The sequence below is a fragment of the Heterodontus francisci genome, chromosome 18, assembly GCF_036365525.1.
Source record: "Heterodontus francisci isolate sHetFra1 chromosome 18, sHetFra1.hap1, whole genome shotgun sequence".
NCBI classification, from domain to species: Eukaryota; Metazoa; Chordata; class Chondrichthyes; order Heterodontiformes; family Heterodontidae; genus Heterodontus; species Heterodontus francisci.
Window position 1 is genome coordinate 85244744 of NC_090388.1, and position 60948 is coordinate 85305691.

The 60948-nt window shown below is 44.9% G+C and overlaps 2 long non-coding RNA genes across 2 annotated transcripts; both read left to right on the plus strand.

Moving 5' to 3' along the window:
* The first annotated feature begins 569 nt into the window (after window positions 1-569).
* Window positions 570-5582, plus strand: LOC137379896 (uncharacterized). Its single transcript, XR_010976932.1, has 3 exons — window positions 570-658; window positions 1121-1267; window positions 5526-5582. It is a non-coding gene; the product is annotated as an uncharacterized lncRNA (long non-coding RNA).
* Window positions 5583-27460: 21878 nt separating this feature from the next.
* On the plus strand, window positions 27461-60733 carry LOC137379895 (uncharacterized). Its single transcript, XR_010976931.1, has 4 exons — window positions 27461-27558; window positions 28021-28167; window positions 32426-32486; window positions 60461-60733. It is a non-coding gene; the product is annotated as an uncharacterized lncRNA (long non-coding RNA).
* The last annotated feature ends 215 nt before the right edge of the window (window positions 60734-60948 follow it).

Genomic DNA, 60948 nt, shown 5'->3' on the forward strand with positions numbered 1-60948 from the left:
TGATCCCACTCCACTAGTTATAGTTTGCCAACCTGAAAATGACCCATTTCTCCCAACTCTGTTTTCTGTTAGTTAGCCATACTGATATATTACCCACAACATCATGAGTTCTGATCTTGTACATTAACCTTTTATGCGGTACCTTATTGAATGCCTTTTGGAAATCCAAATGCACTAAAAAAAAAGCAAAAAAAAAACATCTACTGGCTCTTCTTTATCCACCCTGCATATTACGTTCTCAAAGAACTCTAATATATTTGTCAAACACTTTTTCCCTTGAATAAAGCAATGTTAACTCTGCTTAATTGTATTATGATTTTCTAAATGTCCTGCTGCCCCTTCCTAAATAATGGATTCCAGTATTTTTCCAATGACAGATATTAGACTAACTGGCCTGTAGTTTCCTGCTTTCTGTCTCCCTCCTTTCTTAAATAGGAGTGTTACAAAAGAAATATGAACAGTTTATCATGAAAGATTTACAGACTCAAGGCTGTGACACAGATAGTTTCACCAAACAAGATAGGTAATGGTGCAAACCATGGTGTAAACTTCAATGCAGCTGTTCTCAAATATGCACTGTGTGCACTCTGTTAAATTACACTATTGGACAGAGTCCTAGCATTATGTTGTATGTAGAAGCATAAACTCATATACAGAGGTGAGTATAGTGTGATTTTAAAAAACAGGAGCATACCTTTAAAAATGCCCAAATCTACAGAGGGCCCATAGTGTGATATTGCTTTGAGGACTTGCACTAATGTGCTGACTTTTTGTTATTCTCATTGTTGCAGATAGTTTTTTTTTGTAATTAACTGGTGATTCCCTGCTGTTTATCCGTGATTTGAATTAACCCAGACAGTCCTAGTTCTTTCAAGCCTCACCAGAAATAAGCCATTTATTGAATTTGATTTTTTTTTTTCATTTTCTCTCTCGAAATCTCTTTGCTCCTGTCCTGATGTATACAAGGGTTACTCTTCAACAGGAGTTAACCGCATGCTGGTATCTTCCCTATGTGGGAGCCAAGGTAATGAGTTTCAGCAGGCTGTTTAACCAGGAGAAGAAATACTACGCCCTATTCTGACCAATCGGTGTGTCCTTATAATTCTCTTTGATTTTGCAGCGGCGACAGGGAGAGTGAGGTGGCAGCTGGGTAAGTAAGTCCTATATATTTGGGCAGCGGCTGAACCCGAGACATTACACCTATAGTGTCTCCCACCCGCCCTCCTCCTCTAACCAAAAAAAAAGGACTCGGTGGTATGTAGATAAGGTAAGGCTTTTTCTTTTTCTTTTTTTTTCCATGTGATTGGTAAAAACTTTTAATTCCTTTTTCATTTATCTAAGTTAAGACTAAGTTAAGCTTAAGATTAAAAATGGCAGGAGATCTCAGACCCGTGTTATGCTCCTCTTGCTCAATGTGGGAGCTCAGGGACACGGCTGATGTCCCTGACTCCTTCACGTGCAGGAAGTGTGTCCAGCTGCAGCTCTTGTTAGACCGCATGACGGCTCTGGAGCTGCGGATGGACTCACTTTGGAGCATCCGCGATGCTGAGGAGGTCGTGGATAGCACGTTTAGCGAATTGGTCACACCGCAGATTAGGATTCCTGAGGGAGAAAGGAGATGGGTGACCAAAAGGCAGAGAAAGAGCAGGAAGGCAGCGCAGGTGTCCCCTGCGGTCATCTCCCTCCAAAACAGGTATACCGTTTTGGATACTGTTGGGGGAGATGGCTCACCAAGGGAAGGCAGCAGTAGCCAGGTTCACGGCACCGTGGCTGGCTTTGCTGTTCAGAAGGGCGGGAAAAAGAGTGGAAGGGCTACAGTCATCGGGGATTCGGTTGTAAGGGGAGTAGATAGGCGGTTCTGTGGTCGAAAACGAGACTCCCGAATGGTATGTTGCCTCCCAGGTGCACGGGTCAGGGATGTCTCAGATCGGCTGCAGAACATTCTGAAGGGGGAGGGTGAACAGCCAGTTGTCGTTGTGCACATAGGCACCAATGATATAGGTAAAAAACGGGATGAGGTCCTACAAGCAGAATTTAGGGAGTTCGGAGCCAAGTTAAAAAGTAGGACCTCAGAGGTAGTAATCTCAGGATTGCTACCAGTGCCACGTGCTAGTCAGAGTAGAAATGAAAAAATAGTCAGGATGAATGCGTGGCTTGAGAGATGGTGCAGGAGGGAGGGGTTCAGATTTTTGGGACATTGGGACCGGTTCTGGGGGAGGTGGGACTATTACAAATTGGACGGTCTACACCTGGGCCGGACTGGAACCAATGTCCTTGGGGGTGCTTTTGCTAACGCTGTTGGGGAGGGTTTAAACTAATGTGGCAGGGGGATGGGAACCAAATGAGGAGGTCAGTGGACAGTAAGGAGGTAGTAACTAAAGCCTGTAAGGAACTAGATAATGAAGTCAGCGTGACTAAGGGGAAGAGTAGGCAGGGAGCAGATGATGAACGCAAAGGGACTGGTGGTCTGAGGTGCATTTGTTTTAATGCAGGAAGTGTAGTAGGTAAGGCAGATGAACTTAGGGCTTGGATTAGTACCTGGGAGTATGATGTTATTGCTATTACTGAGACTTGGTTGAGGGAAGGGCACGATTGGAAATTAAATATCCCAGGATATCGATGCTTCAGGCGGGATAGAGAGGGAGGTAAAAGGGGTGGAGGAGTTGCATTACTGGTCAAAGAGGATATCACAGCTGTGCTGAAGGAGGGCACTATGGAGGACTCGAGCAGTGAGGCAATATGGGCAGAACTCAAAAATAGGAAGGGTGCGGTAACAATGTTGGGGCTGTACTACAGGCCTCCCAACAGCGAGCGTGAGATAGAGGTACAAATATGTAAACAGATTATGGAAAGATGTAGGAGCAACAGGGTGGTGGTGATAGGAGATTTTAATTTTCCCAACATTGACTGGGATTCACTTAGTGTTAGAGTTCTAGATGGAACAGAATTTGTAAGGAGCATCCAGGAGGGTTTTCCAGAGCAGTATGTAAATAGTCCAACTCGGGAAGGGGCCATACTGGACCTGGTGTTGAAGAATGAGCCCGGCCAGGTGGTTGAAGTTTCAGTAGGGGACTACTTTGGGAATAGTGATCACAATTCCGTAAGTTTTAGAATACTCATGGACAAAGACGAGAGTGGTCCGAAAGGAAGAGTGCTAAATTGGGGGAAGGCCAACTATACCAAAATTCGGCAGGAGCTGGGGAATGTAGATTGGGAGCAGCTGTTTGAAGATAAATCCACATGTGATATGTGGGAGGCTTTTAAAGAGAGATTGATTAGCGTGCAGGAGAGACATGTTCCTGTGAAAATGAAGGATAGAAATGGCAAGATTAGGGAACCGTGGATGACAGGTGAAATTGTGAAACTAGCTAAGAGGAAAAAGGAAGCATACATAAGGTCTAGGCGGCTGAAGAAAGACGAAGCTTTGGAAGAATATCGGGAATGTAGGACCAATCTGAAACGAGGAATTAAGAGGGCTAAAAGGGGTCATGAAATATCTTTAGCAAACAGGGTTAAGGAAAATCCCAAAGCCTTTTATTCATATATAAGGAGCAAGAGGGTAACTAGAGAAAGGATTGGCCCACTCAAGGACAAAGGAGGAAAGTTATGCGTGGAGTCAGAGAAAATGGGTGAGATTCTAAACGAGTACTTTGCATCGGTATTCACCGAGGAGAGGGCCATGACGGATGTTGAGGTTAGGGATAGATGTTTGATTACTCTAGGTCAAGTTGGCATAAGGAGGGAGGAAGTGTTGGGTATTCTAAAAGGCATTAAGGTGGACAAGTCCCCAGGTCCGGATGGGATCTATCCCAGGTTACTGAGGGAAGCGAGAGAGGAAATAGCTGGGGCCTTAACAGATATCTTTGCAGCATCCTTAAACACGGGTGAGGTCCCGGAGGACTGGAGAATTGCTAATGTTGTCCCCTTGTTTAAGAAGGGTAGCAGGGATAATCCAGGTAATTATAGACCAGTGAGCCTGACGTCAGTGGTAGGGAAGCTGCTGGAGAAGATACTGAGGGAAAGGATCTATTCCCATATGGAAGAAGTGATAGGCAGCATGGTTTTCTGCAGGGAAGGTCATGTCTTACCAACTTAATAGAATTCTTTGAGGAAGTGACAAAGTTGATTGATGAGGGAAGGGCTGTAGATGTCATATACATGGACTTCAGTAAGGCGTTTGATAAGGTTCCCCATGGTAGGTTGATGGAGAAAGTGAAGTCGCATGGGGTCCAGGGTGTACTAGCTCGATGGATAAAGAACTGGCTGGGCAACAGGAGACAGAGAGTAGCAGTGGAAGGGAGTTTCTCAAAATGGAGACGTGTGACCAGTGGTGTTCCACAGGGATCCGTGCTGGGACCACTGTTGTTTGTGATATACATAAATGATTTGGAGGAAAGTATAGGTGGTCTGATTAGCAAGTTTGCAGACGACACTAAGATTGGTGGAGTAGCAGATGGTGAAGGGGACTGTCAGAGAATACAGCAGAAAATATAGATAGATTGGAGAGTTGGGCAGAGAAATGGCAGATGGAGTTCAATCCGGGCAAATGCAAGGTGATGCATTTTGGAAGATCCAATTCAAGAGTGAACTATGCAATAAATGGAAAAGTCCTGGGGAAAATTGATGTACAGAGAGATTTGGGTGTTCAGGTCCATTGTTCCTTGAAGGTGGCAACGCAGGTCAATAGAGTGGTCAAGAAGGCATACGGCATGCTTTCCTTCATCGGACGGGGTATTGAGTACAAGAGTTGGCAGGTCATGTTACAGTTGTATAAGACTTTGGTTCGGCCACATTTGGAAGACTGCGTGCAGTTCTGGTCGCCACATTACCAAAAGGATGTAGATGCTTTGGAGAGGGTGCAGAGGAGGTTCACCAGGATGTTGCCTGGTATGGAGGGCGCTAGCTATGAAGAGAGGTTGAGTAGATTAGGATTATTTTCATTAGAAAGACGGAGGTTGAGGGGGGACCTAATTGAGGTGTACAAAATCATGAGAGGTATAGACAGGGTGGATAGCAAGAAGCTTTTTCCCAGAGTGGGGGATTCAATTGCTAGGGGTCACGAGTTCAAAGTGAGAGGGGAAAAGTTTAGGGGGGATATGTGTGGAAAGTTCTTTACGCAGAGGGTGGTGGGTGCCTGGAACGCGTTGCCAGCGGAGGTGGTAGCAGGCTCGATAGCGTCTTCTAAGATGTATCTGGACAGATACATGAATGGGCAGGAAGTAAAGAGATACAGACCCTTAGAAAATATGATCAAGTGATTTATGACTTGAACCACTTTTAGGGACTACACCAAATCAGGAGTATATCCCTATGAATCTCCTTTAATTAAGTTCAAACTAGACAAATTCCTATAGACACTTGTTTGCGTCCAAAGAATTGAATTAGTTTTACCTCAAAGAAAGTTTTATTTCAAATTTCCACCATCCACAGTATTTTGCTTTTATTTTCGTGAATTATTCTGGTTGTTTCCATATTCTTTTTTCCTTATTTTCCTTTTTTTTGTGTTGCTTTTTTGCCTCTCCCAGGAGATACATCGGCTGCAGAGGTGAAGGGTAGGAAGGGTCTCGACATGATGTTCCAGGCATCGTGAGTGTGGAGCAGGATTGATGGACTAGCTGGTCTTTTCCTGCCCTTCATTTTCACATGTTTATATCACTAAATCTATTGTTTTTTGGTACATGCATTAATAATTATCCTGCAACAATCTGATACAGTTACATAGAATATCTATATCTTCTGAAACAAATCATAATCTAAATGAAGTGGTATCTGGAGACAGCAGTCTTCTCAAATGTTACTATAAGTAATATTTGGGGTGGCACAGTCGCACAGTGGTTAGCACCACAGCTTCACAGCTCCAGTGACCGGGTTCAGTTCTGGGTACTGCCTGTGCGCAGTTTGTAAGTTCTCCCTGTGACCGTGTGGGTTTCCGCCGGGTGCTCCGGTTTCCTTTCACAGCCAAAGACTTGCAGGTTGATAGGTAAATTGGCCATTGTAAATTGCCCCGAGTGTCGGTGGGTGACAGGGGAATTGAGGGAAGGTGGGGATGTGGTAGGGAATATGGGATCAATGTAGGATTAGTATGAATGGGTGGTTGTTGGTCCTCACAGACTCGGTGGGCCTGTTTTAGTGCTGTATCTCTAAATAATAAATAAAACTAAGTATTGCTGAATAAAGAGACATGCTGTCGAAGCTTCCCATCTTGCACTCATCAGAACACAAGCAAGAATGACAATTTTCAAAGGGGCAACAATTTATACTGCATGAGAAAAGGGGTGCTGACTGGTTGGCAAGTCGACTCTGATTGGTCGAGAAGTTGCCATGGAGAATGCACTGGGAAACTATTGTCCCCCACGTTATGGTTTAATTCAAAAAAGTGCAAAACAAGAACATGTTCCTTTTTCCTGCAGAGGACAGGTCCCTGCGTATAATATGTGTCGCTTCTAGCAAGTGTACGTGAACCACATTGTGAGCCCGACTGATAATTTTAAATTGGCTGTTAGTGTAATTTGTAGGACACTCAGAATTGTTCAGCAAGTGCTGTTCAATTGCGGAATCACACCTATTGTTAAATATTATCTTCTGGTTGAGTATGATAAGTACTCTGCCTATTGCAAACAGATGAAGGGACATTATGTTTGATACGATCTACCAGTCATTGTGATATTTACGCCACGTGACTGTATCATGGCAACCTAGACAAGCCGCCATTTTCTGAATCTGTATTCATTGAATTTAAGGACTCAGCAAGTCACACAGTTGAGTTCAGCTTCAATGACACCATGTATGGCCAAATAGATGGTGTTGCCATGGGATCCTCTCTCTGCCCAGCTCTCACAAGAACATAAGAAATAGGAGCAGGACTATGCTCCATCAAGCCTGCTCTCGCAAACATTTTCATCAGTTTCCATGAGAAACACGTTTTCGTTGGAATGACCCCTAACCTCCTCCACCTTGCATATTTCCAATCAAAGATGATACATTTGCTATATTTGAATCTGCAGCTACATGTAAGAATTTCCTTACACACTTCAATGCGCTCAAATTCACTTCTGAAATGGAGCAGTCCAACGAGCTCCCTTTCCTCGATATGCTGGTGCAGAAATCCACGAATAGATTCTCTACCAATATCCATCGCAAGCCTATCGTCACTGCTCAATATATGCATTGGGATTCCAACAGCTCCATGCGTTATAAGATTGACCTTATCAGTTATCTCGTAAATAGAGCCCGAGCCATTTGCTCACTGTGCAAGCTTGAAGCCGAAATAGGGTATATCAAAGCAATCCTGCAGGATAATGGCTACCTCAATCAGATCACTGCTCACTGTTTATCGCGCATACTCATGGCTGCGCCTAAGGCTGCCACTTTCGGATCTGAGAAGTGCCCAGTCTACCTCAAATTAACCTGGAAGGGTAAGGTATATCAAACATGTAAGCAACATGAAGTGAGCCATTTCACACCACGACTATGCAGTAGCAACACGAGTGGTATTTTCCACAAACAAGATGCTGCCATTAAGCCAAAAGGACATTCTGCCCACCACACAAATGAATAATATGGTATATGAATTCTAGTGCCAGTGCAGTGCCAGGCATGTAGGCCGTACATCTGAACCACTGAAAGATGATATCAAACAGCACGTCCCTTCAGCTGTTTGTAACAGGCAGAGTACTGACGGGACTCAACCAGCCCGTATTTACAAAACTCAGAACACAATGTCTAATGTTAGATGTGATTCCGCGATTGGTCAGCACTTGCTGAACAATCCCGAGTGTACTAAGAATTACACTAACAACCAATTTAAGATTATCAGTCAGGTTCACAACGTGGCTCACGTACACTTGCTAGAAGCTACATATATTCATAAACAGGGACCTGGCCTTTGCAGCAAAAGGAACAAGTCCAGTCTTTGTGCCTTTTTTGAATTAAACAATATTGTAGGGGACAATAGTTCCCTGGTGCATTCTCCATGGCAATACCTCGACTAATCAGATTCAACTCGCAACCAATCAGATTCAACTTGCAACTAATCAGCACCCCTTTTCTCATGCAGTATAAATTGTTGCTCCCTTTGAAATTTGGCATTCTTGCATCTGTCCCGATGAGTGCAAGATGAAAAACTTCGACAGCATCTCTCTTTTTCAACAATGCTCAAGTTCTATACTTCTAAGCAACTATGTGTTCTATAAATAATTCCTCACTAGCAAGGTCGATGGGTCAGAGATAAAGTCTTGTTCCTGTCTAGCAAAGCTTTTCTCTGGTGCTCAGCTTAACTGAATCTCATGCTTGGATCTTACTCCAGTCATTTCACCTGGCAAAAGGCTTTTCATTCTCTGCTGTTTCCTGATCTGCCAGATGGCAAAGAGGGTGATCTGCACACTCTGGTTGATGAAGATATCAGTATCTTTTTTGTACCAAGCCTGATCCTAGCCACAGCAGGGAATATTTTCCAAGTACACACTGGGACTTTGATTATCTGATGAGGTCAAGCTGTTAAATTCCATGAGGCTTGTTGTGGAAGGATGATTCTGGAGCCTATCTTTACTCAGTTTCACATTTATTGTACAAAGTATAAAGAATTACAAACACGTAGCTGCTCACTCAAAACCTCCACCAGTTTCAGTAAGTGACTTCTTATAAGTGCTGAAGTAATACCCTCCACCTACATATAATTAAACAAGTGATGCACAATTAGCACAAGGCTCCTACTGCTGGCATGTTTGTTTACTATATCATGTGATGAGATTGAAATATCCCTGTGTAGGAGGACGGACTGAGTCTGATGATAGAGGGAGGGTTGGTGAAGTCATTGGAAGGGCTGGGTCTAATGGTAGGGGGAAGGTTGGTAAAGGGGTGGAAGGGGTTTTTCGACCAAAGTAATCTTTGGTAATCTGCTGGCATACAGTTCTGTCAGCTATTGTGGTTAGTGGCCCTTGTTATTCCTCAGTGATCTGTTGTACTTCTTGTTCCTGTGGCTCTACATCTTCCTCCATTGGTGGTTCCAAGGGTTGTCTTTTTGCAGGATAAGGTTATGCAGGATTCATCAGATTGCAGCAAATCTCTCAGGGTGTTATTTCAGGGCTCCTCGAGACCGATCCTGGCAGGGGGACCAGTGTTTCCGGATGCCAAGTAATGAAACTAGTTCTGCTTCTGACACTCCTCTGTCTGTGTTCAGGTTCCTGACAGGTGTCACGAGCCACATGTCCACAAGCAACTAGTGTGACATCTGATGATTTGAGTGAAAGAATGTGGGAGAATTGAGGACCGATGCCAAATACTAGAATATCTGCACAGGCCGACATGATGTGCTGTTTGTCATTACACATCAGCAGCACATTGTAAGAGTGGAAGCTCTTCCTGTTCATTTATAGCCTAAGGTCTTGCGGAGGAACATACAACACTATGTTTGTGGAATACATTATGCATTACATTTGTGGGAAGCCTGCAATCCTAGGAAAGCCTGGAGCCCTCTCTTCCTATTTTGCTGGGCTGGATATTTCGAGTCATTTGTGGATGGGCTGGAAGGCGGGAAGGCTGGCATGAGGGCACAGAAAGGTGGTGGGTGGTGTGCCCGTCATCTTCCTGTCACCATGCCATCATTCCAGCAGCAGGAAAGGTGACGGGTGGCTCGCCCACCAAGAACCCAGCTGAACCATTCTTGTGGGCTCTGGGGGTAGGAGGGGGACCTCCTTTTTGGGCACTCTTTGGCACACAGAAGGGCCCCGTCCGAGGCAACAGCGCCACTGGCCCTCACCAACGCTCCCTCTCTACCTTGTCAGGGCCTCCCTGACAGGCCCTGGCACCCCCAGCAATCGATGTGCCTTCCTTCTCCAGGTGCAGTGCCTGACAGTGGGCACTGCTCCCAGTGGAGGTGCTGAGGCTACTAAGCTGCTGGCCCTCTGATTGGCCGGCAGCTCTTGATTGACATGATGCGGCCTCGGCTCCCGGTGACTCTGAAGCAGGTTTGCCCCCCATCCCCATCGCCGCACAGTGGCAAGACCCCTGCTGCCAGCACTAATCCAGACCACTGACTCTGTAGGATAGGTGATCATATTGTTTGACTTGTTAAAGAGTATATCTGCAACCGTCTTGATGCTGGGAAATTGACGGATGATACTTATGTCAAGTTGCAGCCTGGACTGACCCACGTGGACATTTTCAGGGTCAAAGGGTCTTCAGAGCCACAGGCAATGAATTGTGAGACCTGGTGCCGGCCTTCATTTGCTGCAGCAACTAGTGACATAGATCTGGGGCTGCCTCATTAATGAAGCAGAGCCACCAGCAAAGTGGGCCTCTGGAGGTGAGGCTGCAGTCCTGTAATGTTTATTCATTCTTCCCTTCCATCCTCCTTCCTTACGGATCCCCTACAGCAATGGGGAGGTGGGTGGGGGATGGTACTCAGGAGGAAGAAGATGATAAAGCGTTGGAACAGCAGGTCATAAACTAGCCAGGCCACCCATGATCTCTTGTTCTTCTGCTCAACCACCTCCATTTAACCCCCTGTGCCACTTGACTTCTCTCTCCCACCAATCAGCACAGTTACTTCCACCCAGGCACAATGAGATGGTGTTTGTGATGATATGATACTGGGTGATGGAGGCAGAGGAGGGGGAGTGGGTGAGGACATACCATCTAGTCAGTGAAGGGGGTGGAGAAGGATTCCCATGGGTTCTGAGCCTGGGGACCAACATACATGGGTACTGGCCTGAAAGAGGAGGTTGAAGGAACACCATACTTATGTTACTGGAAAGGAGAAATTTGCAGGCCTATGAGGAAAGAACTGGTTAATAGGACTAAGTGGATGGCTTATTGAAAGATCCAGCACAAGCACAATGGGCTGAATGGCCTGCTTTGGTATTGAATGGTTCCATGATTCTATGTGCAACCAGTATGGTCAATCATTGAGGACGTGTGGCAACTGACAGGTATGACTCTGACATGTATCATCTGTGGCAACGTCAGGCAGGCTTTTTGCTTGTTGCAGCCATTGGGCTGTGAAGCAGTCACCAGCTCAGGAAGAGCCAGGTACCAGTAGGTGTTTCTGCCTCCCGTGCACTGACTGCACAATCTGTATCCACCTCCATGTGAGGCAGCGTATTCCAAATTCTAACCATGTGTTCCTTAAAACATATCCTCATATCACCTCTGGTTCTTTTGTAAATCACCTTAAATCTGTGCCCTTTGATTATCGGCCCTTCAGCCATTGGAAACAGTTTCACTGAATTTACTCTATCTAAACCTTTCATGATTTTAAAGCCCTTCGTCAAATCTCCTCTTAGCCTTCTCTGCTGTAAGGAGAACAATCCCAGCTTCTCCAATCTATCCACGTAACTGTCGTCTCTCAGACCTGCAACCATTCTGGTAAATCTCTTCTACTCCAGCTAGGATTGAACTAGTGTGTTCTACAGGTTTCGCGTAACATCCTGGCTTTTCTACTCTTATGTCTCTATTTATAAAGCCCAGCATTCCATGTGCTTTATGAACTTAAATAAAAGCAAAAATACTGCAGATGCTGGAAATCTGAAATAAAAACAAGAAATGCTGGAAATACTCAGCAGGTCTGGCAGCATCTGTTGTGTATTTCCAGCATTTCTTGCTTCATTAACTGCTTTGTAAACCAGTCCTGCCACCTTCAAAGATTTGTGCACAAACACCGCCAGGTCTGTCACTTCTTGCACCTTCTTTAAAGTGGTCTCTCCTCATTCTTCTGACCAAAATGTATCACTCACACTTCTCTGTGTTGAATTTCATTTCCCATATGTCCACCCATTCCACCAGCCTGTCTTCATCCTCCTGAAGTCTATTATTATCTTTGTTACTATTTGCTACACTTTCAAGTTTCATGTCATTTGCAAATTTTGAAATTGTGCCCGAAACCGTACAACATAAGTCATTAATGTATATCAAAAACAGCAGTGGTCCTAGCCCTGAACCTTGGGGAATTTCACTGTACACCTCCTTCCAGTCTGAAAATTAGGCATTCACCACAACTCTCTGTTTTCTATTCCTTAACCAATTTTGTGTCTATGCTGTTACAGCGTCCAGCCACCTCCGTGATCGCAGCCCTCAGGTAACACCTAGGAGAAGCACTAGAATTGGAGAGAGAAAGGCACATGGAGACACAGTGGGAGCATTCAGGGAATGGAAGCTATTTCTAGTGAGGGATGCAATAGTGATTGCACCCTGGATCTTGGGTGTCAACAACCCTGTAAAACTGCAGGATCCTATCTGACTGAAGAATTCTGCAGCTCTCCTGCGATGTGTGCTTGTCACCCAATAATTACATTTCTACTGCATCCTAATGTTACAGAGAACCCCGGTGGCTGTCTGAAATGAGTCAGCACCTTCTTAATCAGAGTGAGGGCTAGTGAAGCCAGGGAGAGTGAAGAGAGAGGGATAGTGGAGAGAGAGGGGGATAGTGGAGAGAGAGATAGCAGAGAGAGAGAGATCGTGGAGAGAAAAGGACAGTGGAGAGGGATTGATGTACAGAAATAGGGTAGAGAGTGGTTTAGTCCCATGTGATTGCAAAGAGTGGGATAGTGGATAGCAGATTTTGCAGAGAGAGGGATTTTGCACAGAGAGGGGGATTTTGCAGAGATGGATTTTGCAGAGAGGTATTTTGCAGAGAGAGGGATTTTGCAGAGAGGGATTTTGCAGAGAGGTATTTTGCAGAGATGGATTTTGCAGAGAGGTATTTTGCAGAGAGAGATTTTGCAGAGAGGTATTTTGCAGAGAGAGGGATTTTGCAGAGGGGGATTTTGCAGAGAGATGGATTTTGCAGAGAGAGGGGGATTTTGCAGAGAGATGGATTTTGCAGAGAGAGGGATTTTGCAGAGAGAGAGGGATTTTGCGGAGAGATGGATTTTGCAGAGAGAGGGATTTTGCAGAGAGGGGGATTTTGCGGAGAGATGGATTTTGCAGAGAGATGGATTTTGCAGAGAGAGGGATTTTGCAGAGAGAGGGATTTTGCAGAGAGAGGGATTTTGCAGAGACAGGACTGCTTTAACCTTCTTGACTTTTGCTATTCAGCAGTTTACAAATTGGACATTGCCCATTCACTGTTTAAAATACAATTCACAACCTTTGGAATGATGAGACTGTTTGTCTAAAAATTAATGATTAACATTCTGCAAATCAAGATGATTTTGTGACCTTGATGTAAAACAGTCAGTCAGTGTGGAACATACTGCCAGAGGGAGTTCACTCCAATTGATACAGTGCTCTGACAATAAGAAATGTAAATGGAAGCAATGTGGAGGATGAATACAAGATATTTAACATTCGTAATGATTATTTCCTCCAAATATTAATGAGGAGGACTGGAGTAACATTCCCCTGGGTATACCAGTGTGTGTTTCTCTACCAGTCTTGATGGTAGATGACTCATTGACAAGCCGACATTTCTTCAATTAGAAAAGCTGCAATAAATTGTGCTTTTCTTCTGCAAGGAGCTTCTGTACAAACCTTTAGTTCTTCATAGAATCACAGAATCATAGAAAGTGTACGGCACAGAAAGTGGCCACTTGGCCCATCGTGTCTGTGTCGGCCGAAAAACAATCCACCCAGTCTAATCCCACATTCCAGCATTTGGTTCGTAGCCCGGCAGATTACAGCACTTGAGGTGCATATCCAGACTCCTTGTGACTGAGTTGAGAGTCTCTGCCTCAACTACCCTTTCAGGCAATGAGTTCCAGACTCCCACCACCCTCTGGGTGAAAAAACCTTTCCTCATCTCCACTCTAATCTTTCTACCAATCACATTAAATCTATGCCACCTAGTCACTGACCTCTCTGCTAAGGTGAATAGACCCTTCACCTCTCCTCTATCCAGGCCCCTCACAATTTTGTACATTTCAATCAGATCTCCCGTTAGCCTTCTCTGTTCCAAGCAGAACAACCCTAACCTATCCAATCGTTCCTCAAAGCTGCATTTTTTCAGTTCTGGCAACATCCTCGTAAATCTCATCTGTACCTTCTCTCGTGCAATTACATCCTTTCTATAATGTGAGCCGCATGGAAGATGGCAGGATCCCCAAGGACACATTACACAGCGATCTCGTCACTGGTATCAGACCCACCGGCCGTCCATGTCTCCACTTTAAAGACGTCTGAAAATGCGACATGAAGTCCTGTGACATCGACCGCAAGTCGTGGGAGTCTGTTGCCAGTGATCACCAGAGCTGGCGGGCAGCCACAAAGGCGGGGCTAAAGTGTGGTGAGTCGAAGAGACTTAGCAGTTGGCAGGACAAAAGACAGAAGAGCAAGGGGAGAGCCAACTGTGTAACAGCCCCGACAACCAATTTTGTCTGCAGCACCTGTGGAAGAGTCTGTCACTCTAGAATTGGCCTTTATAGCCACTCCAGGTGCTGCTTCACAAACCACTGACCACTTCCAGGCATTTACCCATTGTCTCTTGAGACAAGGAGGTCAAAGAAGAAGCAGAAGAAGATAATGAATTGACCAGAATTGCATAGAGTACTCAAGTTGTGGCCTAATCAATGATTTACACAGTTCCAGCATAACCTCCCTGCTCTTATATTCTCTACCTTGGCGAATAAAGGAAAGAATTCCATGTGTCTTCTTAAGCACCTTATCAACCTGTCCTCCTTCCTTTCGAGATCTCAGGACATTCACTCCAAGGTCTCTCATTTCCTCTACACTTCTCAGTATTTTCCCATTAATCGTGTATTCCTTTGCCTTGTTTGACCTCCCCAAATGCATCACCTCACACTTCTCCAAGTTGAATTCCATTTGCCACTTTTCTGCCCATCTGACCAGACCATCAATATCTTCCTGCAGCCTCCAGCTATCCTCCTTGCTATCTGCCACACGTCAATCTTTGTTTCGTCTGCAAACTTCTTGATCATGCCCCCTACATTTATGTCCAAATCGTTGATATAGACCACAAAAAGCAGGGCACTCAGTACTGAGCCCTGCAGAACGCCACTGGAAACAGCCCTCCAGTCGCTAAAACACCCTTCAACAACTACCCTTTGTTTCCTGCCTCTGAGCCAATTTTGTATCCACCTTGCTGCATTTACCTGGATCCCTTGGGATTTTATTTTTTTAACCAGTCAGCCATGTGGGACCTTGTCAAAAGCCTTGCTAAAATCCATGTAGACCACATCAACTGCACTACCCTTATCAATCTTCCTTGTTGCTTCCTTAAAAAAATTGATCAAGTTGGTCAAACAAGATCTTTCCTTAACAAATCCATGCTGACTATCCTTGATTAACCTGTGCCTTTCTAAGTGACAGTTTATCCTGTCTCTCAGAATTGATTCCAATAATTTGCCTGCTACTGAGGTTAGACTGTCTGGTCTGTAATTATTTGGTCTATCCCTCGCTCTCTTTTTAAACAGACTGTCATGCTAGGACCCACCTGCCAAGAATGAGGCACATTAATTTTGTCATAAAAATTGATTTTAAACTGCTACTTGTTAAACAGGCAGTGATGGGAAGGACAGAGGACCATTCCCTGACACATTCAACCCACAATGGACCTTGATCACCAGGGATTGTGTGTAAGAGGAGCATTCCAGAGACTGCTAAGATGATACAATTCAAGATGTGGTCAGACCAGTTAGTCACATGACTAACCTGCTTGGCAACCTGGGTTTTTTTGAATTGTACAAGCAGTTTGATCGCAGAAAGATGTTTTGCTCCTGGACTGAGAAGATGTCTCCTGTCTGCTCCCATCTCTTTCTCACAAACCTCTGAATCCACTGAAGACACATGAACCCCAAGAGAGAAAAGTCTCCTACAGCGAACAAGGTTTAAGAAGAATACTGGGCCCCAACAAAAAGCAAGATCTACCAAGATCTGGAGGGTTGTAATCTCTGTATTACTCCCTGTGCCACATGCCAGTGAGGCTAGAAATAGGAAGATAGTGCAGCTAAACACGTGGCTGAGCAGCTGGTGTAGAAGGGAGGGTTTCAGATATCTGGACCATTGGGCTCTCTTCAGGGACAGATGGGACCTGTACAAGAAGGACGGGTTGCATCTAAACTAGAGGGGCACTAATATCCTGGCTGCAAGGTTTGCTAGCATCACTCGGGAGGGTTTAAACTAGTGTGGCAGTGGGGTGGAAGCCAGAGCAGTAGGACAGCTATTGAAGTAAATGAGGAGGGCATAGTAAATAAGGCCAGTAGGACTAAGAGGAAGAGCAGGCAGGGAGATGTTGTTGAGCACAGCGGGACTGGTGGTCTGAAGTGCATTTGTTTCAATGCGAGAAGTATAACAGGTAAGGCAGATGAACTTCGAGCTTGGATTAGTACTTGGAAATATGATGTTGTTGCGATTACAGAGACTTGGTTGAGGGAAGGGCAGGATTGGCAGCTAAATGTTCCAGGCTTTAGAAGCTTCAGGCGGGATAGAGGGGGATGTAAAAGGGGTGGGGGAGTTGCATTACTGGTTAAGGAGAATATCACAGCTGTCCTGCAGGAGGACACCTCAGAGGGGTCATGCTGCAAGGCAATATGGGTGGAGCTCAGGAATAGGAAGGGTGCAGTCACGATGTTGGGGGTTTACTACAGGCCTCCCAACAGCCAGCGGGAGGTAGAGGAGCAGATATGTAGACAGATTTTGGAAAGATGTAAAGGTAACAGGGTTGTAGTGGTGGGTGATTTTAACTATCCCCAATGGCTTGGATGGGGCAGAATTTGTGAGGAGCATCCAGGAGGGCTTCTTGAAACAATATGTAGATAGTCCAACTAGGGATGGGGCCATTCTGGACCTGGTATTGTGGAATGAGCCCGGCCAGGTGGTCGAAGTTTCAGTGGGGGAGCATTTCGGGAGCACTAACCATCATTCCATAAGTTTTAAGGTACTTGTGGATAAGGATAAGAGTAGTCCTCGGGTGAAGGTGCTAAATTGGGGGAAGGCTAATTCTAACAATATTAGGCAGGAACTGAAGAATTTAGATTGGGGGCGGCTGTTTGAGGGTAAATCAACATCTGACATGTGGGAGTCTTTCAAACACCAGCTGATTAGAATCCAGGACCAGCATGTTCCTGTGAGAAAGAAAGACACGTTTGGTAAGTTTCGGGAAGCTTGGATAACACAGGATATTGTGAGCCTAGTCAAAAAGAAAAAGGATGCAGTTGTGAGGGCTGGAAGGCTAGGAACAGATGAAGCACTTGAGGAATATAAAGACGGTAGGAAGGAACTTAAGTAAGGAGTCAGGAGGGCTAAAAGGGGTCATGAAAAGTCATTGGCAAACAGGATTAGGAAAATCCCAAGGCTTTTTATACATATATAAAGAGCAAAAGGGTAACCAGGGAAAGGATTGGCCCACTCAAGGACAGAGATGGGAATCTATGCGTGGAGCCAGAGGAAATGGACGAGGTGCTAAATGAGTACTTTGCATCAGTATTCACCAAGGAGAAGGACTTGGTGGATGATGAGCCTAGGAAAGGGAGTGCAGATAGCCTCCGTCATCTCATAATCAAAAAGGAGGAGGTGTCTTGCAAAGCATTAAGGTAGATAAGTCCCCAGGGCCTGATGGGATCTACCCTGGAATACTGAGGGAGGCAAGGGAAGAAATTGCTGGGGCCTTGACAGAAATCTTTGCATCCTCATTGGCTACAGATGAGGTCCCAGAGGACTGGAGAATAGCCAATGTTGTTCCTTTGTTTAAGAAGGGTGGCAAGGATAATCCAGGAAATTATAGGCTGGTGAGCCTTATGTCAGTGGTAGGGAAACTATCAGAGAGGATTCTTCGGGAGAGGATTTACTCCCATTTGGAAACAAATGAACTTATTAGCGAGAGACAGCATGGTTTTGTGAAGGGGAGGTTGTGTCTTACTAATTTGATTGAGTTTTTTGAGGAAGTGACAAAGATGATTGATGAGGGAAGGGCGGTTGATGTTGTCTATATGGACTTTAGTAAAGCCTTTGACAAGGTCCCGCATGGCAGACTGGTGCAAAAGGTGAAGACACATGGGATCAGAGGTGAGCTGGCAAGCTGGATACAGAACTGGCTCAGTCACAGAAGACAGAGGGTAACAGTGGATGGGTGTTTTTCTGAATGGAGGGATGTGATTAGTGGTATTCCGCAGGGATCTGTGCTGGGACCTTTGCTGTTTGTAGTATATATAAATGATTTGGAGGAAAATGTAGCTGGTCTGATTAGTAAGTTTGCGGACGACACAAAGGTTGGTGGAGTTGCGGATAATGATGAGGATTGTCAGAGGATACAGCAGGAGATAGATCGGTTGGATACCTGGGTGGAGAAATGGCAGATGGAGTTTAATCCGGACAAATGCGAAATAATGCATTTTGGAAGGTCTAATGCAGGTGGGAGGTATACAGTAAATGGCAGAACCCTTAGGAGTATTGACAGGCAGAGAGATCTGGGCGTACAGGTCCACAGGTCACTGAAAGTGGCAACGCAGGTGGATAAGGTAGTCAAGAAGGCATTTGGCATGCTTCCCTTCATCGGTCGGGGCATAGGGTATAAAAATTGGCAAGTCATGTTGCAGCTGTACAGAACCTTAGTTCGGCCACACTTAGAATATTGCGTGCAATTCTGGTTGCCACACTGCCAGAAGGACGTGGAGGCTTTGGAGAGGGTACAGAGGAGGATTACCAGGATGTTGCCTGGTCTGGAGGGCATTATCTATGAGGAGAGGTTGGAAAAACTCGGATTGTTTTCACTGGAACGACGGAGGTGGAGGGGCAACATGATAGAGGTTTACAAAGTTATGAGCGGCATGGACAGAGTGGATAGTCAGAAGCTTTTTCCCAGGGTGGAAGAGTCAGTTACTAGGGGACATAGGTTTAAGGTGCGAGGGGCAAAGTTTAGAGGGGATGTGCGAGGCAAGTTTTTTACACAGAGGGAGGTGAGTGCCTGGAACTTGCTGCCGGGGGAGGTGGTGGAAGCAGATACGATAGCGACGTTTAAGAGACATCTTGACAAATATATGAATAGGAAGGGAATGGAGGGATATGGGCCCCGGAAGTGCAGAAGGTGTTGGTTTCGGCAGGCATCAAGATCGGCGCAGGCTTGGAGGGCCGAATGGCCTGTTCCTGTGCTGGACTGTTCTTTGTTCTTTGTTCTTTGTACAATCAAGGACTCCACAGTGAGCTCGAAGAACTGTGACAAAAACTCTTCAGATATTGCCTCAAACTTTTCCACTTTATTTTCCTTCTGCTCTTTTCTTTCTCTATTTATATGTGTGTATCGCAGATGCATGCTAGCATGGGCACATCGTGTATCCGTAGGCGTCAACCGAATTAGAGTTTAAGTTTAAGTTTAATAAATGTCAACTTTTCTTCTTTAAACCTAAGGAAGCCTGTTTGTGCTGGTTTCTTTGCCTTATAATTGGAAAGCAGTGAACAAGGATTCACCAAGGGAGGGCACTAAAACACGGTGTGTTTAAAATTAAACTTTGTTAGGTAAGACCAGGTGAAGGCTGAGAGGGACCCCTAGACCCCTTTCTCACCTGGTCATAACAGTAATTTGGGTTCTAGTGTCTGGAATTGACCCACAGATGAATGAGAGAAATTGGAAGTGGGAAGCCAAATTGTTCCCAATCAAAATAAAGAGCAAGATTGCTAGACAGGTTTTCTTGTGGTTATGTATGCTTGAATACTAACATGTCTGCAACTGAAGCTAGTAGCTCTCCAAGACAGGGTTAAGTAACTTGGGATAAGTTAAAAGCACTGTCTATGGAGGAGTTGAGGATAATAGCTGAGCAGTGTGGGATCACTGTACATGGCAAGGCTAGAAAGTCTGAACTCCTAAGGCTAATGGCCAACCATTTTTCCCTTGAATCTGAAGAAGCAGAAACAGGGTTAGAAGCAGACCCAGACAGGGTATTGTTAGCAAAGCTGCAACTGGAACAGAGGAAACTTGAATTAGAGGAAAGAGGGAGGGAGAAAGAAAGAGACTCCCAGAAAGAACGTGAAGAAAATGAAAGACAGGAGAAGGAACAAGACAGAGAGGAGAGAGAAAGAGAAAGAATACTCCATGAAGAATGTGAAGAAAGAGAGCTGAAGTGACTCGAGTTAACTAGGGGTGACAGAGTAACCCCAGTGACAGCACGGCCATTATGGAGAAGTGTAATTCAGGCTGGGAACAGAATTGTTAAAACTAGCTCAACTAATTCCAAAATTCAATGAGGAAGATGTAGAAGATTTTTGGGTCCTTTGAGAAACTGGCAAGGCAGCTAAAATGGCCAGCTGAGACCTAGCCTCTTTTACTACAAAGCAAGCTGACCAGAAAACCCCATGAAGTTTATTCCCTGTTGCCAGATGAGATTTCATCAAATTATGAACTGACCAAAAATGCTATCCTCGGGGCATTTGAATTAGTACCTGAAGCCAATCGTCAAAAGTTTAGAACCCTCAAGAAGCAAGCTAATCAAACTTATCATGAGTCTGAAAGAAGTAAGCAGCTGGCTTTTGACCAGTGGCTGAGGGCTCTTAAAGTAGAGCTCAGCTGTGAGAATCTCAGAGAAGTAATTTTGTTAGAGGAGTTTAAACACTCTCTCCCACTCTGAATTGTATAAACAGTTCGAACTCAGAAAAATGTTTTGCTCCTGGACTGAGAAGATCTCTGCTGTCTGCTCCCATCTCTTTCTCACAAGCCTCTGAATCCACTGAAGACACATGAACCCCAAGAGAGAAAAGTCTCCTACAGCGAACAAGGTTTAAGAAGAATACTGGGCCCCAACGAAAGCAAGATCCACCTACAATCAAGGAGTCTATAATGAGCTTGAAGAACTATAACAAAAACTCTTCAGATATTGCCTCAAACTTTTCCACTTTATTTTTCTTCTGCTCTTTTCTTTCTCTATTTGCATGTGTGTATCGCGTATGCATGCTAGTGTGGCCGTGTCGTGTATCCGTAGGCATTAACCGAATTAGAGTTTAAGGTTTAAGTTTAATAAATTTCAACTTTTCTTCTTTAAACCTAAGAAAGCCTGTTTGTGCTGGTTTCTTTGCCTTCTAATTGGAAAACGGTGAACAAGGATTTGCCAAGGGGCACTGAAAACACGGTGTGTTTAAAATTACATTCTATTACGGTAAGACTAGGCGAAGGCTGAGAGGGACCCCGAGACACCTTTTTCACCTGGTCATAATAAGAGATACAATGTTAGCAATCCTTCAATCTTCCGGCATCAAACATGTATCCAGTGAGGACTGGAAAATGATAGTCAGACTTTCTACTATTTCCTCTCTTGCTTCTTTTAACAGCCTGGGGTACATTTCATCCAGCCCTGGTGATTCAACTTTCAAGGATGCAAATCCCATTAATACTACCTCACTCGCTATGATTATCACATCCAAAACTTCACACCCCTCTTCCTTAACTACAATATTTGTATTTTGTGAAGGCAGATGCAAAATATTCATTAAGCACAATACCAACATCTTCCACCCCGACACATAGGTTACCTTTTTGGTCTTTTATGCACCCTCCTCTTTCCTTAGTTATCCTCTTACTCTTAATGTATTGATAAAACATCCTTGGGTTCACCTTGATTTTGCTTGCCAACATTTTTTCATGCCCTCTCTTCGCTTTCCTAATTTCCTTTTAGATTTCACCCATTCACTTTCTATACTCCTCTTGACTTTCTGTAGTATTGAGTTCTCAGCGTCAGACATAAACTTTCCTTTTCTGCCTTATCTTACCCTATAGGCTGCTTGACATCCAGTTCTAGATTTGGCTGTCTCACCCTTTTTCTTTCTGGGAACATGTTGACTCTGAACCCCTTGAATCTTCCCTTTGAATGCCTCCAGCTGTTCTGGCACTGATCTACCTTCAAGTAGGCTGTTTCCAGTCTACTTTGGCCAAATCGCTCCTCAGCTTAGTAAAATTGGCCTTTCCCCAGTCGAGAACTCTAACCACTGTTCTATCTTTGTCCTTTTCCATAATTATGCTAAAACTGTCTGAATTATGATCACTACTACCAAAATGCTCACCCACTGCCACTCCTTCTACCTGCCCATCTTCATTTCCTAAAAGTAAGTCTAAAACTGTACCTTCTCTTGTTGGACTTACTACATACTGGCCAAAAAAGTTCTCCTGAATGCACGTCAAGAATTCTGTTCCCTCAATTCCTTTCACACTAAAACTATCCCAGTTAATATTGGTGTAGTTAAAATCCCCTTTTATTACTGCCCTATTGTTCTTGCACTTCTCAGAGATTTGCCGACATATTTGCTCTTCTATCTCCATCTGACTGTTTGGGGGTCTATAGTCCCAGTGGTGTGATTGCCCCTTTTTTGTTGCTTAGCTCGATCCAAATGGTCTCATTTGATGAACGTTCCAACATATCATCCGTCCTCACAGCTGTAATTCTTTCTTTGACCAAAATTGCCACTCTCCCTCCTTTCTTATCCCCCTCCCTATAACATCTGAAAACCCTGTAACCAGGAACGTTGAGCTGCCATTCCTGTCCCTCCTTAAGCCATGTTCCTGTAACAGCCAAGATATCATACTGCCATGTGTCTATATGTGCCTTCAGCTCATCTGCTTTCTTTGTTATACTCCTTGCATTGAAATGGAGACCCTTGAGCACTGCCAAAATCTTTTATTTATTTTCTAACCTTTGTTTCCTCTGGCAAAATCATGGAACTCACTTCCTAACAGCACTGTGGGTGTGCCTACACCACAAGGACTGCAACGGTTCAAGAAGGCAGCTCACCACCACCTTCTCAAGGGCAATTAGGGATAGTCAATAAATGCTGGTCTGGCCAGCGGCGCCCATATCCTGTGAAATGAATTTTTAAAAAACCTCTATTTACAGCAATACTCCAGTTCGATACTACCAAATGTTTTCTCTGATGAAAATGTTTTGGTACTAAGGGTGTTTGTCTCAAACTGTGTGCAGTACCTTTCATTGGCCATTTGGCTATTTCTGTGCACAGTGAGTCTGCTTGCCCTCCAATGTCCCGTCTCCTCTATTCTGCAAGCCAGTGACAGGCACTGTCAAGGCTGCCGTCTGCCTTTGCCGATCGCGCACAGCAGGCAGCTTCTGCTTCCTGGTAGAGCTCAGTACCGATCTCACCTCCAGCCCAATTAGGGCATCTGCATATGAAGGCAGTGTCTCATGAGCGACGCAGAGATGGTGAGTGGTCGGGACCCGGAAATTATCTGGACCTTGGGTTCCCAACCCTGGATTTTAAATCAAGCCTGTTCAATCTGTCAGGCAAAAGACAAGGCTAAAGCTTTTGTAACCATCTTCAGCTAGAAGTGCCGAGTGGATGATTTATCTTAGCCACCTCCTGAACTCCCCACCATCACAGTTGGGGTTCCGCCAGGACCAGTCGGCTCCAGATCTCATTATAGTCTTGATCTAAACATGGACAAAAGAACTAAATTTCCCAGGTGAGGTGAGAGTGACTGCCCTTGACATCAAGGAAGCATTTTACTGAGTGTGTCATCAAAGAGCCCAAATGAGAACATAAGAAATAAGAGCAGGAGTAGACTATCTGGCCCATCGAGCCTGCTCCATCATTCAATATGATCATGGCTGATCTTTGATTTCAACTGAACCTTTTCACCTGCTCCCCATATCTGTTCATTCCCTGAGAGACCAAAAATCGGTTTATTATAAAATTGAAGTCAATGGGAATTGGGGGAAAACTCTTCAATGACGGGAGTCAGACCTACCACAAACAAAGATGATTGTGGTGTTGGAGGTCAATCATCTCAGCCCAGGACATCACAACCCCCAGAATGTTGATGGTGAGTGTCTGACAATGCTAATGCTGTTGAATGCAAAGGGGAGATTGTTAGACTCTCTCTTGTTGCAGATTGTCAGTGCCTGGAACCTTTATTTTTGCATTGTAGCCATTGCAGAAGCTACAATGATCAGGAACAGAAGGAAGGAACAGTGCGGGGCCATTGCTGAATGATGAATAGGGTTACATTTACTAGTATGTGCAATCAGATGAATCAATCGCGGACAGCACAGCCAGAAAGGGACTGTGTTTGTTGCCTCCTCCCTTGCTCCTCCTTCTTCTCAGCAGTTCATTGGTGGCAATGGCTATGCCCTCATAATGGCACAGATTTATTTACAGTGATGATATGTGCAATTGAAATAAATAATCGGAAGGTAACCCAGTGAACCAGGAGTGATGTTACTGTGATTTCTTAAAACATTCGCGGGTGCTCTTATCTGTGGACGATCCCTCACCACCAGACTCACCAGAGGCAGGTGGCTGATCGGTCTGCCGCCCTGCTCTTGATGACCTTGGCAGACGTCCTCTGCCGGCTCGCGGGCGTGCAGGCCGCAGCATATCAGAGTGCTCATGAGAAATATCAGGACCACCCTCTAACACCCTGGGAGTTTGCGGTTAAAATGTGACTGGCAGAGGGAGCAAGAGACAGCATGATGCATCAGGAGTGCCCTGAGAGGAGCACCCATGTGCTGTCGGCTACTGCCCCTGTGCCCTCCTGAGGCTCGACTGGTCCTCAAAAATGACCTCAGAGGGATGAGCAGCCTCGACCTGCCACATGTGCATCTGAGTTTGCGCCCTGATGGCCTGGTCCAGGGAGACTAGACTCCCCCTGAGATCACAGATGGTTTCCAGTACTGGCCCCTCCATTACAGCCACCAATCTCTCAATGGAGGATGCCAGATGGACAAATGCCTGAGAGTTTGCAGCTGACATGCCCTGGATGGAAGTTTCCAGAGTATGTTCTATGGCTCACAGCGTCTCTGGCAACTCCGCCTGACGTTCATAGACCGCATGTTGAATCTGCAACATCTCCCGCCACCTGGATGTTTTCAGAGGCGTGTCATCAGCTTGCTGCTCTGTACTGGCCTGTCGCACTCCTCCGAGTGTGTGAGGCATCAGCTGGTTCTGCCTCTGGTGGCTGGTCTGGCGACTGTGCAGTGCTAACACCCGTAAGTGACATAGTTTCCACGGAGACAGTAATCCCAACTGTGGTGGAAATCTCTGCGCTGGTTCTTGGTGAGATGTGATAATGTGATGGTACACCCTCTGAGGCGATCTCCTCATCCTCAGAGGGGGACTGTTAGCCCCCGAGACCCCTCCTGGCCACTGATGTGTTTCACCTACAGGGAAAATCAGATTGATCAGTTTGATCAGCACCACAGATTGCAGCACATGTCCCTGACTGCAGTTTGATCACATTTGTGTGAATCAACTTTTATCAGCACACTTCAGTGCATGAGACAATCACCACTGCAACTGCCCCCCCAACACCACCCCTCCCCCACACCCTCCCACAACATTATGGGTCACTCACTCTGACAACCAGGGCCGCCAACCTCGCCATCTGCTATGGCACGTCCTCCGTCCTCCCCTGCCAGCATCAAGGCATCCTCCTCAGTACTTGTCAGGTATGCCTGCTTACCCTGGTCACCACCGGTCCGGGACCTCTCTCAGGCATTGTGAGTCCTCTTCTCCTATTTAAACAAGCACACCTAGTTTAGACATATGATTTGGTCTCTCACACTCTCACCCATTGGGTTTGTTGTTGCATTTCAGTGTGACTGCAATGCAGTGCCCAATTTGAACACTATTGGATCACCAAGCATCCCAGACCTGCCCATCCTGCATCCCAATACAATGCAGCAGGCAAGGACTGCTCATTGCTGGTTTCCACCTTGCATCATTAGGACAGACTGACCTTTTCCTGACACATTCACAATGAGATTATTGGGGAGTACCCCTTACCCGGGCAGAGTGAAGCAGGTCATTGAGCAGCCTGCGGCACTGGAGCCATGTCCTCCATACCACACCGCGGCTGCTGACCTCCTCGGGGACCTCCAGCCAGGCCCTCTTGGTCACTTCTGCCAGCCTTCTTTGGCCATCAGCATTGATTAATATATCCCGCCTCGCCTCCACCACCTGGAGGAGGACCTGCAGAGATTCCTCTGAGAATCTGGGGGCTGTGCTAAACCTTCTCCCCTCCATCAATCTGGATTTCACCTGCAAATATTGGCTCCTTTCTTGCCCCTGGGCATCGTCACTCTTCCTTCACTACTTTCCAGTCAGCTGGTCACCTCGGCAGTTATACTCACAACTCCTCCTCCGCTGCATTCCCCTCAGCGGCTGCTCCATTACACTGCTGTCTGCATTTTTAAAGGGCTAATATTAGCCCCGCCCCCAAATCCACTGCTGCAGCCAGCCGCGCCCGCCCTGACGGGTGTCGAATATGCCGAGGGGCCACTAATTGGCAGCCCAGCATGTGATGCCATTAGGCGGGTGGTGCGGAATGGATTTGGTTTTCTCGGCTGCTTCCGACCCGGCCGCCCCAAAGTTGCCAGCAGACATAAAACTCCGGCCATTCTCTCAGCATATACCCTGTCAAGCCTCCTCAGAATCTTATATGTTTCAATAAGATCACCTCTCATTCTTCTAAACTCCAATGAGTAAAATCCCAACCTGCTCAACCTTTCCTCATAAGCCAACCCCGTCATCCCAGGAATCAGCCTAGTGAACCTTCTCTGAACTGCTTCCAATGCAAGTATATCCCTCCTTAAATCAGGAGACCAAAACTGTACGCAGTACTCTAGGTGTGGTCTCATCAACGCCCTGTACAGTTGCAGCAAGAATTCCCTATTTTTATACTCCATACTCTTTGCAGTAAAGGCTCACATTCCATTTGCCTTCCTATTTATTTGCTGTATTGACATGTTCATGTTTTGTGTTTCATATACGAGGACACACTTTGTACTGCAGTATTCTGTGATCTCTCTCCATGTAAATAATATTTTGTTTTTTTATTCTTCCTATCAAATTGGATAACCTCATGTCTTCCCACATTGTATTCTATCTGCCAAATTCTTGCCCATTCACTGAACCTATCCTCCTCCACCTATCTTTGTATCGTCAGCAAATGTGGCTACAATACACTTCGTCTCTTCACTCAAATCATTAATATAGGTTATAAATTGTTGAGGCCCCAGCACTGATCCCACTCCACTAGTTATAGTTTGCCAACCTGAAAATGACCCATTTCTCCCAACTCTGTTTTCTGTTAGTTAGCCATACTGATATATTACCCACAACATCATGAGTTCTGATCTTGTACATTAACCTTTTATGCGGTACCTTATTGAATGCCTTTTGGAAATCCAAATGCACTAAAAAAAAAGCAAAAAAAAAACATCTACTGGCTCTTCTTTATCCACCCTGCATATTACGTTCTCAAAGAACTCTAATATATTTGTCAAACACTTTTTCCCTTGAATAAAGCAATGTTAACTCTGCTTAATTGTATTATGATTTTCTAAATGTCCTGCTGCCCCTTCCTAAATAATGGATTCCAGTATTTTTCCAATGACAGATATTAGACTAACTGGCCTGTAGTTTCCTGCTTTCTGTCTCCCTCCTTTCTTAAATAGGAGTGTTACAAAAGAAATATGAACAGTTTATCATGAAAGATTTACAGACTCAAGGCTGTGACACAGATAGTTTCACCAAACAAGATAGGTAATGGTGCAAACCATGGTGTAAACTTCAATGCAGCTGTTCTCAAATATGCACTGTGTGCACTCTGTTAAATTACACTATTGGACAGAGTCCTAGCATTATGTTGTATGTAGAAGCATAAACTCATATACAGAGGTGAGTATAGTGTGATTTTAAAAAACAGGAGCATACCTTTAAAAATGCCCAAATCTACAGAGGGCCCATAGTGTGATATTGCTTTGAGGACTTGCACTAATGTGCTGACTTTTTGTTATTCTCATTGTTGCAGATAGTTTTTTTTTGTAATTAACTGGTGATTCCCTGCTGTTTATCCGTGATTTGAATTAACCCAGACAGTCCTAGTTCTTTCAAGCCTCACCAGAAATAAGCCATTTATTGAATTTGATTTTTTTTTTTCATTTTCTCTCTCGAAATCTCTTTGCTCCTGTCCTGATGTATACAAGGGTTACTCTTCAACAGGAGTTAACCGCATGCTGGTATCTTCCCTATGTGGGAGCCAAGGTAATGAGTTTCAGCAGGCTGTTTAACCAGGAGAAGAAATACTACGCCCTATTCTGACCAATCGGTGTGTCCTTATAATTCTCTTTGATTTTGCAGCGGCGACAGGGAGAGTGAGGTGGCAGCTGGGTAAGTAAGTCCTATATATTTGGGCAGCGGCTGAACCCGAGACATTACACCTATAGTGTCTCCCACCCGCCCTCCTCCTCTAACCAAAAAAAAAGGACTCGGTGGTATGTAGATAAGGTAAGGCTTTTTCTTTTTCTTTTTTTTTCCATGTGATTGGTAAAAACTTTTAATTCCTTTTTCATTTATCTAAGTTAAGACTAAGTTAAGCTTAAGATTAAAAATGGCAGGAGATCTCAGACCCGTGTTATGCTCCTCTTGCTCAATGTGGGAGCTCAGGGACACGGCTGATGTCCCTGACTCCTTCACGTGCAGGAAGTGTGTCCAGCTGCAGCTCTTGTTAGACCGCATGACGGCTCTGGAGCTGCGGATGGACTCACTTTGGAGCATCCGCGATGCTGAGGAGGTCGTGGATAGCACGTTTAGCGAATTGGTCACACCGCAGATTAGGATTCCTGAGGGAGAAAGGAGATGGGTGACCAAAAGGCAGAGAAAGAGCAGGAAGGCAGCGCAGGTGTCCCCTGCGGTCATCTCCCTCCAAAACAGGTATACCGTTTTGGATACTGTTGGGGGAGATGGCTCACCAAGGGAAGGCAGCAGTAGCCAGGTTCACGGCACCGTGGCTGGCTTTGCTGTTCAGAAGGGCGGGAAAAAGAGTGGAAGGGCTACAGTCATCGGGGATTCGGTTGTAAGGGGAGTAGATAGGCGGTTCTGTGGTCGAAAACGAGACTCCCGAATGGTATGTTGCCTCCCAGGTGCACGGGTCAGGGATGTCTCAGATCGGCTGCAGAACATTCTGAAGGGGGAGGGTGAACAGCCAGTTGTCGTTGTGCACATAGGCACCAATGATATAGGTAAAAAACGGGATGAGGTCCTACAAGCAGAATTTAGGGAGTTCGGAGCCAAGTTAAAAAGTAGGACCTCAGAGGTAGTAATCTCAGGATTGCTACCAGTGCCACGTGCTAGTCAGAGTAGAAATGAAAAAATAGTCAGGATGAATGCGTGGCTTGAGAGATGGTGCAGGAGGGAGGGGTTCAGATTTTTGGGACATTGGGACCGGTTCTGGGGGAGGTGGGACTATTACAAATTGGACGGTCTACACCTGGGCCGGACTGGAACCAATGTCCTTGGGGGTGCTTTTGCTAACGCTGTTGGGGAGGGTTTAAACTAATGTGGCAGGGGGATGGGAACCAAATGAGGAGGTCAGTGGACAGTAAGGAGGTAGTAACTAAAGCCTGTAAGGAACTAGATAATGAAGTCAGCGTGACTAAGGGGAAGAGTAGGCAGGGAGCAGATGATGAACGCAAAGGGACTGGTGGTCTGAGGTGCATTTGTTTTAATGCAGGAAGTGTAGTAGGTAAGGCAGATGAACTTAGGGCTTGGATTAGTACCTGGGAGTATGATGTTATTGCTATTACTGAGACTTGGTTGAGGGAAGGGCACGATTGGAAATTAAATATCCCAGGATATCGATGCTTCAGGCGGGATAGAGAGGGAGGTAAAAGGGGTGGAGGAGTTGCATTACTGGTCAAAGAGGATATCACAGCTGTGCTGAAGGAGGGCACTATGGAGGACTCGAGCAGTGAGGCAATATGGGCAGAACTCAAAAATAGGAAGGGTGCGGTAACAATGTTGGGGCTGTACTACAGGCCTCCCAACAGCGAGCGTGAGATAGAGGTACAAATATGTAAACAGATTATGGAAAGATGTAGGAGCAACAGGGTGGTGGTGATAGGAGATTTTAATTTTCCCAACATTGACTGGGATTCACTTAGTGTTAGAGTTCTAGATGGAACAGAATTTGTAAGGAGCATCCAGGAGGGTTTTCCAGAGCAGTATGTAAATAGTCCAACTCGGGAAGGGGCCATACTGGACCTGGTGTTGAAGAATGAGCCCGGCCAGGTGGTTGAAGTTTCAGTAGGGGACTACTTTGGGAATAGTGATCACAATTCCGTAAGTTTTAGAATACTCATGGACAAAGACGAGAGTGGTCCGAAAGGAAGAGTGCTAAATTGGGGGAAGGCCAACTATACCAAAATTCGGCAGGAGCTGGGGAATGTAGATTGGGAGCAGCTGTTTGAAGATAAATCCACATGTGATATGTGGGAGGCTTTTAAAGAGAGATTGATTAGCGTGCAGGAGAGACATGTTCCTGTGAAAATGAAGGATAGAAATGGCAAGATTAGGGAACCGTGGATGACAGGTGAAATTGTGAAACTAGCTAAGAGGAAAAAGGAAGCATACATAAGGTCTAGGCGGCTGAAGAAAGACGAAGCTTTGGAAGAATATCGGGAATGTAGGACCAATCTGAAACGAGGAATTAAGAGGGCTAAAAGGGGTCATGAAATATCTTTAGCAAACAGGGTTAAGGAAAATCCCAAAGCCTTTTATTCATATATAAGGAGCAAGAGGGTAACTAGAGAAAGGATTGGCCCACTCAAGGACAAAGGAGGAAAGTTATGCGTGGAGTCAGAGAAAATGGGTGAGATTCTAAACGAGTACTTTGCATCGGTATTCACCGAGGAGAGGGCCATGACGGATGTTGAGGTTAGGGATAGATGTTTGATTACTCTAGGTCAAGTTGGCATAAGGAGGGAGGAAGTGTTGGGTATTCTAAAAGGCATTAAGGTGGACAAGTCCCCAGGTCCGGATGGGATCTATCCCAGGTTACTGAGGGAAGCGAGAGAGGAAATAGCTGGGGCCTTAACAGATATCTTTGCAGCATCCTTAAACACGGGTGAGGTCCCGGAGGACTGGAGAATTGCTAATGTTGTCCCCTTGTTTAAGAAGGGTAGCAGGGATAATCCAGGTAATTATAGACCAGTGAGCCTGACGTCAGTGGTAGGGAAGCTGCTGGAGAAGATACTGAGGGAAAGGATCTATTCCCATATGGAAGAAGTGATAGGCAGCATGGTTTTCTGCAGGGAAGGTCATGTCTTACCAACTTAATAGAATTCTTTGAGGAAGTGACAAAGTTGATTGATGAGGGAAGGGCTGTAGATGTCATATACATGGACTTCAGTAAGGCGTTTGATAAGGTTCCCCATGGTAGGTTGATGGAGAAAGTGAAGTCGCATGGGGTCCAGGGTGTACTAGCTCGATGGATAAAGAACTGGCTGGGCAACAGGAGACAGAGAGTAGCAGTGGAAGGGAGTTTCTCAAAATGGAGACGTGTGACCAGTGGTGTTCCACAGGGATCCGTGCTGGGACCACTGTTGTTTGTGATATACATAAATGATTTGGAGGAAAGTATAGGTGGTCTGATTAGCAAGTTTGCAGACGACACTAAGATTGGTGGAGTAGCAGATGGTGAAGGGGACTGTCAGAGAATACAGCAGAAAATATAGATAGATTGGAGAGTTGGGCAGAGAAATGGCAGATGGAGTTCAATCCGGGCAAATGCAAGGTGATGCATTTTGGAAGATCCAATTCAAGAGTGAACTATGCAATAAATGGAAAAGTCCTGGGGAAAATTGATGTACAGAGAGATTTGGGTGTTCAGGTCCATTGTTCCTTGAAGGTGGCAACGCAGGTCAATAGAGTGGTCAAGAAGGCATACGGCATGCTTTCCTTCATCGGACGGGGTATTGAGTACAAGAGTTGGCAGGTCATGTTACAGTTGTATAAGACTTTGGTTCGGCCACATTTGGAAGACTGCGTGCAGTTCTGGTCGCCACATTACCAAAAGGATGTAGATGCTTTGGAGAGGGTGCAGAGGAGGTTCACCAGGATGTTGCCTGGTATGGAGGGCGCTAGCTATGAAGAGAGGTTGAGTAGATTAGGATTATTTTCATTAGAAAGACGGAGGTTGAGGGGGGACCTAATTGAGGTGTACAAAATCATGAGAGGTATAGACAGGGTGGATAGCAAGAAGCTTTTTCCCAGAGTGGGGGATTCAATTGCTAGGGGTCACGAGTTCAAAGTGAGAGGGGAAAAGTTTAGGGGGGATATGTGTGGAAAGTTCTTTACGCAGAGGGTGGTGGGTGCCTGGAACGCGTTGCCAGCGGAGGTGGTAGCAGGCTCGATAGCGTCTTCTAAGATGTATCTGGACAGATACATGAATGGGCAGGAAGTAAAGAGATACAGACCCTTAGAAAATATGATCAAGTGATTTATGACTTGAACCACTTTTAGGGACTACACCAAATCAGGAGTATATCCCTATGAATCTCCTTTAATTAAGTTCAAACTAGACAAATTCCTATAGACACTTGTTTGCGTCCAAAGAATTGAATTAGTTTTACCTCAAAGAAAGTTTTATTTCAAATTTCCACCATCCACAGTATTTTGCTTTTATTTTCGTGAATTATTCTGGTTGTTTCCATATTCTTTTTTCCTTATTTTCCTTTTTTTTGTGTTGCTTTTTTGCCTCTCCCAGGAGATCCATCGGCTGCAGAGGTGAAGGGTAGGAAGGGTCTCGACATGATGTTCCAGGCATCGTGAGTGTGGAGCAGGATTGATGGACTAGCTGGTCTTTTCCTGCCCTTCATTTTCACATGTTTATATCACTAAATCTATTGTTTTTTGGTACATGCATTAATAATTATCCTGCAACAATCTGATACAGTTACATAGAATATCTATATCTTCTGAAACAAATCATAATCTAAATGAAGTGGTATCTGGAGACAGCAGTCTTCTCAAATGTTACTATAAGTAATATTTGGGGTGGCACAGTCGCACAGTGGTTAGCACCACAGCTTCACAGCTCCAGTGACCGGGTTCAGTTCTGGGTACTGCCTGTGCGCAGTTTGTAAGTTCTCCCTGTGACCGTGTGGGTTTCCGCCGGGTGCTCCGGTTTCCTTTCACAGCCAAAGACTTGCAGGTTGATAGGTAAATTGGCCATTGTAAATTGCCCCGAGTGTCGGTAGGTGACAGGGGAATTGAGGGAAGGTGGGGATGTGGTAGGGAATATGGGATCAATGTAGGATTAGTATGAATGGGTGGTTGTTGGTCCTCACAGACTCGGTGGGCCTGTTTTAGTGCTGGATCTCTAAATAATAAATAAAACTAAGTATTGCTGAATAAAGAGACATGCTGTCGAAGCTTCCCATCTTGCACTCATCAGAACACAAGCAAGAATGACAATTTTCAAAGGGGCAACAATTTATACTGCATGAGAAAAGGGGTGCTGACTGGTTGGCAAGTCGACTCTGATTGGTCGAGAAGTTGCCATGGAGAATGCACTGGGAAACTATTGTCCCCCACGTTATGGTTTAATTCAAAAAAGTGCAAAACAAGAACATGTTCCTTTTTCCTGCAGAGGACAGGTCCCTGCGTATAATATGTGTCGCTTCTAGCAAGTGTACGTGAACCACATTGTGAGCCCGACTGATAATTTTAAATTGGCTGTTAGTGTAATTTGTAGGACACTCAGAATTGTTCAGCAAGTGCTGTTCAATTGCGGAATCACACCTATTGCTAAATATCATCTTCTGGTTGAGTATGATAAGTACTCTGCCTATTGCAAACAGATGAAGGGACATTATGTTTGATACGATCTACCAGTCATTGTGATATTTACGCCACGTGACTGTATCATGGCAACCTAGACAAGCCGCCATTTTCTGAATCTGTATTCATTGAATTTAAGGACTCAGCAAGTCACACAGTTGAGTTCAGCTTCAATGACACCATGTATGGCCAAATAGATGGTGTTGCCATGGGATCCTCTCTCTGCCCAGCTCTCACAAGAACATAAGAAATAGGAGCAGGACTATGGTCCATCAAGCCTGCTCTCGCAAACATTTTCATCAGTTTCCATGAGAAACGCGTTTTCGTTGGAATGACCCCGAACCTCCTCCACCTTGCATATTTCCAATCAAAGATGATACATTTGCTATATTTGAATCTGCAGCTACATGTAAGAATTTCCTTACACACTTCAATGCGCTCAAATTCACTTCTGAAATGGAGCAGTCCAACGAGCTCCCTTTCCTCGATATGCTGGTGCAGAAATCCACGAATAGATTCTCTACCAATATCCATCGCAAGCCTATCGTCACTGCTCAATATATGCATTGGGATTCCAACAGCTCCATGCGTTATAAGATTGACCTTATCAGTTATCTCGTAAATAGAGCCCGAGCCATTTGCTCACTGTGCAAGCTTGAAGCCGAAATAGGGTATATCAAAGCAATCCTGCAGGATAATGGCTACCTCAATCAGATCACTGCTCACTGTTTATCGCGCATACTCATGGCTGCGCCTAAGGCTGCCACTTTCGGATCTGAGAAGTGCCCAGTCTACCTCAAATTAACCTGGAAGGGTAAGGTATATCAAACATGTAAGCAACATGAAGTGAGCCATTTCACACCACGACTATGCAGTAGCAACACGAGTGGTATTTTCCACAAACAAGATGCTGCCATTAAGCCAAAAGGACATTCTGCCCACCACACAAATGAATAATATGGTATATGAATTCTAGTGCCAGTGCAGTGCCAGGCATGTAGGCCGTACATCTGAACCACTGAAAGATGATATCAAACAGCACGTCCCTTCAGCTGTTTGTAACAGGCAGAGTACTGACGGGACTCAACCAGCCCGTATTTACAAAACTCAGAACACAATGTCTAATGTTAGATGTGATTCCGCGATTGGTCAGCACTTGCTGAACAATCCCGAGTGTACTAAGAATTACACTAACAACCAATTTAAGATTATCAGTCAGGTTCACAACGTGGCTCACGTACACTTGCTAGAAGCTACATATATTCATAAACAGGGACCTGGCCTTTGCAGCAAAAGGAACAAGTCCAGTCTTTGTGCCTTTTTTGAATTAAACAATATTGTAGGGGACAATAGTTCCCTGGTGCATTCTCCATGGCAATACCTCGACTAATCAGATTCAACTCGCAACCAATCAGATTCAACTTGCAACTAATCAGCACCCCTTTTCTCATGCAGTATAAATTGTTGCTCCCTTTGAAATTTGGCATTCTTGCATCTGTCCCGATGAGTGCAAGATGAAAAACTTCGACAGCATCTCTCTTTTTCAACAATGCTCAAGTTCTATACTTCTAAGCAACTATGTGTTCTATAAATAATTCCTCACTAGCAAGGTCGATGGGTCAGAGATAAAGTCTTGTTCCTGTATAGCAAAGCTTTTCTCTGGTGCTCAGCTTAACTGAATCTCATGCTTGGATCTTACTCCAGTCATTTCACCTGGCAAAAGGCTTTTCATTCTCTGCTGTTTCCTGATCTGCCAGATGGCAAAGAGGCTGATCTGCACACTCTGGTTGATGAAGATATCAGTATCTTTTTTGTACCAAGCCTGATCCTAGCCACAGCAGGGAATATTTTCCAAGTACACACTGGGACTTTGATTATCTGATGAGGTCAAGCTGTTAAATTCCATGAGGCTTGTTGTGGAAGGATGATTCTGGAGCCTATCTTTACTCAGTTTCACATTTATTGTACAAAGTATAAAGAATTACAAACACGTAGCTGCTCACTCAAAACCTCCACCAGTTTCAGTAAGTGACTTCTTATAAGTGCTGAAGTAATACCCTCCACCTACATATAATTAAACAAGTGATGCACAATTAGCACAAGGCTCCTACTGCTGGCATGTTTGTTTACTATATCATGTGATGAGATTGAAATATCCCTGTGTAGGAGGACGGACTGAGTCTGATGATAGAGGGAGGGTTGGTGAAGTCATTGGAAGGGCTGGGTCTAATGGTAGGGGGAAGGTTGGTAAAGGGGTGGAAGGGGTTTTTCGACCAAAGTAATCTTTGGTAATCTGCTGGCATACAGTTCTGTCAGCTATTGTGGTTAGTGGCCCTTGTTATTCCTCAGTGATCTGTTGTACTTCTTGTTCCTGTGGCTCTACATCTTCCTCCATTGGTGGTTCCAAGGGTTGTCTTTTTGCAGGATAAGGTTATGCAGGATTCATCAGATTGCAGCAAATCTCTCAGGGTGTTATTTCAGGGCTCCTCGAGACCGATCCTGGCAGGGGGACCAGTGTTTCCGGATGCCAAGTAATGAAACTAGTTCTGCTTCTGACACTCCTCTGTCTGTGTTCAGGTTCCTGACAGGTGTCACGAGCCACATGTCCACAAGCAACTAGTGTGACATCTGATGATTTGAGTGAAAGAATGTGGGAGAATTGAGGACCGATGCCAAATACTAGAATATCTGCACAGGCCGACATGATGTGCTGTTTGTCATTACACATCAGCAGCACATTGTAAGAGTGGAAGCTCTTCCTGTTCATTTATAGCCTAAGGTCTTGCGGAGGAACATACAACACTATGTTTGTGGAATACATTATGCATTACATTTGTGGGAAGCCTGCAATCCTAGGAAAGCCTGGAGCCCTCTCTTCCTATTTTGCTGGGCTGGATATTTCGAGTCATTTGGGGATGGGCTGGAAGGTGGGAAGGCTGGCATGAGGGCACAGAAAGGTGGTGGGTGGTGTGCCCGTCATCTTCCTGTCACCATGCCATCTTGCCAGCAGCAGGAAAGGTGATGGGTGGCTTGCCCACCAAGAACCCAGCTGAACCATTCTTGTGGGCTCTGGGGGTTGGGGGGGGGCCTCCTTTTTGGGCACTCTTTGGCACACAGAAGGGCCCCGTCTGAGGCAACAGCGCCACTGGCCCTCACCAACGCTCCCTCTCTACCTTGTCAGGGCCTCCCTGACAGGCCCTGGCACCCCCAGCATTCGATGTGCCTTCCTTCTCCAGGTGCAGTGCCTGACAGTGGGCACTGCTCCCAGTGGAGGTGCTGAGGCTACTAAGCTGCTGGCCCTCTGATTGGCCGGCAGCTCTTGATTGACATGATGCGGCCTCGGCTCCCGGTGACTCTGAAGCAGGTTTGCCCCCCATCCCCATCGCCGCACAGTGGCAAGACCCCTGCTGCCAGCACTAATCCAGACCACTGACTCTGTAGGATAGGTGATCATATTGTTTGACTTGTTAAAGAGTATATCTGCAACCGGCTTGATGCTGGGAAATTGACGGATGATACTTATGTCAAGTTGCAGCCTGGACTGACCCACGTGGACATTTTCAGGGTCAAAGGGTCTTCAGAGCCACAGGCAATGAATTGTGAGACCTGGTGCCGGCCTTCATTTGCTGCAGCAACTAGTGACATAGATCTGGGGCTGCCTCATTAATGAAGCAGAGCCACCAGCAAAGTGGGCCTCTGGAGGTGAGGCTGCAGTCCTGTAATGTTTATTCATTCTTCCCTTCCATCCTCCTTCCTTACGGATCCCCTACAGCAATGGGGAGGTGGGTGGGGGATGGTACTCAGGAGGAAGAAGATGATAAAGCGTTGGAACAGCAGGTCATAAACTAGCCAGGCCACCCATGATCTCTTGTTCTTCTGCTCAACCACCTCCATTTAACCCCCTGTGCCACTTGACTTCTCTCTCCCACCAATCAGCACAGTTACTTCCACCCAGGCACAATGAGATGGTGTTTGTGATGATATGATACTGGGTGATGGAGGCAGAGGAGGGGGAGTGGGTGAGGACATACCATCTAGTCAGTGAAGGGGGTGGAGAAGGATTCCTATGGGTTCTGAGCCTGGGGACCAACATACATGGGTACTGGCCTGAAAGAGGAGGTTGAAGGAACACCATACTTATGTTACTGGAAAGGAGAAATTTGCAGGCCTATGAGGAAAGAACTGGTTAATAGGACTAAGTGGATGGCTTATTGAAAGATCCAGCACAAGCACAATGGGCTGAATGGCCTGCTTTGGTATTGAATGGTTCGATGATTCTATGTGCAACCAGTATGGTCAATCATTGAGGACGTGTGGCAACTGACAGGTATGACTCTGACATGTATCATCTGTGGCAACGTCAGGCAGGCTTTTTGCTTGTTGCAGCCATTGGGCTGTGAAGCAGTCACCAGCTCAGGAAGAGCCAGGTACCAGTAGGTGTTTCTGCCTCCCGTGCACTGACTGCACAATCTGTATCCACCTCCATGTGAGGCAGCGTATTCCAAATTCTAACCATGTGTTCCTTAAAACATATCCTCATATCACCTCTGGTTCTTTTGTAAATCACCTTAAATCTGTGCCCTTTGATTATCGGCCCTTCAGCCATTGGAAACAGTTTCACTGAATTTACTCTATCTAAACCTTTCATGATTTTAAAGCCCTTCGTCAAATCTCCTCTTAGCCTTCTCTGCTGTAAGGAGAACAATCCCAGCTTCTCCAATCTATCCACGTAACTGTCGTCTCTCAGACCTGCAACCATTCTGGTAAATCTCTTCTACTCCAGCTAGGATTGAACTAGTGTGTTCTACAGGTTTTGCGTAACATCCTGGCTTTTCTACTCTTATGTCTCTATTTATAAAGCCCAGCATTCCATGTGCTTTATGAACTTAAATAAAAGCAAAAATACTGCAGATGCTGGAAATCTGAAATAAAAACAAGAAATGCTGGAAATACTCAGCAGGTCTGGCAGCATCTGTTGTGTATTTCCAGCATTTCTTGCTTCATTAACTGCTTTGTAAACCAGTCCTGCCACCTTCAAAGATTTGTGCACAAACACCGCCAGGTCTGTCACTTCTTGCACCTTCTTTAAAGTGGTCTCTCCTCATTCTTCTGACCAAAATGTATCACTCACACTTCTCTGTGTTGAATTTCATTTCCCATATGTCCACCCATTCCACCAGCCTGTCTTCATCCTCCTGAAGTCTATTATTATCTTTGTTACTATTTGCTACACTTTCAAGTTTCATGTCATTTGCAAATTTTGAAATTGTGCCCGAAACCGTACAACATAAGTCATTAATGTATATCAAAAACAGCAGTGGTCCTAGCCCTGAACCTTGGGGAATTTCACTGTACACCTCCTTCCAGTCTGAAAATTAGGCATTCACCACAACTCTCTGTTTTCTATTCCTTAACCAATTTTGTGTCTATGCTGTTACAGCGTCCAGCCACCTCCGTGATCGCAGCCCTCAGGTAACACCTAGGAGAAGCACTAGAATTGGAGAGAGAAAGGCACATGGAGACACAGTGGGAGCATTCAGGGAATGGAAGCTATTTCTAGTGAGGGATGCAATAGTGATTGCACCCTGGATCTTGGGTGTCAACAACCCTGTAAAACTGCAGGATCCTATCTGACTGAAGAATTCTGCAGCTCTCCTGCGATGTGTGCTTGTCACCCAATAATTGCATTTCTACTGCATCCTAATGTTACAGAGAACCCGGTGGCTGTCTGAAATGAGTCAGCACCTTCTTAATCAGAGTGAGGGCTAGTGAAGCCAGGGAGAGTGAAGAGAGAGGGATAGTGGAGAGAGAGGGGGATAGTGGAGAGAGAGATAGCAGAGAGAGAGAGATCGTGGAGAGAAAAGGACAGTGGAGAGGGATTGATGTACAGAAATAGGGTAGAGAGTGGTTTAGTCCCATGTGATTGCAAAGAGTGGGATAGTGGATAGCAGATTTTGCAGAGAGAGGGATTTTGCACAGAGAGGGGGATTTTGCAGAGATGGATTTTGCAGAGAGGTATTTTGCAGAGAGAGGTATTTTGCAGAGAGGGATTTTGCAGAGAGGTATTTTGCAGAGATGGATTTTGCAGAGAGGTATTTTGCAGAGAGAGGGATTTTGCAGAGAGGGATTTTGCAGAGCGGTATTTTGCAGAGAGAGGGATTTTGCAGAGGGGGATTTTGCAGAGAGATGGATTTTGCAGAGAGAGGGGGATTTTGCGGAGAGATGGATTTTGCAGAGAGAGGGATTTTGCGGAGAGATGGATTTTGCAGAGAGATGGATTTTGCAGAGAGATGGATTTTGCAGAGAGAGGGATTTTGCAGAGAGAGGGATTTTGCAGAGAGAGGGATTTTGCAGAGACAGGACTGCTTTAACCTTCTTGACTTTTGCTATTCAGCAGTTTACAAATTGGACATTGCCCATTCACTGTTTAAAATACAATTCACAACCTTTGGAATGATGAGACTGTTTGTCTAAAAATTAATGATTAACATTCTGCAAATCAAGATGATTTTGTGACCTTGATGTAAAACAGTCAGTCAGTGTGGAACATACTGCCAGAGGGAGTTCACTCCAATTGATACAGTGCTCTGACAATAAGAAATGTAAATGGAAGCAATGTGGAGGATGAATACAAGATATTTAACATTCGTAATGATTATTTCCTCCAAATATTAATGAGGAGGACTGGAGTAACATTCCCCTGGGTATACCAGTGTGTGTTTCTCTACCAGTCTTGATGGTAGATGACTCATTGACAAGCCGACATTTCTTCAATTAGAAAAGCTGCAATAAATTGTGCTTTTCTTCTGCAAGGAGCTTCTGTACAAACCTTTAGTTCTTCATAGAATCACAGAATCATAGAAAGTGTACGGCACAGAAAGTGGCCACTTGGCCCATCGTGTCTGTGTCGGCCGAAAAACAATCCACCCAGTCTAATCCCACATTCCAGCATTTGGTTCGTAGCCCGGCAGATTACAGCCCTTGAGGTGCATATCCAGACTCCTTGTGACTGAGTTGAGAGTCTCTGCCTCAACTACCCTTTCAGGCAATGAGTTCCAGACTCCCACCACCCTCTGGGTGAAAAAACCTTTCCTCATCTCCGCTCTAATCTTTCTACCAATCACATTAAATCTATGCCACCTAGTCACTGACCTCTCTGCTAAGGTGAATAGACCCTTCACCTCTCCTCTATCCAGGCCCCTCACAATTTTGTACATTTCAATCAGATCTCCCGTTAGCCTTCTCTGTTCCAAGCAGAACAACCCTAACCTATCCAATCGTTCCTCAAAGCTGCATTTTTTCAGTTCTGGCAACATCCTCGTAAATCTCATCTGTACCTTCTCTCGTGCAATTACATCCTTTCTATAATGTGAGCCGCATGGAAGATGGCAGGATCCCCAAGGACACATTACACAGCGATCTCGTCACTGGTATCAGACCCACCGGCCGTCCATGTCTCCACTTTAAAGACGTCTGCAAATGCGACATGAAGTCCTGTGACATTGCCCGCAAGTCGTGGGAGTCTGTTGCCAGTGATCACCAGAGCTGGCGGGCAGCCACAAAGGCGGGGCTAAAGTGTGGCAAGTCGAAGAGACTTAGCAGTTGGCAGGACAAAAGACAGAATCATAGGAGAGAGCCAACTGTGTAACAGCCCCGACAACTAATTTTATCTGCAACACCTGTGGAAGAGTCTGTCACTCTAGAATTGGCCTTTATAGCCACTCCAGGTGCTGCTTCACAAACCACTGACCACCTCCAGGCATTTACTCATTGTCTCTTGAGACAAGGAGGTCAAAGAAGAAGAAGAAGAAGATAATGAGGTGACCAGAATTGCATATAGTACTCAAGTTGTGGCCTAATCAATGATTTACACAGTTCCAGCATAACCTCCCTGCTCTTATATTCTCTACCTTGGCGAATAAAGGAAAGGATTCCATGTGTCTTCTTAAGCACCTTATCAACCTGTCCTCCTTCCTTTCGGGATCTAAGGACATTCACTCCAAGGTCTCTCATTTCCTCTACACTTCTCAGTATTTTCCCATTAATCGTGTTTGCCTTGTTTGACCTCCCCAAATGCATCACCTCACACTTCTCCAAGTTGAATTCCATTTGCCACTTTTCTGCCCATCTGACCAGACCATCAATATCTTCCTGCAGCCTCCAGCTATCCTCCTCGCTATCTACCACACGTCAATCTCTGTTTCGTCTGCAAACTTCTTGATCATGCCCCCTACATTTATGTCCAAATCGTTAATATAGACCACAAAAAGCAGGGCACTCAGTACTGAGCCCTGTGGAACGCCACTGGAAACAGCCCTCCAGTCGCTAAAACACCCCTCAACAACTACCCTTTGTTTCCTGCCACTGAGCCAATTTTGTATCCACCTTGCTGCATTTACCTGGATCCCTTGGGATTTTATTTTTTTAACCAGTCAGCCATGTGGGACCTTGTCAAATGCCTTGCTAAAATCCATGTAGACCACATCAACTGCACTACCCTTATCAATCTTCCTTGTTGCTTCCTTAAAAAAATTGATCAAGTTGGTCAAACAAGATCTTTCCTTAACAAATCCATGCTGACTATCCTTGATTAACCTGTGCCTTTCTAAGTGACAGTTTATCCTGTCTCTCAGAATTGATTCCAATAATTTGCCTGCTACTGAGGTTAGACTGTCTGGTCTGTAATTATTTGGTCTATCCCTCGCTCCCTTTTTAAACAGAGTGTCATGCTAGGACCCACCTGCCAAGAATGAGGCACATTAATTTTGTCATAAAAATTGATTTTAAACTGTTATTGGAGTGAAGAAAGGACTTGTTAAACAGGCAGTGATAGGAAGGACAGAGGGCCATTCCCTGACACATTCAACCCACAATGGACCTTGATCACCAGGGATTGTACATAAGAGGAGCATTCCAGAGATTGCTAAAATGATACACTCCAAGACGTGGTCAGACCAGTTAGTCACAATATTAACCGGCTCGGCAGCCTGGGTTTTTTCTGAATTGTATAAACAGTTTGAACTCAGAAAGATTTTTTGCTCCTGGACTGAGAAGATCTCTGCTGTCTGCTCCCATCTCTTTCTCACAAGCCTCTGAATCCACTGAAGACACATGAACCCCAAGAGAGAAAGGTCTCCTACAGCGAACAAGGTTTAAGAAGAATACTGGGCCCCAACGAAAAGCAAGATCCACCTACAATCAAGGACTCTACAGTGAGCTTGAAGAACTATAACAAAAACTCTTCAGATATTGCCTCAAACTTTTCCACTTTATTTTTCTTCTGCTCTTTTCTGTCTCTATTTGCATGTGTGTATCATGTATGCATGCTAGTGTGGCCGTGTCGTGTATCCGTAGGCATTAACCGAATTAGAGTTTAAGTTTAAGTTTAATAAATTTCAGCTTTTCTTCTTTAAACCTAACAAAGCCTGTTTGTGCTGGTTTCTTTGCTTTTATTTATTTATTTTTTATTTATTTAGAGATACAGCACTGAAAAAGGCCCTTCGGCCCACCGAGTCTGTGCCGACCAACAACCACCCATTTATACTAACCCTCCAGTAATCCCATATTCCCTACCTACACTAGGGGCAATTTACAACGGCCAATTTGCCTATCACCTGCAAGTCTTTGGCTGTGGGAGGAAACCGGAGCACCCGGGGAAAACCCATGCGGTCACAGGGAGAACCTTATAATTGGAAAACGGTGAACAAGGATTCGCCAAGGGGCACTAAAAACACGCTGTGTTTAAAATTACATTCTATTACGGTAAGACTAGGTGAAGGCTGAGAGAGATCCCGAGACACCTTTTTCACCTGGTCATAACAAGAGATACAATGTTAGCAATCCTTCAATCTTCCGGCATCACACATGTATCCAGTGAGGACTGGAAAATGATAGTCAGACTTTCTACTATTTCCTCTCTTGCTTCTTTTAACAGCCTGGGGTACATTTCATCCAGCCCTGGTGATTCAACTTTCAAGGATGCAAATCCCATTAATACGACCTCACTCGCTATGATTATCACATCCAATACTTCACACCCCTCTTCCTTAACTACATTATCTGCATTTTGTGAAGGCAGATGCAAAATATTTATTAAGCACAATACCAACATCTTCCACCCCGACACATAGGTTACCTTTATCATCTTTTATGCACCCTCCTCTTTCCTTAGTTATCCTCTTACTCTTAATGTATTGATAAAACATCCTTGGGTTCACCTTGATTTTGCTTGCCAACATTTTTTCATGCCCTGTCTTCGCTTTCCTAATTTCCTTTTAGATTTCACCCATTCACTTTCTATACTCCTCTTGACTTTCTGTAGTATTGAGTTCTCAGTGTCAGACATAAACTTTCCTTTTCTGCCTTATCTTACCATATAGGCTGCTTGACATCCAGTTCTAGATTTGGCTGTCTCACCCTTTTTCTTTCTGGGAACATGTTGACTCTAAACCCCTTGAATCTTCCCTTTGAATGCCTCCAGCTGCTCTGGCACTGATCTACCTTCAAGTAGGCTGTTTCCAGTCTACTTTGGCCAAATCGCTCCTCAGCTTAGTAAAATTGGCCTTTCCCCAGTCGAGAACTCTAACCACTGTTCTATCTTTGTCCTTTTCCATAATTATGCTAAAACTGCCTGAATTATGATCACTACTACCAAAGTGCTCACCCACTGCCACTCCTTCTACCTGCCCATCTTCATTTCCTAAAAGTAAGTCTAAAACTGTACCTTCTCTTGTTGGACTTACTACATACTGGCCAAAAATGTTCTCCTGAATGCACGTCAAGAATTCTGTTCCCTCAATCCCTTTCACACTAAAACTATCCATGTTAATATTGGTGTAGTTAAAATCCCCTACTATTACTGCCCTATTGTTCTTGCACTTCTCAGAGATTTGCCGACATATTTGCTCTTCTATCTCCCTCTGTCTGTTTGGGGGTCTATAGTCCCAGTGGTGTGATTGCCCCTTTTTTGTTGCTTAGCTCGATCCAAATGGTCTCATTTGATGAACGTTCCAACATATCATCCGTCCTCACAGCTGTAATTCTTTCTTTGACCAAAATTGCCACTCTCCCTCCTTTCTTATCCCCCTCCCTATCACGTCTGAAAACCTTGTAACCAGGAACGTTGAGCTGCCATTCCTGTCCTTCCTTAAGCCATGTTCCTGTAACAGCCAAGATATCATACTACCATGTGTCTATCTGTGCCTTCAGCTCATCTGCTTTCTTTGTTATACTCCTTGCATTGAAATAGAGACCCTTGAGCACTGCCAAAATCTTTTTTTAAATTTTCTAACCTTTGTTTCCTCTGGCAAAATCATGGAACTCACTTCCTAACAGCACTGTGGGTGTGCCTACACCACAAGGACTGCAACGGTTCAAGAAGGCAGCTCACCACCACCTTCTCAAGGGCAATTAGGGATAGTCAATAAATGCTGGCCTGGCCAGCGGCGCCCATATCCTGTGAAATGAATTTTTAAAAAGCCTCTATTTACAGCAATACTCCAGTTCTATACTACCAAATGTTTTCTCTGATGAAAAGGTTTTGGTACTAAGGGTGTTTGTCTCAAACTGTGTGCAGTACCTTTAGTTGGCCATTTGGCTATTTCTGTGCACAGTGAGTCTGCTTGCCCTCCAACGTCCCGTCTCCTCTATTCTACAAGCCACTGACAGGCACCGTCATGAGAATTTCCAGAATCAAGAAGGTCCCATTCAGGTCCAGAATTGGCTAATGTGCAGGAAAAGGTTCTTAAGGTTCAAAACTGTTTCTCAACACCATAGGAAATCTGAAATGGAGCAAGTGAATACCCTCCTGTATTCAGTCGGAGCGATAGTGGAAAACGTAACTCTCCAACAGGGGATCAACGAGGCTACTGATAAATTTGCATAGGTACTCCAAGCCGTTGATAAATATTTTAATATCTGTACCAGTAAAATCTTGGAAAGAGCCAAATTTAATAAGTGGGTGCAGATGATTGGTGAATCTGTAGATTCCTATATTAATGACCTTTATAGATTGGCAGAAGGGAGTGAATATGGTAAATTAAAGCAAAACTAATCAGAGACAGGATAGTTGTTAGCATAGTGGATGAATCCTTGTCAGACCTGCTGTAATCCAAGGAAGACCTTACACTGGAAAAGGCCATTCACATTGCAGGACAGGCTGAAGTTCGCAAACAGAATAGGGACATCCTACAAGCCGAGGACAAGCTGTGGATGAGAAGGAGTCCAATGCCCGACCGACTGGTTAAACCAAAGCCAGGGAAGCACTTTGAGGAACAGAAAAAACATACAGCTGAGAAGGCGCATGACACAGGAAAATCATCCCAACATTGTGGAGCCAAGAGGACCCATAGTCGAGAGCAGCAAGTAAAGCTGAGTGTTTTAAGTGTGGAAAAACCAGGCAATATGGGAAGGTGTGCCACATCAAAATTTCTGTGCTTAAAGTTTCAAAGCAGAAAACCTTCACACAAACAGCAGTGAATCAAGTTCAGCAGTAGCCACAAGAGAAAGAACCAGGAGAGTTCTTGGGAGAAATCAGTAACATAGACCAAGATTTCTGGACAGCAAATGTCTACGTGAATGGACACCTCACAAATTTTAAGCTTGACACAGGGGCTAGCATCATGGTATTGTCTGACCAAGAGCCTTAGGTGAAGAGACATTACCTGCAACCAACAGATATACAGTTGCATGGTCCAGGCGGGACACAACTGTGAGTAAAAGGCAAACTCCAAGCAACTCTTCAGCATAGAGGCAGACAACTGATAGAGACCTTACATTGTCTTGCACAATCAAGAAGTTTATTTACTGACTGGAACTGCAGTTGATTAAAAAGGTAACTGAAGTCAAACAAACAAAGTTAAACAATACCTTTCAAACAGTATTCCCAAAGCTGTTCACAGGGCTCAGGAAACTAAAGACGGAGGACAGGATCACTCTGAAGGGAAGGGGCCAGAGCAGTGTGTATCTTCACACCAAGAAGAATTTCTCATCCCTTATTAAGCAAAGTCCAATAACAATTGGAGGAGATGACAAGAATGGGTGTTATCTCTCCGGTAACACAACCCAAGGACTGGTGTTCAGCCATGGTTCCTGTTCCGAACCCAAATGGAACTCTGAATATGCTTAACGCAGCTCAACAAAGCAATAGTGTGTGAGATTCACTCAATGTCTACGGTGGATGATAGTTTATCGAAACTCGCTCATAGCACCATGTTTACAATAGTGGGTTTTGACAGGTACCCCTGGATGAGACCTCAAGTTTCTTGACTTCATTCATAACACCTTCTGGGCGGTTTTGTTTTACCGCTTAGAATAACCTTCGCACCGAAAATGTTTCAATGATCAATGCCCAATATCCTAGAAGGGCCCACAGGAATGATGGATTTTACCAAGCCTCTGACATCAGGGATCGTGGCGGGGGGGGAGGGGCGGAAAATGCCTTCGGGAGATGTCCACCATGGGCCTTGGTGTCAGGAAGGCCTGGCCTCATATTGCTGGTGGTGGCGAGTCTCATGGCGGCACCCATCCCCAACCCCGCTGTTAGGTGACAGGGACAGAATTTAAATATGTTAATCAATGCAAATTAACAAATCAAAGACTTACCTGCTCCCGCCGGCTGTCCCGATCCCATATTGTGGTCAGTTGCAGGACTCCCACGCCTTCGGATCTCCATCCAGAGATCCGATGCAGGACACTGGTGGGAAGGGGGGTGGAGCATGGTGTCCAGTTTGGTTGAAGATATCAAAACAGGTTTATTACAGCTAAATATTATATACAGTACGGAGCTAACTATTTACTCCTGGTCCCTTGTGTGGGTCAGATGTGCCCGGCATATGCCCAATGACAGAGATGCAGCTATTCACTCCAGATGGATGGCTTCCAATTTGCAGCATCAACACCTGGATACCCATCCATCTGAGTACAAAGAAACGAGCACTGAGACATGTCCCTTACCCTGGCAGAGCGGAGAAGGTCGTTGACCCGCTTACGGCATTGAATCCATGTCCTTCTCACAACCCGCGGCTGCTGACCTCCTCCACAACCTCCATCCAGGCCTTCCTGGTGATCTGAGAAGGCCTCCTCCTTCTGTCTGGAGGGAAAGATCCTCCCGCCTTGTCACAGCCGCCTAGAGGAGGACATGTGGGGAGTCACTGGTGAACCGTGGGGTCACTTGGTTGGCGCTCTCTGCAATTGCCACAAGCGGGTTCTGATCCTCCAAGTTCTCACCTTGGTTTCTGACAAGGTCTGGTGGGTTGACCCTTTCAGTCAGAGGACAGCTCCTGTATCCCTCAGCCTGTTCTATGTGTCAGTAATGTTCGTCCTCTGAAAAGCAAGCAGCACTCTCAGAGCCATTAAAGGTGACCTTCCCGCCCGCACGCCTTTTCTGACAGACGCTAATTGGTTAACTCGCGCTCGATCGTGGCAGCATTTGAGCGCGGAGCGGGAACGCCTTCGGCGACCGCATCCACTTCCCGGACTAAGGCCCCATCGGGTCACATTAAATTCCAGCCGTGATCTTGTTTTAAATCAATTTGAACATCTACAAAGCACAGCTTTCTTCAATCATTTACTGAAAGTCTGAGTCCTGCTATTATGGTTGACTCATAGAAACATAGAAAATAGGAGCAGGAGTAGGCCATTCGGCCCTTCGGACCTGCTCCGCTATTCAAAAAAAGATCAGGGCTGATCGTCTAATTCAGTACCCTGTTCCCGCTTTCTCCCCATATCCTTGATCCCTTTGGCATTAAGAAATATATCTAGCTCCTTCTTGAATATATTTAATGACCTGGCCTCCACTGCCTTCTGCGGTAGAGAATTCCACAGGTTCACCATCCTCTGAGTGAAGAAATTTCTCCTCATCTCGATTCTAAATGGCATAACCCATATCCTGAGACTGTGACCCCTGGTTCTGGACTCCCCAGCCATCAGGAACATCCTTCCTGCATCTAGCCTGTCTAGTCCTGTTAGAATTTATAGGTTTCTATGAGATCCCCTCTCATTCTTCTAAACTCTGGTGAATATAGGCCTGGTTGACTCAATCACTCCTCATACATCAATCCTGCCATCCCAGGAATCAGTCTAGTAAATCTTTTTTGCACTCCCTCCATGGCAAGAACATCCTTCTTCAGATAAGGAGACCAAAACTGCACACAATACTCCAGATGTGGTCTCACCAAGGCCCTGCATAACTGTAGTAAGACATCCTTGCTCCTGTACTCAAATCCTCTTGCAATGAAGGCCAACATACCATTCACCTTCCTAACTGCTTGCTGCACCTGCATGCTTGCTTTCAGTGACTGGTATACAAGGACACCCAGGTCTCGTTGCACCTCCCTCTTTCCCAATCTATCACCATTCAGAGAATAATCTGCCTTTCTGTTTTTACAACCAAAGTGGGTAACCTCACATTTATCCACGTTATACTGCATCTGCCATGTATTTGCCCACTCACCCAACTTGTCCAAATCACATTGGAGCCTGTTTGCATCCTCCAACAGCTCACATCTCCCCCCCAGCTTTGTGTCATCTGCAAACTTGGAAATGTTATATTTAGTTCCCTCACCCAAGTCATTAATATATATTGTGAATAGCTGGGGCCCAAGCACTGATCCCTGTGGTACCCCACTAGTCACTAACTGCCACCCGGGAAAAGATCCATTTATTCCTACTCTCTGTTTCCTGTCTGTCAAACAATTCTCAATCCTTGCCAGTATATTACCCCCAATCCCATGTGCTTTAATTTGGTACACTAACCTCTTATGTGGGACCTTATCAAAAGCCTTCTGAAAATCCAAATACACCACATCCACTGGTTCTCCCTCATCTATTCTACTAGTTACATCCTCAAAAAACTCCAGTAGATTTGTTAAGCACGATTTCACTTTCGTAAACCCAAGCTGACTTTGTCCAATCTCGTTTATGCTTTCCAGGTGTTCTGCTATCACATCTTTTATAATGGACTCTAGCATTTTCCCCACACCTGATGTAAGGCTAACTGGTCTGTAATTCCCTGTTTTTTCTCTCTCTCCTTTTTTTAAATAGTAGGGTTACATTTGCCACCCTCCAATCTGTAGGAACTGTTCCAGAGTCTATAGAATTTTGGAAGATGACCACCAATGCATCCACTATTTCCAGGGCCACTTCCTTTAGTACTCTGGGATGTAGATTATCAGGCCCTGGGGATTTGTCAGCCTTTAACCCTATTAATTTCTCTGGTACCTTTTTTTTACTAATACTGATTTCCTTCAGTTCCTCCCTCTCCCTCTTGGTTCCCTAACATTCCTGGGAGGTTACTTGTGTCCTTCTTTGTGAAGACAGAACCAAAGTATGTGTTTAATTGTTCTGCCATTTCTTTGTTCCCCATTATAATTTCTGCCATTTCTGACTGTAAAGGACCTACATTTGTCTTCACTAATCTTTTTCTCTTCACATATTTATAGAAGCTTTTACAGTCAGTTTTTATGTTTCCCACAAGTTTACTCTCCTACTCTATTTTCCCCCGCTCAATCAACCTCTTTGTTCTCCTTTGCTGAATTCTAAACTGCTCCCAATCCTCAGACTTGCTGCTTTTTCTGGCAATTTTATTTGCCTCCTGTTTTGATCTGATACTATCCCTAATTTCTTTTGTAAGCCACAGTTGAGCCACATTTCTGGTTTTATTTTTGTGCCAGACAGGAATTAATGATTGTTGTAATTCATGCACACATTCTTTAAATATTATCCATTACCTATCCACCATCAACCCTTTTAGTAAAGTTCTCCAATCTATCATAGCCAAGTCACACCTCATCCCTTCATATTTTCCTTTATTTAGATTCAGGAACCTAGTTTTGGATATAACTACTTCACTCTCCGTCTTAATGAAGAATTCTATCATGTTATGGTCGCTCGTCCCCAAGGGACCCCGTACAACAAGATTGTTAATTCCTCCTTTCTCATTGCACAATACCCTGTTCTCTGGTTGGTTCCTCAACATATTGGTCTAAAAAACCGCCACGTACACACTCCAGGAAATCTTCCTCCACAGTCTTATTACTAATTTGGATTGACCCATCGATATGTAAATTAATGTCGCCCATGAATACAGTTGTGCCCTTATTGCATGCGTCTCTAATTTCCTGTTTAATGCCATCCCTTACATCTCCACTGGCCTATAGACAACCCCCACCAATTTTTTCTGCCCCTTGGTGTTTCTTAGCTCCACCCATACAGATTCAACATCATGATTTTTCCGAGCCAATATCTTTGCTCACTATTGCATTGATTTCCTCCTTTACTAACAATGCTACCCCATCTCCTTTCCCTTTTTGCCTGTCCATGTAAAGGGTTAATACTGAAGACAGTGAGAGACCCATCCCATGGTACGTGCAATGTTGTAACAGTCACATGAGATAGGCTTGGGGAGAAGAAGCTATAGCAGTATGAAGGATGCTGGCTTAGTTGGCTTGTGGAGAGTGTATATAGTAACTGTAAATAATAGAGTTGTTAGTTAACCTTTATCTAGAATGTCCTACAATGCTACGAATACAAATACAAATAAAGTCCATACAGAACTTGTTTGTGACCTCGCTCTCCGGCGAAATGGCAGCTCCTCTACCTTTTCCTCTGCCCTGACTGCAGACCACACGTTTGGTGTTTCACTACATGCAGATCCCACCTCTAATGTTATCCTGTAATGTGTGTGCAGTGTCAGTATCTGAGCTCATGCCTGTGAGTGTGAGAATGAGTGATGGTGTTTCAGCTTCATCACTGTCTACCTGCTCTTCCAACTGTTGCAGTTCTTGGATATCTGAAAGGAGAAAGACAGAGGGTAGGGTTGTGTTCAGGGGAGGGTGGGAAAGTAAGAGGTGCATGTTTACACCATCTGCAGCTTGTAAGTCTGAAGGGAGTATGGGACAAGGGGCAAATGGGATGTGAGAAGGAGGATTAGGAATGAGGATAGCAACATCTCCAATGGTTTCAGCTCTGCCACTGGCCATGGCCTCAATTATGGCTGCTCCAATGCTGGAGAGCACCGTCCCCTCCACTGGGGTTAGGAACTGCAGCCGTGTATGTCCCCTGCTGCCTCCGGTTACGCGCCATCTTATCTTGCAAGACAGGAGAGTGTGTCAGTGAGTGTGGTGCAGTATGTTTGGGTGATGTGGCTGTCATGGTTGAATAGCTGGCACTGTACATGAGCTGTGAAGTTTGCAGCAGTGCCCAATGGGTGAGGGTGAGGTGAAGCTATGAATGTGAGCTATGAGTTATAATCGACAGAGATTTTCGGTAGGCAAGTGAGGGCCATTACGCACAGTATGAGGCTAATGGTAAAGTCAGTGGGATACGGCGTTTGAAGATGAATTCACTGGCCTTCACCACTCATCTGAGGTCATTGAACATTTTGCGGCACTCCATCTAGGTCCTCCTGGCATTGACTGCCATAGCTATCTGCTGCCATTCCCTTGGCACAGTCTGTCTGGAGGGCCTCCAGGCAGTCTGTCGATAGATGATGTCTCTCCTCCTGTACTACGGACTCCAGTAGAGCTTTGGAAAATCTTGGAGCCCACTGACTGCCATGTTGCACCATTCATGTGAGTTTGCCAGACCAGAATCAGTTGTAAAATGACTTCCAGCACCTGCTGCAGCCAGAATGCACCTCCCATTTAAAATGTGCAGGCTGGCTTTAAGTAGTGCAGGCATGCTTTAACTGGTGCTGGCCTCTCACAGTTTTATGCTCATTGTTCAGGCTGGTTTCAGCTCCAGCCCAATTGCACAACCTTTGTGTTTTTTTACTTCCTTTCCCAGTTTGGGTTTGTTTCCGCTCTCTGTTTATTTTTCTCTGTATCTCTCTCTCCCCCACTATGTGTTTTTCTCTCTTCCTCCCCGACTTTGTGTTTCTCTCTCCCCTCACTTAGTGCTTTTATCTCTCACTCCCCCACTTTGTGTTTTTCTCTCTTTATTTTATTTCGAGAGACAGCACTGAAACAGGCCCTTTGGCCCACCGAGTCTGTGCTGACCAACAACCACCCATTTATACTAATCCTACATTAATCCCTACCACCGACCTACACTAGGGGCAATTTACAATAGCCAATTTACCTATCAACCTGCAAGTCTTTGGCTATGGGAGGAAACTGGAGCACCCGGCTGAAACTCACAGGGTCACAGGGAGAACTTGCAAACTCCGCACAGACAGTACCCAGAACTGAACCCGGGTCACTGGAGCTGTGAGGCTGCGGTGCTAACCACTGCGCTACCCCACTTTCTCCCCTACTTTGTGTTTTTCACTCTCACCTCCTGTACTTTGTGTATTTCTCTCTCGCTCCTCCGCTTTGTGTTTTTCTCTCTCCTTCACTTTTTGTTTTTCTCTCTCTCCTTCACTTTGTGTTTTGCTCTCTCTCCTTCACTTTTGTTTTTCTCTCTCTCTACCTCACTTTGTGTTTTTCTCTCTCTCCTCCCCTACTTTGTGTTTTTCTCTCTCTCTCCCCCACTTTGTGTTTTTCTCTCTCTCCCCCACTTTGTGTTTTTCTCTCTCTCCCCCACGTTGTGTTTTTTTCCCTCCCCCACTTTGTGTTTTTCCTCTCCCTCTCAGACTCTTTGTGTTTTTCTCTCTCTCCCCCACTTTGTGCTTTTCTCTCTCTCTTTCTCCCCCACTTTGTGTTTTTCTCTCTCTCTCCTCCACTTTGTGTTTTTCTCTCTCTCCTCACTTTGTGTTTTTCTCTATCGCTCTCCCCCACTTTGTATTTCTCTCTCTCTCTCCCATTTTGTGTTTTTCACTCTCTCTTCCCCCACTTTGTGTTTTTCTCTCACTCTCTTCCCCCACTTTGTGTTTTTCTCTCTCTCTCTCTCCTCCACTTTGTGTTTTTCTCTCACTCTCTCCCCCACTTTTTCTTTCTCTCTCTCTCCCCCACTTTGTCTTTCTCTCTCTCTCCCCCACTTTGTCTTTCTCTCTCTCTACCTCCACTTTGTATTTCTCTCTCTCTCTCCTCCACTTTGTGTTTTTCTCTCACTCTCTCCCCCTCTTTTTCTTTCTCTCTCTCTCCCCCACTTTTTCTTTCTCTCTCTCTCCCCCACTTTGTATTTCTCTCTCTCTCCCCCACTTTTTCTTTCTCTCTCTCTCCCCCACTTTGTATTTCTCTCACTCTCTCCCCCACTTTTTCTTTCTCTCTCTCTCCCCCACTTTGTATTTCTCTCTCTCTACCTCCACTTTGTATTTCTCTCTCTCTCTGCTGTATGAACTTTTCTGATCTCTGGAAGAATACACATGGCAGCAATTTCTCCATTGCTGCTGAAAATGGAACCTTTGCTTGTGGCTCCCCCTACTGGCACACTGTACATGCTGCATCAAATACATATCATTGCTTCCAATCACCAATACACTACACAATAGACTACATCCCTCCTCTTCTTGGTGAATGTGAGGTATGTCATCATTTTGTTTTTTTTTGACTGAATACAATATTTGAACATCCAGAATGAGCTATCTGTTTCACAGTGTGCTTCAATGATTTGCTTTCATTGTTCTGCTTGGAAATAACTTCACTTTGTTACATAATCTCTTAAGTATGTCACTCACCAGCAGGACATCAATTGCGACATCAGGTGTTGTCTCATTTAACTTGTGTGCTTCATCTGAAGTCTCGATGCCCGGATCGGATGCAATACTTGCGGATGGTATTTGCAATACTTCGAAGAATGACATGTTTCATGTCCTGAATGGATGGATGTCATTGGGGGGTTGTTTGCTTTCCAACATAACCATCACATTTTACTAGCACTTTCTCATAGGAATATAGGAGCAAGAGTAGGCCATTCAGTCCATCGAGCCTGTCTGGTCATACAAGATGATCATGGCTAATCATCCACTTCAATGCCTTTTTCCCACACCATCCTCAGATCCCCTTAAGTCATTGGTATTTAGGAATCTGTCAATCTCGGCTTTAAACATACTCAATGACTGAGCTCCCAAAGCCCTCTGGGGTAGAGAATTCCAAAGATTCACAACCCTCTGAATAAAGACATTTCTCCTCATCTCTGTCCCAAGTGGCTTCCCCCTTATTTTGTAATTGTGTCCCCTGGTTCTAGACTCCCTAACCAAGGGAAACGTCTTAGCTATATCTACCCTGTCTATCCCTTTAAGTATTTTGTAGGATTCTATGAGATCACCTCTCATTCTTCGGAACTCTAGAGAATACAGACCCAGTTTCCCCAATCTCTCTTCATAGGACAGTCCCGCCATCCCAGAAACAAGACTGGTGAACCTTTGTTGCACTCCCTCTGTGGCAATAATATCCTTCCTAAGGTAAAGGGACCAAAACAGCACCCAGTATTCCAGGTGCAGTCTAACCAAGGTTCTATACAATTGAAATCTCCTGGCTTTAGCGATGTCGTTTTGAATTTCATGTTTCGCTCTGTGTTTGCTTTCATGCAATCTTTTTGGCCTCGATCATGTTCACGTACATGCTTACGGGGTAGCTCAGGATGATGTGTGCACATGGGATGTGGGAAGGTAAGTGCAGCTCGAGGCTTTCCAGTGGTCGCTCTGAATGAGGAATCACTCTGTGAAGAAAACGATACAACTCCTGCTTCCATGACTTGCTGTCAGCAGTAGCTGTATGGATCACTTTTTTCAAGGTATGCATTAATCACTCAACTTCTCCATTAGCTCTTGGCCAACAGAGTATGATTTCTTTGGTGAGTGAAGCCCAGGTAGTTTGTGAATTTACTGAACTCATCGCTGATAGTAGGGGTCCATTGTCACTTCTCACCATTTGAGGGACTCCAAATAAAGCAAACATCAGGTCAGGTTTTGGACGACTGTTTTTGCTGAGATATATGTAGCTATTTCTACAACTGGGAATCTGCTTTAGCTGTAATTGACAACAGGCAAGTGCTCGTAAGTGGGTAGGTCTGTGAAGTCTATGCTAACGTCAATCCATTGATCTTCAGGTAGTTCAGGCATGTTGAGCAGATCATGACCATCTGGTATTGTGGTTGCTTGACATGGCAACACTGATTGATTTTGTGCTCCACCATATGGTCAATTCCCGGGAATCATACCTTTTCCCAAAGAAGTTGCTTGGTTTTGACAATTTCCTGGTGACCCTCATATGCTAATTCGACAACACATTCTCCCAAAGACTGCGGAATGATAATGCAGTTGCCGCATAACATGAAATCAGAAGTGGTTGCAATTGTGAGCTCATTTCAAACATTCTAAAGAGCTTGTAGTATGTGAGTGATTTCATTTGTAGATGCTCTCTCAATTACATCTTTCCAGTTTTATGATTCCATAGCTGTCATGCATAACTGCAATGCTTCATCTTGTTATGTTGCCACTTTGATGTCACTTAGTTTCAGCAACTTTGGCACCGCATTTACACCACATTTACTAACAATAGTTAAGATATTGTTTGGCAGTCTTCTTTGGAACTGTTGTGTTTGATTGCTCAGTGACTGATTGCTGTGTGCTGTGTTTGTAAGACTGCTCGTAATAGTGTCAATCAACACTGATGGGGCGTGGTTCCAAAAGTGAAACTAGGACACATTGGGCAGCCAACTTGGATAAAGCCTACACACACAGAAATCATGAGTCTGTCTTTTGCATGTTTCGGGTATGAACCATAACAATCTGGTGACGAAGATGTCAAGTATATTAAATTTACCTTCCCCAGCGCCTTCCCTGTCATTGGCAGGAGATCCTCCCATTCTGTGGGACAGATGGATTTCTGGGTTTGAAAGCTACTTTCTCACTGTGGGTGTGGGTGTTGAGAATGTAGCAGTGATCCACAAGAAGGCGATACTCATGCATGGCCTCGGAGCAGAGAGCCAGCGTATATTCGGGCAGCTAACGGATGATACGTCTATGTTCAATAAGGCAATAAGTGCTCTCGAGAAATACTTCGGTCTGAAGAAAAGTGTGATCATTGACCGATACACGTTCCTCCAGAGATGCCAGGGAAATGGTGAGCCCATAAAATAATATGTGGCAACTTGTGTCAGTTGGCTTCTACGTGCAAATTTGAAATGCTAACTAATTGAAAAACCTTCAATCTCACAAATTAGGGAACTCATGGAGAATGATGGTTTGACTTAGGAATAGGCCATGACCTTGGCCATCTAAATCAGATCCGCCATGTTAGATTGGAAGATGTTACACAAAACTACGCCTCAGGCTCAGGGTCACAGACACAGCTTGTCCAATCAACTCTAGTGCAAGGGTACAGACAAAGAGACTTCAGAAGGCTCATCAACACTTGCCCTATCATGGTCAAACACCCTCAAAAACGTGCCCAAATTGTGGGGGTACCCCTGGATTCAAAATACCATGTTTGACACAAGGGAAAAAGTTCAATGCATGCTCAAAGATGAATCGCTTCACAAAGGTATGCAGGTTATCAAAGAAGAAGTCTTTGTCAGTTCGACACATGCAGGAACCTATTCCTGACAGTGAGATGCAGTATGTCAATACTATCACGGACAATAAAGCAGCAGGTTCCATGTACAGGGGTCACTTCAAGGATTGTACAGTTACAATTGTGGGCATTTTAGTGTCACTCCTCATTGATGTGGGTGCAAATGTATCCATACTGAGTGAAGACCTCTATTGTCATTATTGTCATTCCTGCAACAGACACTTTTCAGGCTTACAATGACTAGATTAGAATTAGAACATTACAGCGCAGTACAGGCCCTTCGGCCCTCGATGTTGCGCCGACCTGTGAAACCATCTGACCTACACTATTCCATTTTCATCCATATGTCTATCCAATGACCACTTAAATGCCCTTAAAGTTTGCGAGTCTACTACTGTTGCAGGCAGGGCGTTCCACGCCCCTACTACTCTCTGAGTAAAGAAACTACCTCTGACATCTGTCCTATATCTATCACCCCTCAACTTAAAGCTATGTCCCCTCGTGTTTGCCATCACCATCCAAGGAAAAAGACTCTCACTATCCACCCTATCTAACCCTCTGATTATCTTATATGTCTCTATTAAGTCACCTCTCCTCCTCCTTCTCTCCAACGAAAACAACCTCAAGTCCCTCAGCCTTTCCTCGTAAGACCTTCCCTCCATACCAGACAACATCCTAGTAAATCTCCTCTGCACCCTTTCCATAGCTTCCACATCCTTCCTATAATGCGGTGACCAGAACTGCACGCAATACTCCAGGTGCGGTCTCACCAGAGTTTTGTACAGCTGCAGCATGACATCGTGGCTCCGAAACTCGATCCCCCTACTAATAAAAGCTAACACACCATATGCCTTCTTAACAGCCCTATTAACCTGGGTAGCAACCTTCAGGGATTTATGCACCTGGACACCAAGATCTCTCTGTTCATCTACACTACCAAGAATCTTCCCATTAGCCCAGTGCTCTGCATTCCTGTTACTCCTTCCAAAGTGAATCACCTCGCACTTTTCCGCATTAAACTCCATTTGCCATCTCTCAGCCCAGCTCTGCAGCCTATCTATGTCCCTCTGTACCCTACAACATCCTTCGGCACTATCCACAACTCCACCGACCTTAGTGTCATCCGCAAATTTACTAACCCACCCTTCTACACCCTCTTCCAGGTCATTTATAAAAATGACAAACAGCAGTGGCCCCAAAACAGATCCTTGCGGTACACCACTAGTAACTAAACTCCAGGATGAACATTTGCCATCAACCACCACTCTCTGTCTTCTTTCAGCTAGCCAATTTCTGATCCAAAGCTCTAAATCACCTTCAACCCCATACTTCCGTATTTTCTGCAATAGCCTACCATGGGGAACCTTATCAAACGCCTTACTGAAATCCATATACACCACATCCACGGCTTTACCCTCATCCACCTGTTTGGTCACCTTCTCGAAAAACTCAATAAGGTTTGTGAGGCACGACCTACCCGTCACAAAACCGTGCTGACTATCGCTAATGAACTTATTCTTTTCAAGATGATTATAAATCCTGTCTCTTATAACCTTTTCCAACATTTTACCCACAACCGAAGTAAGGCTCACAGGTCTATAATTACCAGGGCTGTCTCTACTCCCCTTCTTGAACAAGGGGACAACATTTGCTATCCTCCAGTCTTCCGGCACTATTCCTGTCGACAATGACGACAGAAAGATCAAGGACAAAGGCTCTGCAATCTCCTCCCTAGCTTCCCAGAGAATTTTAGGATAAATCCCATCTGGCCCAGGGGACTTATCTATTTTCACACTTTCCAAAATTGATAACACCTCCTCCTTGTGAACCTCAATCCCATCTAGCCTCGTAGCCTGAATCTTAGTATTCTCCTCGACAACATTTTCTTTCTCTACTGTAAATACTGACGCAAAATATTCATTTAACACTTCCCCTATCTCCTCTGATTCCACACACAACTTCCCACTACTATCCTTGATTGGCCCTAATCTAACTCTAGTCATTCTTTTATTCCTGATATACCTATAGAAAGCCTTAGGGTTTTCCCTGATCCTATCCGCCAATGACTTCTCGTGTCCTCTCCTTGCTCTTCTTAGCTCTCCCTTTAGATCCTTCCCTGTCTTCAGAATGATCGCAGTTCCAGTGCACTACAAAAATTTAAAACTAGACAAGTTCACACTCTATGTGGCCAAAGGCCACCAATGCCTAATGGGGGAGACCTGTTCGATAAGCTTGGCTTCAAACTTGTACACCTCTCCAGAGCACAACACCTTCCTTATTCACCGGATTTGGGGAGATTAAGAGGCACTGTCATGTTCCTTGCATCGACACATCAATTCCGCCTGCTTCGCAAAATCGGAGACAGTTGTAGTTTGCAATCCGTGCTGTAGTATCATAGGAGCTGAAACGACTGGAAGCAGATGGTATCACTGAGTTAATCAAATTATCCCCATGGATATCTAGCCTAGTCATTGCATGATGCAAAATTAGAAAAGTTAGACTATGCGTTGACCTTACGTCAGTCAGAAAAGCAATATTCCGGACAAGTACCCGTTCCTATGATCCAAGAACTATTGGCATCATTTCATGACTCCACAGTCTTCACAAAGCTCATGTGATGGAGCTATCATCAGATACTACTAGTTGAGTGAAGCCATCATCTTACAGACTTTGTTACACAAGACAATGTGTTTCAGTACCGCAGAATGGCCTATGGGCTAAGTACAGCACCTAGTGCGTTCCAGAAGATTGTGTCTTCAGTCTTATCAGACATTGAGGGGATGCTCAACCCTATCGACAATATCGTCCATGGAAGGGACAAAGGGAACCACAATCAACGGTTAACTGTGGTTCTCACTCAACTTGTACACGTAACAAGGACAAATGCACATTCGCGGCATCTGAGCTTGACTTTTTTGGGTACGAAGTGACTGGAGTAAAGCCAACATTAAAGCCATTCATGCGCTTCCAACCCCATCTAAGGCAAAAGAGTTGGCATCGTTCCTCGGCACTACCAACTTTTAACACAAATTTGTGCACCAGTCTACGGAGATCATGGAGTCTCTTCAAAAGTTACTGCACAAAGATACGCAATGGGAATTGTCAGGAAAACTCCATATGCCAAATGGGGAATATTAATTACATCGGTTGGAAACTTACATTAGACTTTTAATGGAAAAATCCTACAAGTTAACGTTTAAAAAAACCAGCAGCAAAGATGACCATTACAATTTACATTTGAAACACCAGGAGATTGAACTGGAGATGAAAAGTCCAACAAAGCCCAGCCAGAACAATGCTTTGGCTAACTTGAGTAAATTAGCCAGATGATCCTCGTTAGCGAGCTATTCAAAGTCATCCCGAGGCATGTAGCACCTGGAATTTCATTAGAAGATTCCAGAAAAAACTTCATTGGAAACAAAGGGGATAGAACCATGTGACTGCCAGCTCATCTCTGAAGAAACTAAAGTTTTATGTCACAGACAGTAGATCGGTAGTAACTGAGGGTATAGCAGCAAAGATAGCAGATGCTCCCCCTGAGTCTCTCTTTCTCTCTCTCTCTGTAGAAAATATCAAGAGAAGAACTGGCTGTGACTGGGACCCCCCTCCCCCCAAGACCACGACAGCCAGAAACCAGGGGAAGAGAATCAACAACCAATTCTGCCTTCAGGAGCCCTGAGCAAAGCAAGCCAAGCACCATGCACTGGAACCAGTGAAGACTTCAAGACTGTATTTAAGTTCCATTTATTTTGGACTTCAACCCAACTACCAAATCTGTTTCCCTCTGCAATTTATTTGTGTGTGAGTGACTCTTGTGTGAATATGTAGCATGTTTTTAATCTGGTTAGACTGTTAAATGTAATAAACTTGCCTCTTTCTTTTCGAACTCAAGAAAACCTGTCTGATTGGTCCTTTTGCAATTATGCTAGAGGATCAAGGTCAAACAATCACAGAGGTGGTAAGCACAACCACTGTTTTAAAAAAGGAATAAATCCTGTTGAAGTCAAATGAGGGAAAGGGCAAAAGGGGAGCCTGAGATCCCCCCCCCTCACCT